At 44.9% G+C, this 72,089-nt stretch overlaps 2 protein-coding genes and 1 pseudogene across 3 annotated transcripts; all 3 read right to left on the reverse strand.

Annotated features, from left to right (window-relative positions):
- Positions 1–7,845: 7,845 nt before the first annotated feature.
- On the reverse strand, positions 7,846–24,522 carry LOC136496729 (DNA mismatch repair protein MSH1, mitochondrial-like). The gene is given in 23 exon segments (XM_066492482.1): positions 7,846–8,472; positions 8,576–9,283; positions 9,959–9,985; positions 9,987–10,259; positions 11,556–11,607; positions 12,138–12,281; positions 12,649–12,905; positions 13,150–13,356; positions 14,139–14,312; positions 15,698–15,765; positions 16,416–16,486; positions 17,229–17,304; positions 17,397–17,502; positions 18,256–18,365; positions 18,859–19,023; positions 19,593–19,678; positions 21,651–21,715; positions 22,409–22,456; positions 22,578–22,697; positions 23,210–23,285; positions 23,394–23,491; positions 23,580–23,712; positions 24,241–24,522. Coding segments are annotated over 23 exon segments (3,408 nt in total). The 5' UTR covers positions 24,351–24,522; the 3' UTR covers positions 7,846–8,238.
- Positions 24,523–27,867: 3,345 nt separating this feature from the next.
- On the reverse strand, positions 27,868–29,640 carry LOC136497109 (protein LOW PSII ACCUMULATION 1, chloroplastic-like). Of its 2 annotated transcripts, none has more exons than XM_066492891.1 (4): positions 29,287–29,640; positions 28,555–29,166; positions 28,413–28,463; positions 27,868–28,188 (listed from the first exon to the last, which is right to left on the reverse strand). In XM_066492891.1, exons 1-4 carry the CDS (start codon positions 29,526–29,528, stop codon positions 28,047–28,049), a joined length of 1,047 nt encoding a protein of 348 aa, XP_066348988.1. In that variant the 5' UTR covers positions 29,529–29,640; the 3' UTR covers positions 27,868–28,046. The 2 variants fall into 2 exon arrangements, with proteins under 2 accessions (XP_066348988.1, XP_066348989.1); XM_066492892.1 differs by having other exon boundaries at positions 29,292–29,564.
- A 1,718-nt stretch (positions 29,641–31,358) lies between these two features.
- On the reverse strand, positions 31,359–44,918 carry LOC136496524 (CLIP-associated protein-like; annotated as a pseudogene).
- Between the last annotated feature and the right edge of the window lie 27,171 nt (positions 44,919–72,089).

Genomic DNA, 72,089 nt, shown 5'->3' on the forward strand with positions numbered 1-72,089 from the left:
CCCCACAAGCAATGCAGCACGCAACAAGGCGGCGCATCCAAGACTCGGAAGCACAAATTTTGCGGCGAAAGGTTACCAAAAAAAAACGGAAGAAAAGATCTAAGGAAGATGGCCAAAAAAAAAAGAAAGGGAGGTTTTCCAGCCACCAGTATCTCCCGTATTACCGGGATAGAGAAGAGAGAGAGAGAGAGAGAGAGAGAGAGAGAGAGAGAGAGAGAGAGAGAGGAGAGTGAGCGAATGAGTGAAACAGGCGGAATTGGGAGGAGCTCACCTGCGGCGAGGAGGGCAGGAGCATTCGCCGGCGCGGGGCGCGACGCGCGACGCGGGACGGAGCAGTGGTGGTGAGCGCTAAGCGACGCGGTGGGAGGTCGGTGTGGAAGGGGATGGATCGATCGATCTCAGCCCAGCTCCTCTTGTGAACTGTTCTTTGTTGTTTCTTCCCCGCTAGCTTTGCGTTTCGTTCCGCTTTGCTTGGCTTTGGGTGTCCACCACCACTCTCACCTCGTGGCCCGCGTACGTTGGTTGCGTGCGTGCGTGCGGGAAATACCAAACCCGAAAAGTGGTGATGATGGTGGGCGCCGGATGAGGTTGGATGAAGAGTGCAGGAGAGACTGGACTGAACTGCAATGCAAGGAAGTGGCATGAATTACGGGATACTGCAAGATCAGGCTTGGTAAACTGCTAATCGAATGGGATGAGACTACCGTTGTTTATTCAACGACTCCACGCAATGTACTCAACTCCCAAAATGTATCGCGTAATAGTGATTGTGCCTTTGTTTCAAAAAAAAAAAAGTAACTGTGCCTCCGTTTTTTCAGGGTATGTCTATAATTAATTGAGTGAAATCAATGACCTCTACACACCATCGTGAACCAAAACCAAGGACATTTGTTCATCTTCCACCTTGGGTTGCTTTTCTTTGTTCAGTTCTAACCTCCCCATGAATTGCTCATTCCTCTAACCCCCGTTGAATTTGTCATAGTCGCTCGCCCGCGCTAAACTAGCGAGCTAGGAGCCTAGGACACTGTTGTCTTGACCCCACTCAATAGCCATCCTCCACGTCGCATCGTCACTGCACCATGGGGCCGACCTACCAGGCTACCACCACCTAGCTAGGGGCTCCTTGAAAACGCAGGATTTTTTTTTAACACATGAATGAAAACATGAGCTTGAGTGGATGTTTTGGATCCTATAAAATTAATGTGAAAAAAGCACCAAAAGAAAGTTTCCTGTATTTTCCCTATGCCACAATCCTATGTTCCAAGGGTGCTACAATAACAAATCCTATAGGATATTAGGATGAAGAATCATATGCTTTTCCTATGAAAATTCTTTGTTCCAAAGGAACCAAATAGTTATCTGCTAATGATTAGTTTTTTATCCAAACAAGTCTAACTACTGATTAGCTAAATACCCAACTAACATTTATCTCACTAGTTAAAAGGCTAAATCAGCTAATAATTAGCTAGCTAGGCTTGTTTGATACATACCACTTAAAATTAACTAGCTAACAGCTGTTATCTTTTAGCTAGCTATTTTTTAGTAGGAGACTATTTGGATTCATCTGAATGTGCATATAATTGTTAGTCTCTATTAGCAACTCCTAAACCAACTAATAGAATCCTCCTAGCTAATAACTAACATGCCTGTTGGATCTACTAATACTAACTTTAGCTGCTAACATTTTGTGCTAATGGATCCAAATAATTCTTAGCTCTGAATTATTAGCTAGCTAACTATTATCAGCTAATGGATCTAAGTAGAATTTTAATAAAAATTGCATTCCTCATACCCCAAAAAAAACCCCAAAGTCCAAAAAATAAGGTCGTCGGAGCTAGGGGGAATCATTCCATGTCCATACCCCCAAAACCCAAAGTGCAAAATAAGCTCATAGAGGAAAACATTCCACGTAAAAGGGGTATTGATGTCGCTCATAGAGCATGGTCAATGAAGTAATATAATAATATAGTTTCCTACTGGTTGTATTTACATTTATAGCTTATATATCAGCTCATTTATATAGTAGATAGCTACTAAGATATACTCCATCATTGATACATTGTTCATTTTCCTTCTTTTATAAAGTTTCTTGAATTCATGTATCAACTGACTATAAACTTAGTCAGTACCAATGAGAGTTTATTCTCATTTAATAAGGTGACACATCAGCAAAAAAAATGGTGCACTCTCTTTGTCTACAAAAGACGCAATTCTCACTTTTCAAGTAGTCAAACGATTTAAAATTTGACCAAAATTATATAAAAGAAGTACTAACATTCATGATATATGATAAGTACCATTAATTAATTATGAAAGATATTTTTTCTAGTAAATCTAACTAGAGACATAAAAGTTAATACTATTTACTATAAACTTAGTCTAAGTTAAGCTAGTTTGACTTGTACAGATCTCATAGTTGCATCCTTTTGTGGATTGAGGGAGTAGCATAGGAATTATGAGGAGAGAGAATATCAAATCCAGCGTGCATGGTTACCAACGCATTGTAAAATAGAGTGAAACTCCATTGAAACCGTTTTTTCCATCCCCACGTGTTTGAAACCAAGTGAAACTCCCATGAAAGCATTTCATTTCATACACCACACCATGCAACATTTTAATGCATAGGCCTATAAAATTGTGAAATGAAATTAGCTTTGTGGGCTTTGTTTCATTTCATCACATACAACTATATAAGTTACTGTTGAAAACAGTGCAATGAAATCTAGCACTTGGGACGGCCCAGTCTACCTCTCTTCTCTCTCCTTCGCTTCAGTATAAAATCCACTTGCAACCATTTAATGATTTCATTGGCTGATCTACTATAATACTCGGGTTGTCCCACGCATTACACAGTTTGTTGTCTTGGTGTACTTTAGTGCAAAAAGAGTTTAATAATAGACCATTGATTGAAATGTTCAGAGGACAATTGTACTCGTCAATTAGACGAATAAATAATGTTCCATGATTAGAGCCGCGTATCAATTGATGAAAAGCTTAAAAATAGTAAAAAGGAATAAGGTCTTCTTCTTTGTTTAAGCACAAGAATCTACGAGAGTACCATATCCTAGTTATGTGGTGATATCTAGATGCTGTTTTAAATTAGAGGAAGAAATTATTTGGTTATATAAAGTTAGGATAAAAAAAGGACAAAAAGAGAATCGGACTCGTTTCCTACCCATTTATTTAGTTCTCATCGTCCATTTAAGGTCCCATTTAGTGGAACTCAGGCTAACTTTTTAGCTCTAACTTCTTCGTGTAAAATAAATACTACTTCTAGTCCCAAAAAGAATGCAATTATGGGTTACGTGCTAGCTAAGTGAGAACGACTAAGCCAAACATCTAAAGTTTCAGACACGTCACGCGTACGGATTGCCGAAATGTGCGATAAGGAAAGCGGTTCGCCACCGTGCACATGCGTTTGTTTGTTGGAGCAAAATCCGAACGACGTGATGGTTTTGATTATGCGGACGAGAAGCAGCAGGGTGGGTTTGGGGGCAAATGGAATGACCCATCCGATCAAGCGACGCGATCGGTGGCGTTAGGTGGAGCGACTCTGGTTTTTGTTGTGTTGCGTTCTCGTGGCCCTCCACTCCAAGGATGCAAATCCTCCAATCCTCTTCTTGCGGCTAGCAGGCAGCAAGCAAGCCGAAGAGCGCGGGGTCATGGTCTTAGCAGCCATGTTCCCGTCACCGTTCGAGAACGGGCGTTCCTGGAACGTGGAATATGGGAACGGTCATGGAACGGACGGAAGCTGCCCGGGCCTTGGGTGACTCTGCCTCCTGGTCTGGACTCCTTGCAGTAACCAACCGTGTGCAGTGTAGCAAACGGCCAACCATTGGCCGTAAGCCAAGAGACAGTATCTGGGTCTCGTCTCTGCAGCCTGGTGAGCCCGGCCTTGCCCCGCCACTGCCGCAAAAAAGCAGGTAGCGAGTGATCTCGATCGCCAATCAACCGAGACGACGACGGCCTCGTCAGCCACCAGATACGCCGTGTCAATCAGGTCCGTCCGGCCGATCGGGTCATTGGACAGTAGGAGACACACGGTGGACTGGTGGAGTAACCGGTCTGCAACTACGCCAGCCGCGGCCGCGCGCGAGCTGATCTGAATCTGATGGAAGAGACTGGACCGGAGGGACCTGCCTACCTGCGGCCCTGCGCCCAGGGGATGGGAATGGGAATGGAACCTACAGCGAGGCACGATGATGGAACAGGCAGGCATCGGCCCGGGGCGTGCGGTGCGACTGCGACTGAACCTGAAGAGAGGAGAGGACCCGCCCCCGGCCCCCGCTCGGTTCCCATGATCCCATTCCCATCCCAAGGGCCGGGGGCCTGCCTGCTGGGGGCTGCACGCCTGCACTACGTACCAGCAGGGACGCCGAGCCGGCGAGACGACAAGCAAGAGGACGCCCTGCAGCGGGCAGCGGTGCAGTGTAAGATTCCCCTGGCGGTCACATGCCCTCTCCAGCCCACCTCGAACTGGGCGGGGCCGGATGGCTGGCGGCTAACGGCTGCAGGCGGCAGGAGGGAGGCGCTTTCCCGCGCGCGTGTGTGATGGTGTCCCTCCGTCCCATCTCCTGCTGCTGCGCCCTGCGGTGTACTAGGATCGAGCGGAGTCTCATGCGTTTTGCATCGTGCCATATATACTGCCGTCGTCACCTCTTCTTTTGGCACGAATGGCCAGAGAACGCACGCACACGTATTCTGTTCAGATTTGAGAACCGCCGGGAAGCTAGAACGCCCTACAGTACTCGCTAATGAACCCGGGAGATACGCTGGCTTTGAAACGGATCTAACGGCTCTACGCCGATGATCCCCAGTTTGAACTTGAACAGTTGATTTTTATCCCTCCTCTTTCCATTCTGATCTACTCCTCCTATCTGGAGACTGATATTCCTGCCTACTTCTCCGTCCCTAAATATCTATCAGTTTTTGTTTCTCGAGAAACAATTTTAATTAAATATATATTAAAAATACTAATATTTATGATACATAATTAGTATCATTGAATAGATAGATATTTGAATCTAGTTTTTAATAAATTTATTTAGAGATAGAAATATTGCACATATTTTTTTATAAATCGAATCAAAATTATCTGTGGCGACTAACGTTAAGCGACGGAGGGAGTACGTAGTAGCCTATGGTCAGTCGGTACGTACTACCCAGCTTCCGAGGCAAAGAGCGTGTTCGGCTGGCTTGTTTTTCCTCTCACAGAATCACTGTTCACGTTCTGCCAGAACAGTATTTTTCTCTCACAACAATCAGCCGGAACAGTATTTTTCAGTCCCGCCGAACAGGCAAACGTCCAGCATTGTCAAAGCGATTGGACCTTTCCTCGTTGTCCTGTCCGGCCTACTGAAAAAATGAATTGCAACAGGTCTACCGCTGAGAACAGAACATTGACGAAGCCAGCACCCAGGCACATGTGAGGTGCACCGCTGGCCGAGGGGCCGTGTTCGTAAAAAAAATACGTGCTACTATAGTAGGTACCGTCACACAGAGTTAGACGGTCTTTGTCCATAAAGTTTAGTCCTATCAGGTTTAGTTTCTCCTTTAAAATTTAGTTCGACATATTGCATAGAGTATTAAATATAGACTGAAAAACAACTAATTGCACGGATTGCGACTAATTTACGAGACAAATTTTTAAGCCTAATTAGTCCATGATTTGATAATATGGTACTACATTAAAGCTACAGTAAATATGTGTTAATGACGAATTAATTAGACTTAATAAATTCGTCTCGCGGATTACTGAGGACTTCTGTAATTTGTTTTATTATTAGTATCCGAATACTCCCACGTGATACCCTGATGTGATACCCCTAAACTTTAGCCCTTAAATTTAAACACCACCTAAGTTGCCACTGTGTTGTCGTTCCGACTTCGGACTTCGGAGTAGTAGTAGTAGTTCTTTATTATTATTAGAGTACTCTTATTATTATTACTACCTCCGTCCTGAAAAAATGCAACTATGAGTTGCGTGCCACGAAAAGTGATTCAGGTTTAACCAACTTTACAATGAATAATATTCATATCTATGGATTTAAATTAATTTATTACGAAAATATATTTTATAATTAATCTAATGTTATTTATTTGATATCGTAAATATAAATACTTTTTTATCTATAATTAATCAAACTTAATGTACTAAAACATGATACCGTGCTAGAATTACAACTTTTTAGGACGGAGGCACTACTACTATCTCGTTATTATTTTTCAGATTAGACAAACATCCGACTAGTAGGTGGTTGTGAACCGCCAGCTGGGGGGTAGCGCTAGCGCCTGACGGCCTGGCCTGCCGCCTGTGACGTCCAAAGCGTCAACTGTTGGAATGCGGAATCAAGAACTTCCATGCCGCCGGCAGGCGGCGGAATGGGCCACGGCATTCACGCTCAAACCGTTTCGCAGAGACACTTAGGCCCGTTTAGATGCAAAAAATTTTGGCTTTCGGCTACTGTAGCACTTTTCGTTTGTATTTGAAAAAATTGTCCTATTATGAACTATTTAGGCTTAAAAGATTCGTCTCGCCAATTACGAGCAAACTGTACAATTAGTTATTCTTTTTATCTACATTTAATGCTCCATATATGTGCCGCAAGATTTGATGTGACGAAGAATCTTGAAAAATTTTAGATTTTGGGTGGGATCTAAACAGTGCCTTATGCATGCATGGGTGCACGAGCACGATGCACAGGAGCTTCGTCAGCATGCCATCGTACACGTACGGTATACCCTTCCCTCGATCCCATCTGCCAACAAGTTGCGCGCTGTAGGGGACAGTCCAGACCAGGCCCCCCGGTACGCGCTGCCCCTGTGCTGAATCGTTGATCCAGCTGCTGGAACACGATGCTCCCGCTTCCGGCGCTCCAAAGTCCAAATACAGCCGAGCAGTGACCAGCAGGCAGCAGCTAGCAGCGTAGCCTAGCACGGTAGCGGTCCGGCCGTGCCGCCCGGAGGTTGCGAGAGTTGGTTGAAGCGTTGCACTCGCCGCGTGACCAAGGCATGCACGACGACGAGCCCATCATACACGTACGAGTTTGACGCAACGATGCGAGGCGCACGGCTCCATACCAACGGCTCTGGCCCGTCGCCGTCGGGCGGCAGGCATCGCGCTCATTCCCATGCCCCGCGCCCACCCCGTGCATGCTATGACGACGTGAATCCGTCGGATGCCGACCGACCGAAGCCGACGTTGTCGGGGACTCGGCGCGCACAAAGCCGAGAGATACGTACGGACGTACTCAGCTGGATACCACATACCAGTAGCTCGTCCAGGAAAAAAAATGGAGACGGCGATCGGGTTACAAGCAGCCAACCAAAATTCCAAACGGGCATTGCTGCGATGGGCACCTAAAACGGGAGCTGATAGCAGCATCGGCGTCGCCCTTCCCCTTCCACATTATGTAGGGCGCGATATGTGGGGCGACAGTAGCCACTAGGGGAAGAGTTGGGATACCCCGCTCATGTCACAGGGATTTATGATAGTTCTGTCTCCATGGAATCTAATGATGCGAATTGAGAATCATGAGCACAGGACATTCAATTAAGTTAAAAGACATGTACTCCCTCCGTACTAAAAAAAAATAAAAAAAATGAAGTCATTTTGAACGGCGATACAGTCTTCAAAGCATAACTTTGACTAATTATTTTTATAAAAATATTTATCAAAAAGTGATATATGTAATTTTTTGTGAAAATATTTTTCAAGATAAATCTATACATATGGTTTTCATATTTCTAAACTCAACAACTTAAAAGTTATTCATGATTTATATTCTCAATGTTTGACCCAAACCTTATCAAAACGACTTTATTTTTTTAGCACGGAGAGAGTACACAGGGAGCACCCGTCCCCATTTTCAAAAGAGCTCCGGAAGCATACCCTGGAATCTAATCCACGCCAATGTTTTGTTCTGACCTAGAAAGGAGCGCCCAGCTACTAATACATGAAGTGATCAAGGCTATCACGTCACTGGGAGCAAAAGCACTGATTGAACAAACGAATCAACTGCTCATGGTCTGTTGCACAGCGAATGTCATTGCATTGCTAATCATTTGCACTGTACTACATCCTTAGACAAGGGAAAGATGCCCCTACTATGCACAAGGCTAGCACCACTATCAATTCAACAAAATTGGGGCGGCATGGTGTCAGTTAGCTCCTGCCTCCTACTGAGTAGCCAAAATGAGACTCACTAGTGTCGACTAGCTAATTAGATCTTCAGCTGATTAGTTTAGTTGGGTGGGGATTGCCTCTCCAGAGATTCGAGATATACCGAAGTTCCTATGCTTTCCGTCTGCCTTGTTGATGAGCTTGAAGCCCCTCGAAGGAAGCTGATTTATGAGAAGAGTTTCCAGCTGGCAGGCAACGCTCTTGCCAGGAACCAAGATGTATAATATCGTAGCATCCTGCATGCCTTCATTCGATCTGTGGGCGTGAAGGCGCCCCAGAAGATCATCCGTCTGCAGGCAGAAAAGGGTCTCTGTCAATGTCAGCATTTTATGGCCCCCACAGAGTAACATCTGAGATAGTGAATAACGCAGAAAAATATGATCAAGAAATTACCTGTCCAACATAAAGCTTGTTGTCGCTTCTGATAATAACATAGATGCTAGACCTGCCAACAGTGGAAGGTGGTGGCTGCTCTCTAGCACCTACAGCAACGCAGACCACCTCAACCAGTTCTGGGATGCTACTTTTGTTGTAAAGGTCCAACAGTTTTTTCTTGCATATCATAGTAACAGCACACTCAACTTCCCTCCGCAGTGGCTCAAAGGTACCAGGCAGAATTTCTAGTCTGTTTCTCAGAGATCCAGGCTTCTCAACCAAGCCATTTACACTGGGGTTGCCATTAGGAGACTCATTGTGCACCATTGATGCTGTCTGCTTGTTATTCGTACTCATAGTCAAATATAGCTCCTGAGCCCTTCTGATTATCAAGTCAGGCATGCCTTCCCTCCTGGCTGTTTGAAAAGCAAGGCTTTCTCTACAGATGCCATCCATCAGTCTCCATGTTGGATGAATGCACCCATCGACCACTTCAGTTCCCATGGATTTGAAATCAGTGTTGCTGAGTGAGAGAGGCAGGTCAAAAATCCCATGCAGGTGAGTTGATATGATGCCTAGGCAGCCAACGTTATCAAGTCTTTCAATGATGCTACCAGCTATACAGGTTCCTTTTGCAGTTTCTGTGCCCCTACATATTTCATCAATCAGAAGAAGACTCCTAGCAGTAGCTCGGCTCACTAAAGCACGTATCTCCGACATTTCAATCTGCAACAGGAAATCAAAACAAAATATTTACTCCACAGTTTATGTTAGAACAGTAGAAGCCACAAATAAAAACAATGATCAAGAATCAAGAAATAAATAATCTATCATATGTAAAGTGGGAGCCAAATGGTTAATATGACATAATGAGTTATTTCATCCAAGTCACAAAATATAAGAACAGATATAAGCGCAGTTCAAGTTTAAAAAAAGCATGAAATAGTTAACGAATGTGTTGGAGAATGAGTATACCCAATTGGTGGAAAAGGCAATAAGGTTGGACAACTATAAAGCACCAAAAATAACCAACCTAATTAGTTTACAACAGCAACACCACAAATTAACAAAAATTCCTGGTCTTGGATCATTGGAGGTCTTAGGCTTTTCCTGGTCATTTTTTGTTTGTAAAGAGGCATATTTGTTCACCTAAAACCCTGGTGTGTGTTTCAGAGGGGTTGGTTTTTTGGCCTTCCCTTTGTATCTTATTTCTCTTAATGAAATAATATGCAGCTCTCCTGCGTTGTTGAGAAAAGCATTAACAAAATTTCAGCAGTTCAAATTCCATTCATGGAAATAACTAAGATGTTGCAATGTGAACAGCATCGACATCCATTTGAAAATATAACATATCAATGGCACAAATTGGACAGAAGAAATGGAAAACTACAAAATCAGCACCTGAAATGAACTTTTCCCGTCGGCTGGGACTATCATAGGCCTTCATATGCAGCATAATGGAATCAAAATGTGGGATTACAGCTGAAGTTGAAGGTACCATCAGGCCACATATTCCAAGTAGCACAGCTGCACAGACTGATCGCAACATACTAGATTTACCACCACCATTTGGGCCAGTAAGAACAAATAAAGAGTGCATGTGGACATCATTCAATATCGCATTTCCTTGATTAACATCAAGCCAGTAAGGAAAGAGTCCTACTAAATCCATTGCACTTGAACTTTCCTCTACAACACAGTCCTATACACAAGTAAAATCAAGGTTTGTAAGCAGAAAATATTGTAAGAAAGGGACATGTCATCTGGAAATTGTATGAAGTATAAATGGCACAGCTCAAGCCTGGCATCTTCTAAACATGGCTGGTCGAACAAAACTATGTCAATTCTTATTAACCAAAAATAAGTACAATAATTTGTAGTTGACAATTTATTGCCAGGTCAACAAAAATTTGCAGCTCCTATAGCACACTGAAGGAAAATTTGCTAGCCACTAGACTGACTCGTGGTCGATGATAAAACCTAGTTAAACTAGTGCAGAAGCAATACAAGATATAACAGTGATCATCTCATAAAAAGATTCAAAGGCGATGAGTTATTAACAAGTATAAGGAAGTTTCGATTTAAATAGATTAGTGGATTATGCATATGAACTATCCTGACATAAGAAAGGGTAAGGTCCACATAATAGCCAGTCAAACTTGAGAAGTTCCAACATCTAATGAGCTTATAAGAGGGCATGAATTACGAAGTTTTCAACTTAAGAAGCAGTTGTCATGTCTATGTAAGATCCAAAACTTCAGATAACAGTTGTCCCTCCATCCAACAATGATCAACGGATAAGCAAAAGATGGAATTGTCTCGGATTTTGTTGCCAATTTTGATCAGCATATAACAGTTCAGCCACATGGTCTGTATCGGGTTTTGTTGCTTCATCAGTTCATATGGATGTGGAGTTAATGCGATGCGCAGGGGCAATAAAAGGAAGTTGCAGGGAAACGGTTTTGCGCAGGGAGCAAAATGCGTTACAGGCACCACCTAATACTCCTTGGTCTCAGTGCCCATATGTTATGTGTTGATGTTTTTTCTCGAACACACAGAAGAGCTGTGTATCATTATATCATATTAGAGGAAAAAGGAGTAAGGAACCCTGATTACAACACACACTAACCCCCAGCTTATGGATGACATACTCACCTGTAATTGTTACAAAGAAAATTGAGCACGACCTAAAAAAAATTACTACTCATTGGGGGCTAGGGCATGTTATGCGTTGATCAATCTTGGATGGAGGGAGTGGTTAAAACAAATACAAATATATAATATCATCATACAAAGTTGAAGCCTGTTGTAACTGGACTAGCATATGTATGAATAAAAATTACACATGGCTACTTATAAATCCATAAAAGCATGACATGAAGTAAAATTTGGCATCTAGGATAGCAGACACAGTAACTCATGGATGGATGGATGGATGGATGGACAGAGGGAGGAGGGAAGTGAACTCAAAGGACAGAAACATGGTTCAAAATATAACCTTTGACAAGGGAGATATAGTAGGAAGCATCCAGCCTCTTCTTCGAGCCTCACTGCTCAAGATAAAAAAGAAAAAAAAAACATGAATAAGACCAGTGCATAGACAGATTGGCAGGCAACAATATAATCAGTTGCAGAACTGAAAACGTTCTGCCTTTGCCAAATACCAAACACAATGTATTTTTTTTTTCCCAATAGGCTCTGAGCTGTTGGCAAATATTTAAACTAAATAAAACATAGATACACCCAATGTCAGGTTTCATATTGCAGCATAATAAGAAATTCAACAAGTTTCACAAGGAAGCTAATTTTGGTGACCAACTAGGCAGACGGCTCACAACTGATACCAAACCAGGCTTTTATGCGAAACCACCAGTCATTTAATCACCATGAAAGTGTTCAATTTGATGATCATTGGGTCAGATTTAAATCCCAAGTACAATTTTCCGTCAAACTAACTCAAACAATTTGAACCTTCGAAGAATAGCAAGAACGTAGACTTTATCCACATTATATATTGATGGGAAAGAAAGCACACAATAAATAACGAACTGTGGCTAAAAGCAAGGACAAAAAGAATCACCTAACGTGACCAAAAAGTGCTTTTGCAATGATGAGCAGTGTTGAGCAAAAGACAAGTATGTTAATTTTGTCCTGCAATTCACTTGAAAGCCCTCTCAACAGCTCAACAACTTTATTTCTTGCATTATCACAAGCTTCATGGTACCTGAACACACAAACATCAGTGTAATTAATTATTTGTCCTAAAATGTATGAAAGTAAGCTTAATGTAGGATGCTTCTACTGTGTACCAATCAACATACTACAGTACGGTAATTCACATTTTTGAAATAAGTAGAACAAACATACACACGATAATATAAGGCAATATAAAATCAAGTAATGAATGCAACATTTTCATGAGAATAATACATATTTTAATAATGCGGAGTGGCATTTTCCTGTGACCACGGCAAGGTTTCATATAACCACCCAACTATGCAATGTTCAACCAAATTGAGTTGGTGCAAGATCGCTGAAGTGTTTGTTAAGTCAGGTTGTAAGATTCTAGCAGTTATAATGCGAGGCAGTACCTGGCTAAAGCATTCTCAACTTTGCTTGTTGTAAACCATTCCTCCCCAACCTTTCTGCCTTTTGAATCAATTGCAGGCTTCAGTCGTTTTATTTGCTGCTCACCAGGTGTGTTAGCCCATACAGTTGGTATGAATCGCTTTCCTTTAAACCAAACAGCTTCATGTTCTTTTGCATAACAGATTTCTCCTTTCGAACCTCCATTTGAAGACACTACAGATTTCACCCTCGAAATAATTGGCATAAAATCCTCAATGACCTAAAACCACAATATGAATTAGCATATCCCCAGGCAATTGATCAGTCCAAGGAAATGCAAATATGAAAATCATGCCGCATCCTGCTAATATAGCAGCATCATATCCCACAATGGAAACCATGGCAGTGGTTGTAGACTATTCAATAACTCAATATATAGATGGCATCAAGGGATAGTGAACATACTTATGCAAGAAGACAAGAGCAGGAAAATTTTAAAGGTAGAAGGATTGCTCAGAACCCACCGCAATTGATAATGCCTCAGCAGCTCTATCAACATTTGCAAACTCTTCTTCAGCATGGATTCTTTTCACACGCCCCTTCCAAGACGACTCCATATCATTGAAGAACTCCTTTGGAATATATTCCAATGAGGTTACTGCCTGATCACTTTCAACACCTAAAGAAATCACTTCAGCTATTCGTTGTGAAATAACGCTACATTCGTTCATCTGCAGAAGGATAAAAGGAAATGTTCCAGATCAATAATGAAACAGAGGGGAAACTCAACTATACAAAATAAAATGAGGGATATAAAAAATATCATCCATGTATGAAGTGGCGCCAAGCATCTGGTGTCCTATGTGACAAAAGGGTACCACAGAAGCTAAACGGCAAGTTTTATAGGATGGCGATTAGACCTGCTATGTTGTATGGTGCAGAATGTTGGCCTACGAAAAGACATGTTCAACAGATAACTGTCGCGGAAATGCGTATGTTGCGTTGGATTTGCGGTCATACAAGAAGGGATCGAGTTCGGAACGATGATATACGTGATAGATTAGGGATAGCACCAATTGAAGAAAAGCTTGTCCAACACCAGTTGAGATGGTTTGGACATGTCCAACGGAGACCTCCAGAGGCACCGGTGCGTAGTGGAATCCTAAGCCGGGATAGTAACGTGAAGAGAGGCAAAGGAAGACCGAAGTTGACTTGGGTAGAGGCAATAAAAGGAGACTTGAAAGGATAGAATATACCCAAAGACTTAGCCTTAGATAGGAGTGCTTGGAAAACAGCTATTCACGTGCCTGAACCTTGATTGCTTCTGCTGGGTTTCAACTCTAGCCTACCCCAACTTGTTTGGGACTTAAAGGCTTTGTTGTTGTTGTTGTTGTTGTACACCACATGCATATCAAAGAAAAAGATACACAAAGGAGCACAGTAACAAAAGTGGTGCATTATAGGCAAAATCTAAATTACAAGAAGAAACTTTAAAGTTTCAAATAGCACTTACTAGCATACCAGCTTCAACTTTCAAACCAGTAGCCACAGAACCAGGTACCAGCAATTCGTTCAGGATTGCAGAAAGCTCAGCATTCCTATTCATGAGCATAATCTCATCAACGACATTTTTTATTCTACAAAATTCAATGTGATTGACCTCTTTGGACTCAAGTAGCTTCACAAGCTGTAAAATCAACATTATTCAATCAGTATTAGTCAAATAAATGAAACAAAGTACAACACAATTAAGTAGGAAGCTGCTACATGAAATATATTGCTGTCATGAATGTCAAAGGGTCAAAGTGAAATGGATTAGAATCCAGGATAGCATCTACATCGATAAGCATCAGGTAACAGTAGATAATAAATTTTCATAATAGAAATAAAAGTTGAAGGAAAGTAGTAAGAACAAGAACCATAGGATGCAGGCTCTGAAGGTTAACAGGATGTTAACAATCAATTGAAAAAAAGGAAATATGTTGACCCATCAAGTGACTTTTGGCTCCGTGTGGCATTGAGGTGATTATGATGGTCTTGCTTGTTGTAACTCCTATTTAAAAGTGATTGGGTAACTTCTGATCTAAGTTGCACACATGATTTCTCTAAATCTATATCTATATCTGTATCTCTTATAATCCTAAACCCCACTAGCTATGTATCTCAACATGCAAGGTGTCCACCTCACCCCAATGCACTATCACATGCAATTAAAATCCACTAGCACATGCAATTGTGATGTCCACGTCAGTAAGACACAAGCATTTTGTTGTCCACGTCAACATGCCACGGATCCACTAATCTGCAATTCCCACAGCAACGTGCGGGGTATGCTTCTAGTATAATTTGACTTGACATAATTCGCAAATGACCTTCAATACTACTTTGGTTATTCCCTCTAAATGCATGCCAAATCTCTCATAGGATGGTGGATTCAATGCATGAAACACTTTGCACTAATATTATGCGGACATTTTATATGAAGTTATGAACACAGGATGACCAAATGACCATGCAAATTTCCGTCCTATAATCCTATAAATTGTTGTTTCCTTCATTAATATCTGCTTTGTGTCGGCTGCCTTGCAATTAGAGCACAATCTATAGTGTCATATAAGACAAAGTATCAGACATGCTACCTTGGTCAGTGCATAATACCATATGTCAATCAACAAAAGCAGAAGAGCAAGCCCAATATAAAATGGAGGAATTGTATAACTACAGTGAGTTAGACAAGTTTTATGAACGATTCTGAGGAAGAAATAGTGCTGCTAGCTGGACACTTTTGCTCTAAAAGATATGGATTTCTATAAGAGGCAACGCTGGCCAATTGATTGTCGCTCTTTGGTCATATATATAAGTAAACAGAAAAGGTACTTCATGCAAGGCTGGCCAATTTATTCTTATATTTAACTGGCATGAGGGTCATGAAGCTGCTAGGGTCAAAAACTCAAAATTCATAAAAATATCAAATTCAGTTCTCAAGAATCAAATTGCATCGAAGGCAAATAGTTCATAGGATAACTGATGGGACAATTGTGCATATTTTCTCCAGGAATATAGAGAAGCAACCTTTGCTGCTGATATGCAAGTAAATTCAGGAACGGAACAAGTTATGCTGACCATAAGCCTGCAAGCCTCTGCGACAAAGTTATAAATGGGTCATAATCTAGCACTGGAGCTAACATTGCCATCAAAATGAGTAAAAGTCTTTAAAACATGATACCAAAACACAAGCAGTAATGTTTCTGGAAAGCAGGGAAACATCAAAAGTACAACATGGCCGTTTTTCAAACATCCAAGAATTAATGTTGGGAAATACCCAGAATAAAAGAATCTAAAACTGTATCACAAACAGAAGCTCAGAGCCTCAGACCCTGAAATTAGGCAAACTTCTTTGCAGAAACCATAAGCAAATTGTTCTGATGATCCTACAGTACCTATGCAACATTAACTTAGGTTTAACAAAATAGCTCGCATGTTCCACACGTGAAATGGTTTTCTAACGCAGCTCTGCACAAAGACAGGAGCGTTTGTTTTAAGTCATAATATTCAAATAAACACAATGTAGTTACAAAGAGGAGAGCGCAAAGATTCAGCAATCAAAACAAGCTAAATTATATGTAGTGCTTCTCCTTTGTATCCCCTTTTGTGAAATCATTCATGTACAATATTTAATAATTTGTAAACACAAATTGAGGTTCTTTCAGAATCAGATATGTATTTTTTATTGCACGATGAACTTAATGTTCCAACTCTCAAGCTAGGCTTTCCATGAATGAATTACAACTTTTGAGGTACCTTGGATCCGCTGCCGCAACATCAAATGATGGAGGATTAAGAAGAAGATCTCTAATATACCTGCATATAATAATACAAGGCACATCTCACGAACTAAAGCCAGCCCACATAACCATTGAATTGAAAAGGCCATGCCAGTATCTTATATAAACCCATCCCTTGTGCCATAACACAATGCATTGCGCGATGACAGTTTGCACAAAAGACCAGTTGCAGGGCACTGTAGAAATTCTCAAGTGATGTCTAACAGCAGTTGCTACTTTTAAAATTTCAATAGTAAAGTTCGAGGTAAGAAAGTTGTTTAAACTGGGTTTCATAACAAGTAATTAATGCCCAATTTTTTTAGGTGCCTGAGCAACTAACAGGTAGTGGAATTGATAACAAAATATGGGTATTTGTAGGAAACTATTGCCTACAGGAGCAAAAGAACGAAGCTTTTGAACACCTAAATTGACTTGCTAAAGTGATAAGACCATATTTCTGTGAGTCCTCAAAATGGGGTGACACAAAAAATGGATTCGTCGCCAGTGGTACCAAACAAGATTGTTTTGCACCATATCCCTGAATAGATTGCCTAAACAGATAGTGATGCTCTATTAATTGTCGTGTGACACTTTCAATTATATTTAGTAGGTAGGTCAGCTGTATACCGCTCAAGTTTCCTTATTCAATATAGGTGGGAAAATTTTTGAACAGAATCCTCGCCAAAATTTAGTGAGTTATCTGATTATCTCAATAACCAGCATGGAAAGATCTTCTAACGTGCTGGATAATTGATTCAACAAATAGCCGCAATGCATACATTGATGGAAGCCCGCCACAATTTGAAGGGAGCGCCATTTTTAGCAAACTCGGTATTCCCTCAGTTGGTATGACTCCTACAGCGCATGAAATACAGAAATATTAAGATACATCGACTTCCGAAGGCTCTTGAAAAAGATCAGCTATATTAAAGAAATCTGCAGCATACCAATTTGAGTAGCAGTTCCAAGATAAAGAGGTTGGGGCCTGCCTTCCAATGAGACGGTGACATTGCGAAAAACAGTTTTCTCATCAAGGCCATATATTTCCCGTACCTTACCAAATTAAATCGAGTTATAACTTATAAGAACCAATATATAAAGCTCAATGAAAAATACAGAATAGACACTAGCAAGAGGGACATTAAAAGCTCCATAAACTCAGCAAAAACCGTTCTAACACATCAAAATGAATGAGACCACAGACCACACATCATCCACAATGAGAATAATTCCAATTGCAATTCCTTAGGGACCATTTGGGAAGAGGTTTTGGGATCCAATTTCTGCGAACTAAAAGCTGGAAATTCCTAGTCAACCGACCTCTTTCAGGTAAACCATTTGAGGCTTTGCTTTCTTGTATTGTAGAACTTGAATAATGTTGATACTCTGGTCTTTTAGACCCTTCGTAATTTGTATGGTTGTATTTACTATAGGTTTGGACATGTCCAACACCGGTTGAGATGGTTTGGACATGTCCAACGGAGACCTCCAGAGGCACCGGTGCGTAGTGGAATCCTAAGCCAGGATAGTAACGTGAAGAGAGGCAGAGGAAGACCGAAGTTGACTTGGGTAGAGGCAATAAAAGGAGATTTGAAAGGATGGAATATACCCAAAGACTTAGCCTTAGATAGGAGTGCTTGGAAAACAGCTATTCACGTGCCTGAACCTTGATTGCTTCTGTTGGGTTTCAACTCTAGCCTACCCCAACTTGTTTGGGACTTAAAGGCTTTGTTGTTGTTGTTGTATTTACTATAGGTCCATACCTTATGGTTCTCCTAAAATGACAATAAGAGACAAGTCACAGACCTTGCATAAAAGTTCTTGAATAGGTGAACCGTCAAACCACTCAAAGGATTTCCCACTGCACTCTCCCCACAAGAGCCCTCCTTCACCGAATTCACCCCAGCGTGATGTCCCTGCAAACAAATGATAGAATATATTAGAAAGAGCAAAGTTCAAAACCATGAGAGATACTGGCTGGATCTGTGGATGCATATTATAGTGCTAATGAAAATATCAACTCTACTTCCATGTATTACATTACTGTTCTTATAAGCAGAACTTCTTGCATCATGCAGCAAAGAGATACCAACGAAATATATTAAAATATTTCTAACATAAACTAATTCCATAATACATGTAGAAAATGGTGTGGACACATAACTGGTTTGCATCACATCACACATGTTTCAAGAAACAAAGCTCAACTATAAAATAAAAAATGCTATTCCATGTATTATTAATTCTAAAGATTTTAGTGAAACATGGGTCATATGGTTTCTTCTGAAATTGAAACAGACAATAATAACAGCACAAGTTAGAGATTCTGATATCAGATTCCAGAATACTTGTTTGTAGATAAAACAAATGCAAAAAAAAAAAAAAATGCTCAAGAATACAAATCCCAACCTGAAGAATTATTCTTCAAAGAATTGTGAAGGTAAAGATGATGATAACGGCATATGCGGAGCTTAGTAACAATAGCCTCCTCTGTTAAGCCCTCCTCAGCTGAATAAGTTTTCATTGTCTCTAGCACAGATATCAAGCAATAACCTTTTGCAGAATGTGAAATCCCTGATGAATGAGAACACCATGATGTACTATCTCAAATCAGCATCCAATGGCCTCATGAAATTCAGTATTTGACTAGGGAATTCAAAAGTTGTGCAAACACACAGAAATGTTGACATACTTTAAAACTTAAACCTTTAAAAGTCACATATACCTTCCAGGAACACAATTGTGCAAATGTGTTACAGGGAGCTAGATGGGTCACAAACACAGAAATTTTATAGCAATGTATATATTATTACAAGACATTTATATTCAATATCAGCATAAAGAAACTATAAGAAATCTCTATATAGATCCGGGATTATCTAATCCAAAATTCATTAAAAATCAACATATTACCCAAGAAAATATATGAGCAATCCATATCATACGACTGACTAGACCATTCACCACTCCAATTTTATGCATGATGTCATTTACTTTCTAGTAACACACAGTGAATAAATGTGTAACATACTAACATCCTTTACAGTAAAATTCTATGAAGAAGAGAGTGACAAGATGATTGTCAGCTAAAACAGAATGGAAAGTTTGGAGTTACTGAATATAAACATACAAGCAAAACATACCAACAACAGGCATCGGATCAGGGAACTCTACATCATGGTCTACTTCAGCAAGACCAAATACATAAGGACTACCAGGATGGGCATGCCTGTAAGAAAGAATAGGCAAAAACTTTAAGATTATGAATTGAATAAACTATCAAACCAGAAAGAATAGAAGCAGTGTAAGTTCTTGATATTGCCCGCCAACTATCAGTTTTTTTTTCTCGAACATGAATGAGAGCTCCATATCTTTTCATTAACAAACAAGAAAGGTTCGATATTTATAGCACAAGACACCAAAAAGCACACAATAAAGAGATTACATGTGTGCCAGTGAAACAAAAGGAGAGACGACCACTAGAAGGTTACAGTCTAGACCATAGTTATTTTGTGTAACTCCTTAGCACCTGCAGCACACCATAAGGTGCCTTCCTCTGAAATATTTATTATTGCCAGTCATATATTTGGCGAAGTCCTATTAACAATGCAATCATCAGCGCAGGCCCACTGGAGCCTAGACATGAGGAGTATAGAAGTATATTGCCCACATGTTCTAAAAAAAAAAAAAACCCTCGACCGGGGGGGTTAAGACTGCCCCCGCAGCATTACAAATAAGAAGGACCTTCTCACCCGGCCGAGAAAACCCCGAACCCCCGCCCCCACCCTTACACGGTGGCTTTCCAGTCGCCCAAGTGAGAATTGGGCCGGTGCCCCCCAGTGCTTTGGTTATGGGGACGGACGAGGGGATTTTTTTAACCTCGGCCTGAAATTCGCTCCCACGGGGAGTCGAACCCAGGACCTAAGGAGTGCCGCTGAGTCACCTAACCGTTTGAGCTAGGCACCCTTTGGCATTGCCCACATGTTCTCGATAGCTTAAGCTTCAGGTTAAACTAGTCATTGCATAAAACTCGACATGGTAAGAAACAATATAAATCTGCATATGCAACATGGTGAATGCAATTTTAAAAAGATCCACTTCAAGTCAATTTATAAGCCTAGCGGAGTCCAGAAGTGAGGAATGGTGTTGAAATATATTAGAGCATCTCCAACAGGGATCCTAAACAGGGCCCCTATTCTAGTTTTTGGTGCCATATAGCAACAAAAAAATTCAATAGGGCCCCAAATCTTCCCCCCTCCCTACTTCTTCCAAAAAAAATTCCCCGCACCAACTCCCTCCTGCGCGTCTTTTTGTCATCCTCTCCTGCGCCCTGTTCCCTCCCACCACGCCGCCACTGAGGCCGGCCTGCCCCTCCCCGTCAAGGTCCTCCCCACCTGCTGCACTGCCACCAAGGCCAAGTCCGCCCCTCCCCGTCGAGGTTCTCCTCCCAGCAAAGCCCTCATCCCTGGCCTCCTCCCCAGCGAGCCCCTCGTCCCTGGCGAGGGACCGGAGGGGCATAGGAGAGGGGAAATTAATAAAAAAAAATAGTAATGTAACTGACAAGTAGGTCCCAAAAAAGTAGGGACCCTAATTTGAGGGCTAAGGAGTTCAGCCCAGTAAACAAGGCCCTCAAAAGTAGGAGAAACCCTCAAATCACAAGTAGGGGCCACTGTTGGAGCCATCCCCAGTCAAGCTGGGTTCATTTTTTGGTAAATAAGACTTATGTCGTGGGTGAATGTATTTGAGGACAGCAAAGAAACAAACAATTAATCCATCATCTTGTTGTGGACTTTGATGATAGTTACAATAAACAAGTATGCATCACAAGGACGAACAATCATGCACAATATGATACAGTTATATACATGAAAAAACTTATGAAACTCCAGACCAACCTGCTCCTGAATCTACCACCCAAGTATTCCCTATTATCAAATAATGGGTGCAGAGTTCTCTCCAGAGAACTTCTGGATACGTAAAAACATCAATAAGGTAGGTACAACCTTGATAAAACAGCAGTAGCAACAGGCCAAAATAAGCAAGTTGTATTCAAGACTCATATTGAAGAGCCTATGCACATACCAAACAGTACTGTATCAACATTTTGAAACAGTAACTATATCAAATATCAACCATGCCCCAGAAGAAAATAAAAGTGCTTAGCACAATTTCAAAAATCTATACAATAGATGTGCTATTACCCAGAAATAAATCGACTTTTCCGAGCACGGGCTTGTGTTGGGCCTTGAATTTCCTCAACTATGCACTGCAAGATTAAATTATCAGACAAAATAACTTAAAATGTCAACAACAAAATTAACATCAGGATCTTGAGTGGTTAAAGTTTACTTAAAATGCAAAAAATAATTGAAACAAAATCAACATGCATAATCTACACTGCATAATTAAAGACTGCTCATAACTGAATAATTTGTAAGAGGAATGGCAGAAATATTTGAGCCATGTCAACCATAGGCAACCCAGCACATTCAAAGTGTATGTTAATGGTCATTCCACATGAACTTTTATAAAAATATACAATATAGATATATACATGATCATCAGAGCAAATCATTTGTGAAAGCTCATTTCAATTATCTGACAAGATTTTCTTCTTAATAAAATGACATGCAGTTCTCCTGCGTTGTTTGAGAAAAAAAAAATATCTAACAAGAAATTTCTGACATGCCTTATGAATTTGTGCCATGCAATGAGTGAAAAAAGAAGTACAAGACAATCAAGTAATTGCATCCTGACTGTTGTATAAAACCCGAATAAGCTTGCCACTACAACTCCAGACAAGCTTGCCACAGCTCCTACAGTTGCAGAGCACTTATGGGTTGTTGGAACAGTTATTTTAGTATTTTTAGAATTTACAGAGGCATTTACATTCATATGTTACAGCCAACAATGAGTATCGATGAATGCATTGTGTCAGGCAAATGGGAAATGACTTTACCACAGAATAACCACATCGAGTCAAATCATCCAATGTCTGCCGTAAATTCTGCAAGTGAAATTCTTCAGTTACTTCATCATACTACAAATACTAATACATTGGTGACTCTCCAAGAACTTTGGTAGCAAATAAAAAATACAGAGCAGAAAAATGCTATACAATAGCATACCACGACTGGACACCCAGCTTTAGGAATACTGTCAGAACGCAAACCTCCAAAAGGATTTAAGCCTGCATGCTCTACGAGAATACATGCATCAAAACCGATAGCTTCATAGAAATCTCCTACCTGAGTAACAAAATCATCGAATATGATAAATTGTTATTATTTCCATTCCAGTATTATAAAAACAATTCAAAACATTAATGATAGTTGATAAAAGGTCAATGTACTTAAATAAATTTCACATCTTGGATCGGAGAGAATAAATTAACGACAACAGAGAGCAATATAATACTTCTGGATGCTATTCTGATAAAATGCTGAAAGTGAGTCCAATTATATTGAGGGCTGTGAGGTAAAACAAATAGAATGTATAGTTCCATGCACCTCTAGTCGCAAACTGAATACAACTACATGTGAGATGGCAAATACCTAGCAAAGTGCATATAGCACGGTATCACATGTCACCCAGATCCCTGCTACAGGTAGCATAGATGAGATGATTATAACAAGGTATGTCGGGTTTGGCAGCGTTTAGATTTATTTTCCCTTCCACTAAAAGTCTATGGAATACTGGATTTTTATTCAGAGAATCATCAAAAACATAAAACTTAATGGAACGTTAGATTGTAACATACTCTGCAAAGTAGAACCTCACGAGGAAATTTTGATTTAAACAGTAAAATCTCCTTGTTCAGGGTTCCATCTTTCAAGCTGAAAAAATAGTCCGGTATTGTGTCAGTGATAACATCATGTGAACCTTTGAAGATAGAAAGAAAAAGAGCATAATTATGTTAGCCGTGCACAAAGCATATGCCTCACCTTCCATTTCTTAAATTCGGATCCAACCCTAATATATTCGAATACACAAGCCTCTGGGTCAATTGTATGGATGATGGTTTTCTGCACCTCTCCATTTTCTGAAAACATCAGATAGTATAGAATCAATACATAACAGAAGAAACAGCCTTGGTGCATGGAGTAGAGATATCAGCTGTTTGCAAAAACCTCTTTCCACCACATAAAATGCGACAGCATGCTTTCATCACAATATTCTCCCTGTTTGTTAGCTTTCCTACACGCCATTGAAAGGCCCCGTGAGACCTTCCTTGGTTTGGACCAAGCCCTCCGGTCGAATAGCCTGGAGCAAAGGATCATCAAGATTATGAGGCAATGTTAATGGGTCATGGTGCAATACAAAGTCGTTTCAGGTACATGGGGCAACAATTTGCCACCTATCAAGTCACATTACACATCTGTGCCATACCAAACTGAATTGCATGTTCCTTATTAAGCTACGAGGATCAATATAAATACAATTCAAATTTTATGCCAATGATCCAAACGCGGACACTGCTACTTTAGTCAGAGTTTCAGGCCGCTCTAATCAGGCAGTAATCAAGTTAGTTCTCGGTTTCCAATGGAATCACGTTCTTTTAGCGATTCGCTCAAAGCATCCACGAAGTCGCTTAAAACCAGCTCAATGCAGTGGCCGCACTCTGAATCCGCACCAATGCCGTCGGATTGCGGGGTTCATGCTCAACGGCGTCCACAACCAAAAAAGAAGAGAAACCCCCCGGAAAAACAATCCCCTCACAGGAGGGGATAAACAGACTGAAACACGCCCAGTGCCCCAGAGATAGGGTCATAGGGAGACAGCGAAGCTCACAGCATGGGAAGAGGGGAGCAACGCGGGCGGCGGCGCCGGAGGATGGAGTCGGCGAGCGGGAGCCACCGCGGCGTGGCGGTCACGAGCGAGCTCACGAGCACCCGGTGCATGGCGCCGGCGCGGAAGAACAACGGGGGGCTAGTGCTTGGAGGCGCGGGTCTCCGCGCTGGCGTCGTGTCCACGCTGGAACTGAACTGGAATGGGAGGCGGCGTGGGTCGTGGGAAGTGGAGGGCGAGAGAGGCGGAGCGGAGGGGAGAGGTGGGGTTTTTCAGGTGTGTCGGGGCGCGAGCGGCAGTGAAGGAGGCGGACTGGGGGAACCGCGGAAGCCGCCAGCCAGGCCGGGAAGGGGAGGTTCCTGTCGCACGTTTCTCGGGGTAGTGCGCACGCCTTTCGACTCTCGTCTTGCGGTTGACTAGTTGGGCCCGCTGGGGTCACGGGCTCTCGGTTCGCGGGCGCTGGCAGGCCCAGGAGGCAGGAGCGTTTTGCGTTCTCACTTCTCAGTTCTGACTTCTGAGAGTTCTGACTTCTGAAACGGGCCTATCTTTATGCTTGTTTCCAAAAAAAAAAAAAAAAAAAAGTAAAAAAATCAATTTGATCTCTAAATGCAGTCTGATTTTCCAGTTTCGACATATAAAGACAGATAACCCTTATACACCCTACATAAACTATCAAATACCCGTAAAATCACTATCATAGCAAGTTTTGAGGGTGGTTTTAAACTACGTCCATAATTTAGGGGCCTAATAGCCTTTAAACGAATTGTACATATATTTGTTCTAATATCCAGTATTTTTTCAAAAAATTATCTAATAACATCTAAAAATATGGAATAAAAATTTTTAAAATATGGTTTAATATTAGAAAACGTATATCAATTTTGCTTTAGCTCAAAAAAAATCTAAAATCATATTTTATCTTCTAGCGCCTACATTGGAGTTATTGGATCTTCTATGATTTTCTTGTGTTTATTTGCTAGTATATGCTCTCCTTAGCTATTATAATTTATCAAAGTTGATAAGCCGAACCGACTTCGACAAAACACGTGTCGCTGATCCGATCCTATGGTCATGTTAGTGTAGACACAACGGACTAATACCGGTCAAAAGAAAATGTGCTATATATATGTTGTGCTAATCTTATCTATCTATAAAAGTATTGCTGGGATGTGAGTTGAGTTGGCTACAAAATCCATTTGAATAAGGGTACCCTTTGAATAAACACATAGATATTTAGCTCTTGATCAAGTGACAGTTGTGGTCATATCAAATAGGATCAAGAGTATGAGGTGGTTACATGACACTTGTGTTTTTGTTGAGATCATTTGGCCTTCTATGTAGCCCGATTGTTAGTGTCAGTTGATTATAATAGATAGACGAGAGCATATACTAGAAAATAATTGTAAAAACAAGATCAAGAGAAAATACGACTTGCCATTTCATTATTCCTAGATATCCCTCGCCGCCATCACCCTGTTGCAATGATGTTCCACCCCACCCTACCCTACCTTAACCTTTGGGTCACTCGCCCTTCCTTTATAGCCATTGAACATTGTGCACTCCTAAAAACCGAAAACCCAACCCTAAGTCCTTGGGGCTGTTGGTCCCACCGATCGACTGATGACCTTGCTACCCCTGTATCACCGTCGAAGAGTCATGCCGAAACACATGTGCACAAGATAAGGATTTGGATATCCTCATTGTTACACTCACCAGTCACCACTATCCAATTTTTGGAACTAAGGAACTTGCTATATTTCAGGGTGCCTGAAATCACTAGTAGAGAAACGACTTTCCGTTCGCACTTTTAGTCTCGGTTGTGTTTGGGTTCGGGACTAATGTGAGCATTAATCCCGGGTCTAAATTTTGAAGGCACCAAAGGCCATTTTTTATCTCGGTTGGTAACACCAACTGGGACTAAAAACCATCATTTAGTTCCGGTTAGTGTTACCAACCCGGACTAAAGGTCCTCCAACCTTTAGTTTCGGTTGTCCAACTGGGACTAAAGGGTGACCTTTCAGTCCCGATTGGTGTCATAAACCAGGACTAAAGGTCTTCCACTCGGGACTAAAGGTTCCACACGGGTGAATTCAAAAGGAGAGCGACCAGGACTTTGTCACATGTGGTGTCTAGTTGAGTTGGTAACGCGCAATGCGAGGGGTCTTGAGTTCGTATCTCACGCACCGCAAGAAAGAGGTCTCCAGGATTTAAATTATTTTTTTAGTCCCGAGGATGGGCTTTAGTCCCCGTTGCGTGACCCGGGACTAAAGATCCCACCCTTTAGTCCCGGGTCCGCAATTCCGATTGGGAAACCGGGACTAAAGCCTGTTCCCTACCGGGATTGAAGCCCACCTATGTACTAGTGAATATAATATGTTTTTAGGTAACGATCTTCACCGTTGGCTTATGAGCATGTAAGGCTCAGATTTAACTAGATGGAAAAAAATCAAGGCAAGAGTGAATGCAGTATCGCCTGGGAACTCAAGCATCTGGTCATTAGGAAAAGTGTGGAACTTAACCTAATAGCCTGAACCCATATAGAATACGCTAGGGTCTATAACTGTGTCTGTGTGTTTGGTTTGAGGACCAAGTGGGTTGGGATGGATCCAACCTAGTTTTTTGGGATGGGATGAACCCATTTCGTGTTTGGTTTGAGGGTTGGAACCGTTCCAGTTTTTTTGTTTGGTATGTGGGATGGAGCGGGTTTGAATGAATGGGACTGTTAACTCCGTTAGTAACTATCCCACATGGGACCCACTTGTCAGCGACTCCACCTTTTCTTCCAGCTCCCGTCGCGAACTCACGACGCATCGCCCTACCACCACCGGCACGCCCCGCCCCGCACCGCGTCGTCCAGCCCCTGGTGGCCCGCCACGCCACCCCGCACCCCTACTGGCCCCGCCACGCTGCCCTGCCACCTCGCCCCAACGCCAGCGGCCCGCGAGACCCCTTCTTCTCCCCCAGGCCATGGATCCGCAAGCTCCTCCTCCTCCGCAACCGGTGTGGGCATCGCCGCAGGCTCCTCCTCCTCCGTGATGTGCGCAGCTCCTCCTCCTCCAACCAGTGTGTGAGCAGCTCCTCCAGTCCTTCTCCTCCGCGACCGACGTGGGCACCGCCGCGACTGCCGGGGCCGGGGCGAGCGCTGGGGACAGGGCTGGGCCGACACAGGGAGGGGCGGACATCAGCTCTGGGAGTGGCGAACGCCGGCGCTGGGGCCGGGGCCGGGAGCGTACGTGGACGCGGAGACGGAGGAGACGGCGTTGGAGTGGGTTCGCTCGGTCCCCTCTTTTTGGAGGAACTAGCTGAACCCGGATATTGAGGGAATATTCCCATTTGGGTTCAATCCATTCCACTCAATCTCCAATCCAAATAGCAGATCATCTGGGACAGACTCGGGATATCCCACTTGAACCCGCAAACCAAAGACACAGTAAAACGATGGAGCCAAACTCATATTATAGCCGAAAGGGTAACCAAGAATTCGGGTGAGAAATCAACCTGTTTCTAAATGAATCATTTTTTTGGTGGGTGTGTGGTGGTGGTGTTTGGGGTGTGTGTGTGGGTGTGGGGGGGGGGGCATTCTGATTTACAGCGTGTGTGACGCACCCAGTATACATGTCTGCAGGAAGATGGGCAAATACACATGATGTCTTTGATTTTATGTTCATGTGCTACTATACAATACAAGTAGTGCTTTCTCAATTTCGACTCTTATGAACAAGTAAAACATCCTTGTAAGCACTGGTCACATCTAACAAACTAGGCACGGCAAAACGGGATGGATGCTTATCGATCATCACGTTGTCGGCCTAGAGCACCCTGCCGTCCATCCCGTCGAGAAGACCCGACCACATCCCTTTCACCGGCGGCAGCTGCGCCACGAACGCTTGCCACGGCGGGTACCCCACGCCGCTGCCGCGGACGCGCCCGTCCATCCGGAGGGAGAGGTACCTGCAACGCAGCGTCGACATCCAATGGTAAGATAACAAGAAATTAAGAATAGATCATTCAATCACTGCGACATGGCAAGACTAAGATCTTCTTTTTAACGAATCAGCTTGGTGCCCATTTCGAATAGAGAAGAGAAGAGTTTAAAATTTTTACAAGAAATTAGACAAAATTGAAATCTTCAGAACAATGACGTTGGGAAACCAGGCGAGTTTCGAGGTGCTTACACGGGGGAATCAGATGGCACGCCGGCCAGCTTCTTTTGATCGTCTAACCATCTGCATCAGATGCAAGAAAGTGGTGATCAACGCGAGACTAATCAAGTTTATGGACAAAGGTGTTCTAAGCTGAGTGTGTTTAATTTCGTACTGCGCCCATTCAGTTATGTACACCGGCGTGAGCTGCCAGAGCCTCTTGCTCCTCCTGGCAACGTCCTCGTCGTCGTCGACGCCGTCCTCGCCGCTGCCGTCGAGCCGCAGCTCGGGCGTGCTGCCGTCCGTGGCGAAGGGCACCGCCAGCACGGCCCTCTCCGCGAGCTCCCTCAGGAACGGCTGGCTCCTGCGGAACGACTCGGCGACGAACTCCGCGGGGCCCGCCACGATGACGAGCCGCGCGGTGCCCCGCAGCTCGCTGAGCGTGAACGGCCTGCTGCTGCCCGCGCCGGCGCCGGCGCCGACGCGGAGCCTGAGCCTGGACAGGCGCTCCTCCCGCGCGAGCCTGGCCACCTGGGCGTCCTTGGCCTTGCTCTCGCGCGAGTAGAGGAAGGCGAAGAGCGAGACGGCCGCGACGTCGATGCCCAGGCCCTTGAGCGTGTCGGCCGCGCCCGCCGCCCGCGCGGGGTCGGACACGGACAGCGCCGGGAGGAGCCGCGCGAGCGCGATGAGCCCCCCCAGCGTGCCGCTGGCCATGAACGCGAGGTAGAAGAACATCCGCACCGACCGGAACGGGGAGAGCACCTCACTCCGTATATTCGCCATGGAGCTGCGACGACAACCGTAAGCCGGCCGGTTCACCGGACGATATAATAAGGACTCCAAACACAGACTCCAGAGCCGAGATTTGCTAGGCACAGAGTAGAAACAAGCTGGTGGCGGCGGCTACCTTACCTCGCTGCTGTCCGGAGTGGTGGGGGGAGGAGGGGAGGGCTTGTTTGCGGCGGAGCAGCGGACGCCGGCGCGGCATGCTCTGCTACAGGAGAGTGCTGGCTTGCGGGGAACTCGCCGGGAGATGGGAAGAGGGGCGCGTAACCGTAGGGCGTAGGGGACGGGGACGGGAAGGGTCGTCGCCATCTCGGGACGGCAGGCTTGCGTGCTTGCCTGCCTGCGGAGTGCAGTGCAGACCATAGCTCTTGTCCGCGTCTCGCTGAAGGATGGTGGTCCGCGTCTAACCGCTACTTGGTTTGTGGCGGCAACGGAAACAGCGAGGACGAGCCTTGGCCTTACGATCCACCCCTGCCTGTGCACCCGCACTTGCCATGGAGCTAATCTACTCGAGCTCCTTCTATGCCTGCTATTCAGGGAGAAAAGTTTCTAGGACTGTCTGCGTACCTCTTGACACATCTGGGTTGCCAAAATTTGTCGTTCTCTTTGAGGGCCTGTTCGGTTCCCAGGGAATTACGTTCTGGGACCGTTCCGGCTAGAAACGTTTATAATATTTGTATAGGGCAGTCTTCACCAGGAACCGTTCCTGGCAGGAACTATCGTAAACGAACGAGCCCTGGCACAGAATTGTTCCTTGATGACACACGTGTATATACGTTTACCTCCCTGATGTCTTGCCCATCAGATACCGGAGATACTCGGTACGTACGAAGGCCGGAGAGTATTTTGTATATGTACGCTTACACGACGACGACGACCCGTGACCCATGGCAAGACGACAAGAGTGTAGGGGATCCTGAAAGCCTAACAACGCCTCTAAGGAAACGACGCCAAAAACGCCGACAAGCTAGTCCAACAAGAAAGATTTTCACCTACAATTCCAGCACGATAGGAAAAGAGGTAGAGAGAGGATGCCTTCAAGAAGAGAGCGATATCAACAGATGTCATCGTCCATGCTTTTGCTCCGATCTCGTGCAACTTACCCACCGCTGCCCGCCGGAGCCCCCACAGAGGTAGCCTACCCCGAGGAAAAGCACCGGAGATACACGCGGGTGTCCCCGCTGACACCGAACGCCACCACACGCACTGCAAGCGTCCCTCCCGCACGTGAAGCCACGGGAAGACGCCCTCCACCCTAGCAACAAGGTAGAATGCAGCGAGGGACCAGCAGCAATTCCACCTGGCCGTCGCCCCGAGAAACACATGATAGGAAAGCACCGCAAGAATCCCACCAGAAAAGCTGCCCACCCCTAGATCCAACAAAGCCGGCCAGCAGCAAGCCGATCTAGCTAGCTCCACCACGAAACCGTCTCGAGCAAGGGGGGAGGAAGGTGACGGGGAGGAGAGGGCCGCGGATAGTAGAAACCCCAGCCGCCCATCCAGCCAATGACCCTACCCGTGCCAAGCAATACCAGCAGTAGCCCAAGCCATGCTTGGTCTCATGCGCCCAACAAGCACGGAGGCCGCTGCAGACGACAGCAGCCAACCCCAGCAGGATGACCCCACGGAAAACTAGCACGACACCATCACATACACCTTGTTCCCGAACTATACAACCGAAAAGAGGACACAATATGACATGAAATGGATGAGATGGCCAAATTAGTACTCCCTGAGTCCTAAATTAACTGTTGTTTTTTATTTCCATGTCATAAGTTTAATTAAATTTATAGAAAAATGTGTACAACATTTGTATCTTCAAATAAATTTATTATAAAAATAGATTTAACAATCTATCTAATGATATTAATTATGTACTATAAATATTAATATTTTTTATATAAAATTATACAAAGTTATTTCTCGGAAAGTGAAAACAACAGTTATTTTAGGACGGAGAGAGTATTTGATAGTTATTTTAGGACGGAGAGAGTATTTTGTTAGCGCGTAGGGCAACAAAACCATGTACTCCATTAAGAATTTGTAACATTTCGTTTACTTCCACTCTTCTCACGGACGCACTACGAAGAAAAACGATCGACCTGAAGAAAAGAATCCACAGAAGTTTTGCCATATTTCACAACTGGCCGGCAAACTGTCATCCAGCCAAGGAAAATGGGCCCAAAAAATCACTTCCATAACTGTTCTCCACTGAAACTACACTTTCCTTTCTTTGTACAGCGTATGTACCAAGTAGTACAAATGAAGCCACACTCATTAACACTCTCCACAAGCTACTAAAGAAAAAAATGAAAAAGGGTAAAGAGGGAATACATAATCACACAGGGCAAAAAACCAGGAGCTCTTGACAGATGGGGGGCGCTTGTTTATACTATACACATACACAAACAAATGACAAGAAAAACACCCTACCGAAGAAATGCTCATATAGACCACAAATAATAACAATGTTACAATCTCATTGGTTAGAATCGATTGGCTTGCCAGACCTCGCCTGTGAAATCCGGTTAGCGTAGATGGTTACTAGGCGGAGCTGCGTGCTGCTAAGCCCTTCCAAGTATGGAGCGAATGCTTTCCCAAGCATGATGTAGATATCCACCAGGCAGAACACAACAGTCTAGAGTAACAAGAATGACCAACGATTAGTTAGCCCTTGTTTAGTTCGCGAAATTTGGATTTTAGGGCTACTGTAGCACCTTCGTTTTTATTTGACAAATAGTGTCCAAGCATTGACTAATTAGGCTTAAAACGTTCGTCTTGCAATTTCCCACCAAACTGTGTAATTAGTTTTTCTTTTCATCTACATTTAATGCTCCATGCACGAGCCACAAACATTCGATGTGACAGGTACTGTAGCAACTTTTTGGATTTTGGGGTCCAACTAAAAGCTTACTAGAGGAATGTATTACGAAATTTCAAGATACAAAAAAAAGGTCAGTACACAATTGAAAGGTCGTGTACAGAATAAGCAAGGGAAATATGATGGTACTGACCTTTCGGACATCTGGACTTTGGTTGTTAAAAGCATCAAATAATGCTGGCAGAAATGTAGGCAACTGATCAATCAATTCCTCTTGGGAAAGGCGCCCAACAAGCTGCACAATTGTCACAAGAGAACAACTATCAACAATGTTTGTACAAGCCAAAGCAATCCTTAACACTAACAAACGAAATTTTAAGCAAATTTTGAAACAAATATTTTTTTCCATATTACTAGTTATTTCCTTTTTCCTCTCAAACAGTGCAGAAGAGCTGGCGTGTCATTTCATTAAGAGAGAGAGAAAGCACAGAGAGGCCAACTGGCCTACTACCAAACACCCTTGACTACAGATGCGCCAGACATAAGGACAAAATTCATTTAAACTAACATGATTTTCTCATACTATTAGTTCATTTTTCCTCCAGCCAGTGAACATGACACTCTTGAAAGTCACATTCAGAAGTTACAAAAAAATATATATATGTATTGTAAAAGTTCAGATTGATTAGCATCGATAGTGGCTAAAGCTTCGAAGAAAGAACACAATAGGGTAGTGCACAAGCAACTAAGGTATCCTAAAATGAAATAAGTGCAATGATGGTTTTTGGTGAACCAACAATAGCTAGTACGACAGTGTCAAGTCCATTTAAAAAAAGCAATATTGTCACCTCAAATTTAGAATTGAGATTGATACATTACAACATGATGCTCTCTGCACTAAATCATAGCTGTAACAGACATAGGCACTTCCTTTGTTAAATCACTATACAGTCTATGATATGCCATTCAAATTAGTGGGAAATGATCAGACAGCAATACCAACTGCAAATATGAGATACCTTTGTCAAACAGCTGATACACACGACAAGTATCTTCTCATCATCACTGACCAATAAAGGTACAATAATCTGCATAAGAACCAATGGCCTTTAACATCGAAGTATAATAAACTGGACAGAGTAGAAAGGGAAGCAACAATAGTACATAAGAGCAAAACTTTGTACATACAGCAAGACATCTGAAAGGATCATATTTTGCCCATAGAACATTTAAGCATTGGTTTGCCTCATTTGAAATCTGCATAGCAACGAAGAAATTTTAACACAATCAAGTCCGCAAATTACAATGGGTAAAATGAAGAAAGGTAATACCTTGGCCACTGCATCTTTGGTCACATGCAGGAGTTTTTCAAGAACAATCTCCATAGAGTCTTCAATTGAATCTTTCTGGGAGAAATATATTTGTAATGTAAAAAGGGAGAGTCGATCAACTACCTAATATTGTTATGCTCAAAAAAGGAGAAAACTCAGACCTGGTTGTTGAGCATCTCAGCAATCAAAGATAAAGCAAGCTCCCTCGTGGATGAATCAGAGTCATCTAATACCTCGAGCACAGCCGTTAAGATTTGATTGAAGTACTGTTTCAAGATTGAAAGGTCAACATCAGAAAGCAAACAATGATTGAAATCCACATCTAGATTACTTTGTACTTAATCTACGTGATTTACACCTCCAGTAGCCATAAAACAGAAAGCTCACTAGACAGAGAAAAAGGAAAAAACAACATAATATGAGAGAGGGAGGGAGCAAAATTCTTTCAAGACGAGGCACTTTTAGTTTCTATAGGTCCAAACTATCAGTAGTCATCGGCCTAGGTCATGCGGCGTATGGTAAGGTCCAATGGGAACTGGCAGGGGAGTGCAAACCTCCTACGAGGTCCAAAAGTGAGCAAGGTTCAGTGAAGTTCTAGTTCCACAGCAATGGGACAAGTGCTGAGATGGAGATTGCAGCAACAGTAACCTCATGAACCAGTGAGTGGAGTTTCAACTTTCGACCATCAGGTGCTATAACAGTATGATAGGAGTGCAAATAATGGGGTCTTCTAGAATAGCATGGAAGTGAAGTCACATAAATCCCTTTTCATGTTTAACACAAGTAATGTCCAATGAACCAGGAGCCCCATCCCACACCAATTCAAGTAGGGATGACTTTCCAGATGGGCAACAAAACAGTTCCTTCGTATCCATATGACTTTTTTTTCTTCTTTTTCTACCAACCTCCCTAAATAAGGCATTCCAACATTCAGCAATGGCAAACCAATGAAACTGCACGCCATGTCTCAGGCAGTGCTGAACTATTTGTTGCTAGATACAAAGAAGGAAGCAGGTCATGCCTCAAGCTACATGAAGGTTTCTTTGTTTCTGTTTGAAGAAAAGAGAATTTGGCTTCCAACAACAGACCAAACTCTATTACTCCCTCCGTTCCAAATTATAAGACGTTTTAACTTTTCTACATACAATGCTTTAACTATGTATCTAGACATAGTGTATATCTAAGTGCATAGCAAAAAGCTATGTATCTAGAAAAGCCAAAACGTCTTATAATCTGGAATGGATGGAGTAACAAACAAGCAAGTGGAGTACTAAACTATTAATAAGTTGTGTGTGTATATGAAAATAGATCAAAGGTTAGTATGAATGTAAAAGAAATATGTTCACCCAAACAACTTTTACATCACAACAATTTTTTCCCCAAAAGGAAAACTAAGTTTTACAACACAGTTTTTTTAGATATATATAGCCTGTTCGGTTGGTTGGTTCATATCGTTGCTGGTTTGTGAAGAAGTACTGCTGGCTGGTTTGTGTGAGAGAAAAATACTGTTCCGGCTGGAAATTTACGATCGTTTACGACAAGCCACAGCCAAACGAATAGGCTGATAAGCCACATGCAAACGTTCAGAAGATTTATAGATCAAACATATTTAGAACTCCCCTACTGTTCTCAATTCTCATAAAGGGCGTACCCAGTGCAAAGAGCTCCCGCTCCGTGCGGGGTCTGGGGAAGGGTGTCAGTGGCAAGCCTTACCCTCGCCTGTGCAATGCGAGGAGACCGCGACTCGAACCCAGGGACCTTCCGGTCACAGGCGGTAAGACTCTACCGCTTGCACTAGGCCCACCCTTCTTCTCAATTCTCATAAGGACGTACCCAGTGCAGAGAGCTCCCGCTCTGTGCGGGGTCTGGGGAAGGGTGTCAGTGGCAAGCCTTACCCTCACCTGTGCAATGCGAAGAGACTTCTCAATTCTCATAAAGAAGATTAAAATGCTTCATCATGGAATTAAAACAGAAGATGGTCCAGTAGAAAAAACAAACTCAGAAACCAAGAAGGAAAATAAGTGTGGTTATCGTAAGGAATATTTAGTAAGATAATCATCAGGTGGCAAACCTTTGCCCAGATGGAGCTGTTGTTATCAAGGGAAGCATCAATCCAACTGTTGCAATGCTTCCCGCTTTTCCGAGCTTGAAACTTCAGTGTCATTGCTTATCTATAAAGTTGAGACTCATAAGTTAAAATAATAAACACAAATTCTAGGTAAGAAGAGAGACACAGTCACGGGTCAGGGTGTCAGTGAAAGATTTCCATTAATACCTGATGGAGAAGTTGTGGTATGCTCAGGCTGTTGTCTGTTTGAAGGCTGGTCTTTATAGAACTAAGATTCACAATCATATCACCCTCTTGAACACTTTCTTCGGTGGTTGAACCAACAGTATTATGCCCATCAGAAGTAAGAAACCGGCTGAAATCTAACCGAGGAGTACCGGTAGCAGTTTCACCATCTAAGGAGGCATCAGTTTTTTCAGGGTAGTTTGTCCAAGAGCGAGCAGCTTCCACAACTGAGTTACTGTTAGTCTTTGGTTCTCTACTTCTAGTTAAATGAACTTCAGCTCCTGTAGATGACTCCAAACTTTGAATAGCATGATCCATGCTCAAATCAGAAGCTGTTCGACCTATAGAGACATTATGCAGCACTGGTTCTTGCATTGAATTGATCTTCTTTCCCCCTTCAGCATCAAGGGAACTAGAAGAAAACCGCCCAAATGGATAGCTGTTCTTGGATGTCAGTGCATAGCCATCCTCCGAACCAAAATCCGCCTGGTCATAAGATTTGGGGCGTGGACGTTCTTTCTTACTCTGCAAGTAGTTCACCAGATCAACCTCAATACGAGGGGTTTTGATCTTCAGGGCTCTCCTCAAGAGGTTTTGATCTTCAACTGACAAACTGAGAATAAAATTTAGCACTGCTGTTGAATCAAAGTGAGAATAAACAGATATGATACCAGAAATAGATGCCTCCTTCAATTTTGCATTCTTTTCATTTACCAAAGGTGCCAATTTTGAAAGCCATAGTTTAAGAAAGCCACTGTTACTATAACCATCAGAGTCAACAGTGTACTTGCTGAATGATTTATTTGCAAACTCAAGAACAGCCAATTTTGCCTTTGGGGACCTCTGTTCATCTAATGATCGTACTAGCGCAGGTAGCAACATATCAATAGCATATGTTCGACCAACAATCTCCAATGTTACGGAGCATGGTTTTTTCACCAACTCTTTTGGATCAATAAGCCGTGAAAATACATATGGTAGAATTCGCTCGACATAACTTTCAAATAGCTTCTTGCAGGCTGGGATAATCTCTGCAAGTGCAGAGAAGGCTGCCTGTGCAACCTTATGGTGAGGATCATCCAAATGACGGAAAAATAGCTTCATAACCTTCTCAAAATTTTGAGTAATTTCTTGAATGCCTTTCTGGCCTTGTTTCAATAAATTCCGAATAAACTCAAAAGCTGAAACTCTTGCTACCCAGTCAGAACTAGGGCTGAGACCCTCAGAAAGTGCATCATTTAGAGAAGCCAGAGAATCTGTATAGCCAGACACATCACCTGATGGTACATGGCTATCATCAAAGCTGTGTCTGCCACTTGCAGAAGCCCTTGACATTACTTGCTTCCTTAGAAGAGGTCTCTGGAAATTTGGGACATGGTTGTTATGTGAATCTCTGTGGCTGGAATCCCTATAAGATATATCAACATAGTTTCTCTCCAAATGCATTTGAGGGATTCGCCTAGTTGAACGGATATCATAGCTCTCATCCATGCGGCCTCCTTCTTGAAGCCTCTCCGAAGATCTTCTTGAGTAAGGCAATGATAAGCCAGACATGGACTCAGATGACATATTACTCAAATATGGTGACCTTGACCGTTCTTTGGTGGGCAAGTGTGTTGTCATCGTATCCAATAAGCGGGAACCACCATTTCGTGAACTAGGTGGGATGGTAGGAAGGGATGAGTCCAACAGTGCTGAGTTCTGCAATGACAGAACATTTGATGCTGGTGCTGCAAGCGGCACAGGAGGATCACGAGATGATGGAGGATCAACTCCTGCACTAGGATTAAAAAGGTAAATAAGAAATTAAAACTTTTATAGTATCAACGGAAAAAAACAGAATCAGTAAAATTGTTCTCCGATGCATAAAAAATGCTGCCGTTTTTTCTTCATTTTTGAAAAGGCATGTAATTCTCATTTTGTTGCATATAATATAAAGTGTCAAAGCAAATTTATTTATCTTTTTTCTTATTTGCCCTTATTTATCACATCTTCTCCCTACATATTTACAAGTAATAATGTTCTCATTAACCAAATTTTACTAATCCTACAACATTAAAATAGAGTGGCGTAATCATTTTATCTCTTCACTGTCTCGGTTCCAAAGAACCATTTAGATAACCAATGTACAAACTGAAAATACAGGAGGGAGTATAGCATGAAAAGAGTAATTGAATTTCTTAATAAAAATGACAACTAAGCAGTTTAAAGAATACCAAGATCCAAGCTTGTTGAGCGCGCTGCAGAGAAATTTTGCCCTGACATGCTGACACCTTTCAGCAAACTTTCAATGGCAGAAACTTTTTCTTTGCTGGAGCTAAGCACACTCTCCAGGCTTCTCTCAGAACTTCTGCCAATCGTCTTTGACTGTGATAACCGAAGATTATTTGATGGAAAAGATGAATCTGAAGAAATAGCTGCACTCTTGTCCATTGCAACAATAGCCGAAGTACCATATCCAGGTACATGTGTACCACTTGAATGAGAGGAAGCACGTGAAGGCTGCACGACCCTATCACGCAATGAGGGAGAAGCATACCTTTTGTGCACACCACCATCTTCATCATTTATTATCTGCATTTTTTTCTCCAATTAAAGAATGCAATGCAGGTATTTGTCTATCTGGAAATAGGAACTTAAGAGGAGGAAGAGCACAGAATGGCATACCCTCTGTATCGCAGGATCAAATGACATAAAAAGACGGCGTGAGCGCTCAGGCCATGTCTTTGCAAACATTCTATAGCAAGTTCTTGCAGTTGCACGAACCTAGAGTTGAGAAAATACAATCAAACACAAAATAATGTACGAACTAAATCAATGATCCCAAGAAATGTGCAGTTCCTCACAAAACTAGTAGAAAAGAGAACAGCATAATTTTCTTTGTGGAGCAAATTACATCCTTCATTAATCAAAGAGAGTGTAGAACCACATTTATTAACCATATAAACAGCTCGAACATTGACTTGGGAACTGCCTTTTGCTACATTATTCTCCCCAGAAGGCTAGAACCCTTATTTTCCTTTCTTGTCGCATGCAAGACCAACAAGGTCTGTCTGGTCAAACAGGACAGAAGGAATGACGCATACATGTTTGTGGGTGTGCATGAGCAGAAATATTAATTTTCAACCAAGTTCTGAGTATCTGATCACTGTGTTTGTTTATTTCACAATATTGTTTGTTGTTGTGCTAAGCAAATTTTAAAAAAAAGGACAGACCCAGTGCTAGCGGCTCCCACATGAGTGGGGTCTGGGGAAGGAATAACCGAGGCAAGCGTTACCCCTGCATTTTGTAGAGAGGCTGCATCGAACCCAGGACCTTTGGCTCAGTGGGAAGGCTTCTCACCACTGCGCCAGGCCTGTCCTTCTATGTGCCAAGAAATTTAATTTTTTTTCATGGAATTTGTCAGCACGTCTGCAGGCAGGGTGCAAATCATGACACAATAGAAAGGAAGAGTCAAGGGTGTGGAGTAAGGAATAAAGAATAATAATTCAATTTTGGACAAATGGCTTCATTTCAGTGCAAAAACGAACGTGACATGATATGCAACACAGGACAGAAAATTGATCCTACCTCGCTCATCGCATCTGCTACACAGCATTTTATCATATCCTCATATAAATCAGCTGAACGTTGTATTTCTGGGGCATCAGCCCAATACTCCAGTACCAGCAGTGCATACTCACAGCACCTGGGATAGTGGGAAGTAAACTTGAAAAGCTGGAAAGAAAATAGCCAATGGACAATGTGAAAACAGCCAAACATGTTTACCTTGCACGGAGGATTGCACTTCGGTCATTCTTTGCTGTGTCAACTATGCGAGGAAGAATCCTAGCAACCTTGCAATTCCGCAGGATCTGCAAAATAATCCACGTTAGCAAAGAGGTGAAATAAATGGCATCCATTCAGAACAAACATATAAATGACTTACAGTTTTTATACATGTATCTGCAGATTCAGCGATTACAAGCACTGTTATGACAACAAGCTTAAAAAGCATCTGAAAAATCCATACACATGTTAGGTTTGTTTCAAAATGTGTATGGGAGGATAGAAAATTGCTCATGAAATTACCGGGATGAATTGGTCAGCACATGGCTCAAAATCACCGAGGAGTTCTTTGGATAGTATATTAAGTAGGTGGCATGCCTGGGTATAAAAACATGAGTGAGAAATCTTTCAACTTGAAAAAAAAAATCCAACATGCCAGGTATGCAATTCACCTTGGGGAATAGAAAAGGCAAAGTAACAGATTTTAAAGAAAAATAATCTGTACAAAAAGAAAGATGGATAAATGGCAACTGATAATACCTGTTTAACAATAGTAGAACGTCGATCAGACAGCTGAGTAGACAATGGAGGAACCAGTTGCTTCAAGAGCATAAGGAATGATGGATAATAGATCGCACCTGTCAAATGTCACAACAGAGTAAAACTTAAATTTTTTTTTGAGGCATGCAATATCATACTAGCAATGACAATTGATAGAGCTCCCAATGATAAAGATTCAGTGACAAATTCATGTTTCGTAATTGGATGACGATACTTTTTCCCCGATCTTGAATCAAACAGAATATTAAGATTCAACTCTGATTACATCCCCTTTACAGTGAAGGTTAAATCCTCAAAACTGCAAGTTCCACTATGAAGTAGGAACGGATCTTGTATTCACCAATATTTACTACAAAATATGGATGTTTAGTGCATTAAGGCTACCCCATCATTCTAAATATGGAATTCCTATTTGTCTATCCTTTGGTGGTCATTCCAAAAGCTTAAATATGTGCAGTTGAAAAGAAATAAGGAAAACGACTCTGAATTTTTTCTGTTCTAGCCTGCCCAGCAATAAGGCTTACTTTTCTGGCCATATAAATGCTTTCTAAACTTTGCAGCCAAGACATATCACAGATTCACAGTATATTCTCTGTAGCCATACTCATGGCCTAGTAATATTGCATAAAGCATTATTAGGAATAATGATATGGATGCAGAAAATCAACCTCCATAAACCAAGGCTTCAATCCTTTGCATGGCAGCAATACGTAAAGACCAATCCTTTTCTGGAACAAGGGTAGCCGCGATCTTCTCAAACTCCCGAAGTAATTCTTTCTCAGAATGAACTTTTACTGGTTCCACAGTTTTTTCTGTAACATCGGTGTCACCTGAAATTGCACATCAGAAATGTTGTATACTTGTATATGTGGCAGGGGGTTAACTATCAGAACACACAAACTGAACAAGCATAACTTGAGATGCAGATGGCAACATGTCTAGTGTCAATAGGAAAACTAATTTCACAGAAAATATCAAAGATCTTGTGATAGGATGCATGCCCCCATAAAATTCAGGAAAAACAGCCCAACTAAAGGAGTCACGCCCATGCTATGTTACAAATTAAGAGAATATGATTTGTTCTGGAATACATATTGGAATAAATTATCACAACAGTGAACAAAGTGGCTGTGAGCCCAGGGCGTATAGGTGGTGCAGTGCTTAGAATGTTTCGTTATCACCAGAATCCTTGGCCTTTTAGTTCGGATGTGTTCAAAAAGGCTGAAAAGCTGGCGTGCTCGTGCCAAAAAGGAATGGTGTCTTTTTAGTTCGGATGTGCTCCTAGGTGATACGTCGGTGAGCTGGGGCTTTTGGCGATTCGTGCCTATACTGGACTGATGGAGTGGTATCTAGTTTGATTGGTTCATAAAACGCACGGGCATAATCCTAGTTCATATCCTCATGTGCGAAATACAAAATTTCATGAAATGTAGACATTACCTCCAAATAGTGTACTTTCCCTTGGTATGCTTTTTGTCCTTGGGCTGCCTCTTTTCGGATTAGCACTAACAGATCTAGATTCTACAGCCTTATACTGCATTGCTGTATCAGATGATCGAACCTTTGGTTCTATTTTATCCAACCTTGAATTTATTTCTTTTAGCTGCAGGCACCAAACAATACAGATTAGGGTAATCTCGCTTTGTTGATTTGCAGACATTAAAAACAAGAGAACATAATATCATGTAAAGCATGAAATTGCTAGCCCAAATATTAAAAGGAAGTTTTAGCAATAAAAGTACCATGTAAGAAGGCAGATTATGGCGCTGCAACTCTTCATGAAATTGTGACCCCATGTGCTTGTACATCTCCTGTAGTGAAAAAAATGAAGGCTTACTAGAAACACTTTATGCTGCCTAGATAACAGGCGTGTGTCCCAGCTAATCAGTGTGAACAGTTTTGATGAAATACAAATAGATGAATCTGAGTACATGAACAGTTTTGATGAAATACAAATAGATGAATCTGAGTACAAGGGACTAAAGCAATTCAACTAGAAGCAAAAGAGCTTGGAGCTACATTGAATGTTGCTATAAAAGATGATTCAGTCTCTCCAGCTTGCAAATGTGGGATGGAACTATTGGGAAATTAAACAAGATCAGTAGAAATGGAGAGCATACAGTCAAAAACAAAGCATAAAATCATGGGTGGTGGGAAAAAAAAGTGTCAGATGAAGCAGGTCTATACACTATACAGTATGGAATATGGAATCAACTAACCTCAATACAAGAGATAGCAGCTTCTCGAACACTTTGGTTCGAATCATTCATCAATTGCAGGACCTGCACCAGACTGAAAATCTTAGGGCTTCTGGATATAGCATAAGTGTGGAACATACAGAAGGATATAAATTTGGATATGAATAAAAAGAATAAACAACAACCATCTGAAAGTGTTGGCTTACAGGAGAAAGCAAAACTCGTTGCAAGGAAATCTCTGTAGAAGCAAATAGCCCAACTGCAGTTGCCACTGTACGTACAAACTCTTCCCGCACCCTCCAACTCTTATGAGTCCATGCATAACTACCAGCTCTTTCAACTATGATTGTTGGTGAAGAAACCTGAGCGTTGAACAAAATCAAAATATTGCAAGATAATAGTCCTAAACTTTAGAACACGCCAAACATGATTGGCTTGAATGCTTTGATAGTGGAAGGATGGAAGTACATATGTAACATGGTTTAACAATAGTGTCTTAATGGCCCTGTTTGGTACAGCTTATATGGGAAGCGCTTCCCAGATAAGCTGCACAAATAGTGTAAAAGCAGCGGTCAAAATAAGCTGGTCTGATCCAGCTTCTGCTTTTTAGTACAAATGGGAGCGGTGGGAATAAGCGTGGCTACTGGCTAGAATAAGCTAGTGAAAAGCGTGGCGTTTGGCTGTTGATTTCAACTTATTTTGGCCATAAGCAGCTTATAGTGAGCGTCTACGATTTTTTGAAAAAGATTCGAAAAAAGAAAGTAAGTAGAATTAGATTCAAGATAAAAGAAAAAAAGGTTTTAGTAATTAGTAAAGAAATGTGGATGAATACTTGCTCTTTTCTCGATTTTAGATCGGATTTTTTGGCGGCATAATGGGAGCGGTGGGAATAAGCGTGGCTACTAGCTAGAATAAGCTAGTGAAAAGCGTGGCGTTTGGCTGTTGATTTCAACTTATTTTGGCCATAAGCAGCTTATAGTGAGCGTCTACGTTGTACTGTATAATTCTAAAAAAAACGTCCAATACTGCATAAAGCACTGACTAGTAAAAAAAAGCATCAGAATTTAGAAGTCGTTTTCATTACAAACAGCCAAAGATTGAAGCGCTGAGTCATTTATGAAAAAACACAGCTCCAAAAGACATCCTAGTTCTAATGGTAAAAGGTAAAAAACAATAAAAGAATTATCTTTAGAAGCCCTAGTATCATATTGCATACAGGGAAGCAGCTAAGTCTTTACTTGAATCCCAAATTTATCTTTGTTTGCTACTACTAAAACCACAGAAGAATAAGATATGCCACTGGAAGCTCAACTTAGGAACAATACTCGAGCCCAAGAGCACACGATTCCTACAAAAAGTTAGCCTATTGATTCATTTAAATGTTATGCCTATCAATCTAGAGGCTTTTACTTGTGTGCCATTATAAAAGTTGGTAATTACCCACAAGCCATTAAAAAAATTGAGTTCTCATGGGTGCCATTGCTCTGAACTCTTTTGCCCTCCACGCCACTTCTGTCAGATTTGGCTCTAACGGTGTCAAACTGCGGGTGTGAAAAGTCGAAAATACCCTCAGGTCTAAATATGCAATTAATTTTTTTAGCATCTTAATGATCTCAAATGAAAAAACTCAAAACTAGAAAGTTTATTTTTATAAAAACTATCTTCATTTGATTCCGTACAAAAAATGTGATTTTTCTAAGACATTAATAATATCAAATCATATATTTTTTGTACAGAATTAAATGAAGATAATTTTTATACAAAAATTGTAGATATTGTCGAGATCTACAACTTTCTAGTTTTGAGTTTTTTCATTTAAGGTCATTAAGATGCCCAAAAAAATTAATTGCATATTCAGACCTGAGGGTATTTTGGACTTTTCACAACCGCGGTTTGACATAAATCTGACGGAAGTGGCGTGGTGGGCAAAAGAGTTGAACTCAACTTTTTTAATGGCTTGTAGATAATTACCAACTTTTATAATGGCACACAGGTAAAAGCCTCATCAATCTATCATGGTCAGCCGAATAGACCTTTGGATTTCCCACTTCAGCACGACTATGCAACTTCTACATCTACCGTGCCCCACCCGACCTACCAAAAAGAACAAGCCCCAAATCTCCAACCTGCTCCAGCTCGACCTCCTAGCTCGAATTCACAACTTAATCTAGCTTCCCAGCTACATGCATTTCCCGGAGAGAGACGACAGGCCCCCTGAGAGCGCCGACGACGAAGGGAGCTCACTCACCTCCATCAGCGTGATGAGGAGCTGCCGCGCGGCGTCGCGCACGGGCTGCTTGCCGTCGCCGAGGCGCTCGACGGCGGCCGGGACGAGGGCGTTGAGGTGGATCTTGAAGTGCTCGCCGGCGACGACAGCGGCGGCGGAGAGCGCCTGGAGGCCGCCCTGGGCGATGCGGAAGTTGGCGTCCCGCGTCAGATCCATGCAGGTGTCCACCAGCGCGGTGACCTCGGCCGCCGCCAGCCCGCGGCGCGCCGCGGCGTCGAGCGCCTCGTGCAGCCGCTCGACCCCCGCCAGGCGCTCCTTGGTGTCCTTGGCGCGCGCCGCCTCCAGCGCCGCCTCCATTCCCTCCGCGCGCTCGGGGGGGCTCCGGCGGCCCCGCCACGGGGGAGAGCTCTAGGGTTCGGTTCCGGGCCGCGGGACCGGCGGCGTGGCGGGCAGGAGGTGTGGCCGGATCTGAGGAGGGAGGTGTAGGGGGGAGGAGAGGTGGGGGAGTGACAGAGAGCGCACACAGCGAGACGAACACCAGAGGCTAGGGTGGTTGGGGGCTTTAGGTGGCTTTGTGCAGTTAGCCCCCTGATGTTTTGTATCCTTTGCACCGGAGGGGCCTTTGCGTACAAGCCTCCGTATGAACTTTGGATTGAACGATGGACCCCACTGGGCAGAAGGAAACTGGGCCAAAAGCTGGTGGCGCGTGGAAATTCTGGCCGCATTTTAAACGGTTCTTTCCTTTTTTTTTCCACAGTCTGAGCTGAGCAGCACGAGGAATTGTTAAGTTTTCCAGTTTCTCTGCTTCAAAAAAAAAGTTTTCCACTTTCTCTTTTGGATTTGGAATGGCTCTGTATTAGCTTGGCGACAACGTTACAATGCGATACGATCCAAACAATCCATCCATACCCTTGTCATGCAAGGTAACAAGGCGTGGGAAAAGATCGCAATCCATTCCAAATCATGTCCACCACCATGATGCGTGTGGGCTGCCTGTCTCCTGCAGCTGCTGATTCGTTCGAGTGCAGCATCATTCCGGGCTTGAGTGACATTGTCACGGCAGCAGGATTTCAGTCACAGCTGATGTATACTGGTATGCTAATATATCTGTAAAATCTGGGGGGGGAAGTATGTAGTATTATCACATCCAATCTTTTCGTTGGTGCTCTAGGGAACACTGTCAGTGAGAGCAAATAAGACGGCGCCATGTCATCATATCTTATCTCCATTCATTCATCATCGGATATATATCACGGACCAAGGAGAGCCATGTTAGGAGACGACGAAATTTTCAGTTCATCCGTCCGAGCGCTGCTGCACTTGTCTCTGCAGAAGCGATGCCACTGCCAGCCGGATGATGCGCGCACTCGCACCAGCACCAACCAACTGCGGCGACGTTACGCCTCAACCAATCCGGCGATCCCCTGGCCTCCGGACGCCACTTCGCTGTCTTGGTTTCCGTCACACGAATTCCGTTCGCCTTCCGGCTCCGGGGGAACACAACAGCCACGAGGAGCAGGGAAACCGGTGGAATTCCATCCAGCTTCTATTCTCGGCGCTGACGGCTCTGCGCCTTCGCTCTAGGATGGCGTAGCCTGCAGGTGCAGGGTCCTGACGTCAGGTGGATCCTGTCGCGTAGGGACAGCAATGCCCAAAGACAAAAAGTGTCAGGAGTCGGTGTGCTACAGAGCTACAGTACTGACCGGTCCTGGGATGATTAGCGCCTCGCCGATTCTTCTCATCATAATTGACGATTTCATACGCCGTCTTTTCTTCTCACCCCCTTGATGTTACTGTTAGTTAATTCGTTAGGAGAGAAAAATATTATTAGTTGACTAAAAAAAATACGACTTATAGATCAAACGAAAAGACGTAGACTGCCAGTACCGTACTCCGTAGTAACCGCACAAAAGTTGGGGTAAGTACATCATCCTCATCCAAAATCCAAATCCTTTGCTGAAAGCTTACGACGACTTGAAGGCAGGCAAGCCACGTACAGGCTGGCAGACGCAGAGCCTTGAAAACGCTTTCCATTCGTCGCTTAGTAGGTGCTTAGCCTTGTCCATGAACAATGATACTAAGGGTGCGTTTAGATCCAAAAAATTTTGGATTTTGGCTCACTGTAGCATTTCGTTTGTATTTGATAATTAGTGTCTAATTATGGACTAATTAGGTTCAAAAGTTTCGTCTCACGATTTCTCGACCAACTGTGTAATTAGTTTTTTTTTCGTCTACATTTAGTACTCCATGCATGTGCCGCAAGATTCGATGTGACAGTTATTATGCAAAATTTTTTGGCAACTAAACGGGGCCTAATCTTTTGGAGCCTGACAGAAAGAGGCCAGAGCCAGCATCATCTGACCTCTCATCGCCTCTCGACTTTTTGCTAATAGTGGGGCTCTCGTGCTGCCGCACGCCATCGATCCATCGGCCGTCTGCCCATCTCCTTTTCCACTTTCACCCCCGAGAGCAGAGCACGAGGTCACAGTCTGGACTCCGCAGGAGAGGCGCAACCATGCACTGATGCACATCACGTCTTGCCTTCCTTGCTCTCGGCCGTCGTCGGCATCGCTGGAATGCACCATGCCTGCCGAGTGCACGTGACGGCTTTGGCTCTTGCTCACCGCCATCGGCATCGGCGGACTGGACTGGAGCATCGGTGGACTGGACTGGACTGGACTGGGCTGAACTGAACTGGACCTCGGGTGGGTCAACAACGCCTTGGACCCTCGGCGATCAGCGCTCAGAGACCCTCGGCGATCAGTGCTCCAGAGACATGGGCTCTTTCGGTAGGCAGAATTTTAACTAAAATTAACTAAAAATATTATTTTAGTTAAATTGTTGTGAGAGAAAAATACTATTATGACTGAAAAAAAAAACCGAACAAATCAAATATGGAGTAAGTCGAACGAGACCATAGTACGTATAGACAGGGCTAAGCCTCCTATCTCTTGGTGACTCACTGCGTGAGAAAACGAAGGCATGCTTCTTTGAAACAAATAATTTAGGAAATACAGAAATAGCAAAAAAAACATAGAATCCAAACACCCTAGCATTTGAAATCATGCAGGATTTCAGGAAAAAATGAGAAAATGTCTTTCGAAGCAACATAGGAGAAACATATAGCAAACAAAACACAATGAGATTAGAGCTGAGGCCTTTCTTAACGTAGGGACCTCACGGGATCCAAATAGCAGCTTGGAATGATTTGTTTTCCATGCATTGTTGACCTCCATTTAACCCAAGAACAAGGTGTATTTTATCGGAATTTACATCCAAATGGACATTACTCGATGAAATCTCATTATCTAGCTCTAATCAATATTGGTATCACTAATGTAAACAAGCGCTCATGGAAATTAAAGGACCCCTTTAAAATTCAAGATGTTTCTATGGTGCCTACGTGCACGAGTTATTTCAACCAAAGATAATCTAGCAAAACATAATTGGCAAGAAATTAAAACATGTAGCTTTTGTCATGAAGATGAGACAAGTAGGCGCTATTGATAGTTAGCACATTTAGTCTAGGCTATAACCCAGGCGGCATCTGGATTAGCTAAAGCTCATAGTGCGCCACATGTTCAGCAGCTGGTTAGAGAGGCATTAGTGACAATCTAAGGGTCTGTTTGGTAGATGATTCTTACCCTATATGGAAGCTGATTTTTTTAGAGAAGTGATTCTGTCACTGAAATTGATTCTTTTTTTCTTTAGCATAAACTCTCAAAATCACGCTGGAGAATCACTTCACAAATCAGGAGAAGCTATTTTTCCAGCTCTCAGCCTCTTAGTTCATTTTAGAGAATCACTTCACAAAATCAACAGAGAATCACTTCTCTCTGAAAAATTGTTTAGCAAAGCTGTTGAATTCAGCAGAGAATTAACTCTGGGAGCTCTGTCAAACATGACCTAAAGCCTTTAGTTTTGCTAGGGCCAGAAGACGCATTTTGGTCATTATGGTTAAGTATATGGCATTTTCTAATTGTAGGTTATCTACTCAATTATCCATTTGTGGGGGGTACAACCCCGGATACCCACGGCGGAACACATGGGCTGCGCCCCCAGGGGCGGCCCAGCCCACAAGATGAAGTCTTGCGGGGCACGACGCTGCTCGGCGTCTCCCGCAAGACACCAGGAAGATATCCTGAAGATACTATGAGATCTGTTAGGATACGTATGATCCCATGATTTCTGTAATCTGTTATTACTTTCCGGTTATCTCTTAGATTTAACCGACTTGTAACCCTGCCCCCGGACTATATAAGACGGGCAGAGACCCCCTCCAAACACACGCAATATCATACAATAGTCAATACAATCCAACATACCACAGGAGTAAGGTATTATGTCATATTGACGGCCTGAACCTGTCTAACTCGTGTGTCTCCGTTGCCTTCTTGTTCTCGATTACACGCATATGTGCCGATCAATCTACCTTCGTGCGATACCCCTCGGAGGACTGCCGATGATATTCTGTCAACAGTTGGCGCGCCAGGTAGGGGTCTGCGTGCTGTTTCCATGTCGAACAAGATGGTACATTTTGCAGGCTCTTCGTCGCTCCCACAGCCCGGCCAGATCTTCACGGTCGGATCGATCTCGTGGATCATCAACGCTGATGGAGTCGAAGAGCTCATCGAGCTGGTGTAGATCAATACTACGCCAATCACCCCAACACCTGCGACTGCAGATCCGATCTCGGAACCACCTCTGAGGTCGTCTTCGTCGATAATTCACCGCCCGCTCCCCTGCTACCAGAGGAGGCAAATCAACAACGATGATCCGATCGCATCCATCGATCAGGTTGGTCATAAGCTCGCCGATTGCCTCTCCATCGTAGAATCGGCTCTGACCACTCTGGTTCAGCACCGACCACCCTCCGATTTAGATCTATCGGAGGAAACTCCAAGGGTTACGGCCCTGCCCTTTGGGCTCACCAACGTCGCCGCCGCTTATCAAGATGCCCTAAGGGGCAAATTCGTCGACCAGGTTGGAGATGTCCATCTTCCCGCCGACTAGATCGTCGATCAGCTCCCGCCGGCTGTCAACATGCTACACGTCGGCCGATGCCCCAGAGCATCCCTCCAAACCATCCTGGAGGAGAATCCAGACTCCGAGTCCTAGGGCTCTACGGAGACTATCGCCGAAACCACCGCCGAACAACCTCCTTTCCCTGCCTTCCATGGAGGCGCAATCTTCAACGTCAGCATCGATAGCCCCCATGGGGAGGGGAGATCGAGCAGGACCATGCCGCCCGCGTCAACAGGAACGTCAACCATGCTCAGCGCCGAGCAAATGAGGCTGCCCTTGTGCTAGCCGAGGCTCAGCTCGACTCGCAAGGAAGACCACACCAACTCCAACGCAACCTCGATGACGAATTTGTCCGTGTTGACGGCCACGACGTCTATAAGACCCCAAGCACCAACTTGGTCGTGGCCGCCAACGAGCTCGCTCGGCTCCCACAGACACCAGAGGTCGCCAAGGTCGCCGCCATGCTTAAAGCGGTGCACTGTCAGGTCAACGAGATCTGCCAGGATCAGAGACCTTCATACTCCACAAGCTTGATTCGCCGATCAGCTGTGCCGAGATCCAATCGTCGCCCCAGCCAAAGTCATTTTGTCAACCAGCACTGCGATGATGGACAACCCCTCTAGGGGGGAGCTAGGGGCAACTGCATCGAACACCTTCGCCAACACGACCAGGAGGTCGACCAGGACATCCAAGCGCACCTCAACAATCTCTGAGACGCACGATGACGTATCGACGAGCACCGTTTTGGTCGCCGTGAAGAAGAAGTACGCCGCCATCAAGAATGCGAGCAAGAGTTTGGTGATCTAGACTCAGTCCTCTAGCCACTCAACATCGACAGCATCGTAGATCAAGACAGCGACAATCTCAAAGGGCCCCCAACATTCACGAGGGCACTCCAAACACTCCAGTGGCCCCATGGTTTCAAAATCACTAGGGTCGAGCCCTACGAGGGATGGATGAACCCCACATAGTTTCTACAAAGCTTACACTACTGCTGTGCGCGCCGCGGGGGAGATACCAGTGTCATAGCGAACTATCTTCCTGTCATGCTCACACCAACCGCGATGAACAGGTTCACAAGTCTCGCCCTGGGCTCCATCAAATCCTGGGAAGAGTTGAAGAAGGTCTTCACCGACATCTACATGGCTACGTGTACTCGGCCAGGCACCAAGCTTGATCTGAACCACATCTACCAGAAGCCGTTTGAGCTCCTCCGTAGCTACATTAGATGCTTTTCCGAGATGAGGAATTCTATTCCCAACATCATGGAAGCAGAGGTCATCACCGCCTTTGTTCGAGGACTCCATCACCATGACCTCCGCTCCAAGTTCAACCACAAGCCGCCCATGGGGATTGGTGAGATGATTACGACCGCCAACCAGTATGCCAACGCTGAAGAAGCCGAAGTACGCTTCAATGAGGATGTGGGCACTCATCGCCCAACTCACCGCAGCGATGAATGACCCGACGACTGACACCATAGCGACCACCGCTACGATGACCGTAGTCACCATTGGGACAGTGGTCATGATCGGCTAGAAGGATCCAAATCTGGTCAATATCGCCGCCGCCGACCAGACCACATCGTCACCGTCGTTGACTTACCTCACGCCAAACGCAAATATGATGAACAGTACAAGAAGATCCTTGAAGGCTCATGCCCCCTCCACAAGAATGCCAAGCATAAGATGAAGGAATACCTTAGCTTGGCTAAGGAGTTCCAGGCTAAAAAGCTAGACGACGACAACAACGATGGAGCCGGAGGCCGCCGACCACATGGGGGCAACAACAATGCCTTCCAGGATCATGACAAGGTGGTCACCACCATCTTTGAGGGCCTCGCCTCTGCCGAGAGCAGAAGAGAACAGAAGCTCACCACCCGCGGGGTGCTCGCTGTCAACGCAGAGGACACCGTCGCCAACCCCAGCTATCGCCCCTAGTCTGAGGTCCCCATCACCTTCAGTAGGGCCGACCAGTGGGCGGACATCCCTTACACAAGGCATTTCCCTCTCATCCTTGATGCATTTGTTTAGAAAGTGCTTTTTAGAAAAGTGCTCATCGACGGTGGGAGCGCTCTGAACCTCCTCTTCTCCGAAGCCCTAAAGGAGCTGGTCCTTAGGATAGGAGATCTCACACCCTCCGACTCCTCTTTTTGGGGTGTGGTACCTGGCAGGGCATCCAAACCGCTTGAAGAGATCACCCTACCAGTATAGTTTGGCACGGCTAGCAACTACTGTGTCGAGCACATCAACTTCTACGTCGCCGACTTCAACAACGCCTACCACGCCATACTTGGTCGGCCAGCTCTGGCCAAGTTCATGGCCATACCGCACTATGCCTATCTGTTATTGAAGATGCCTTTGCCTATAGGTCAACCACTCCATCGCCTACGCCTATGAGATAGAGAGCCTCGCCCTTACCGAAGCCACCGACCTCTCCATCTAAATGGCTAGTGTGGTCACCGACGCTAAGACGGTGTAACAACTCAAAAATCCACACACCAAAAAAATACCAACTACAAAATTTTTTCTTCAAAACTCCCATGTGATGATGAGTGTCATGTAAGAAATCCAACCTAAGAGTTGCATTAGAAGTAACCCAACCTAAGTCAACACACAAGCATGGCATATCATTTGTTGATTATGATTATTTAACTTCTAACAAATAAATGTTGCATACAACGTTAACTTAAATTGTGGTTTGGGTTTTCATTTGCTTTATGTTATGCTTAACAATTCCATTAAAATAATAAACCATAAAGTTATTATTAAACAAAATTCCCTAAACTCCAATGAATAAGTTACCTCAGTTGTGAATTCAAATTCTAAACCAAATTTGAATTCAAACAAATGGAAGAGAAATGAAAAATAGTGAAAGGAAAAGAAGAAGTGGGCCTCGCAGTGAGCCGCTCGGCCTAGCTAGCCCAGCGCGTGCAAGCAGGCCTAGGCTACCGCAGCCGCCCACGCGCCTAGCCCCACTAGCTACCGCTGCCACTTGGGCCCGCACGTCATTTGCGCGTCACCCACGCCTACACGTCCATCCGCTCCACCCGCTGTCGCTGCCACCCCGACCCCACGCAGCCGGCCGCGCGCCACGCCATTGTTCACCACACGCTGGCTAACGAGTGGACCCCCGGCATCATCCTCTTCCTTGGTCCCCTCCTCTGCTTCCGGCAAAAGCAGATCATGGAAGCCATAGGAAAGATCCTAGGCCCCAACACCCTTTCTCCACCGTTCGTGCCTCACGACCACCTGCAAAGCCGTTGGATGGATACCACCAAGGCATCGGCTGCCCGACAGGGTCACGCAAGATGCATGACCACTGCCGCGCGCCTGCCATGGCCATGGCTGAGCCATGCCCTTGCCACCTCCCTGTCCCTGCCTTGCTGACCAGGGATCACGCAAACGGATTCTCCATCGCACCCACGACCACGTCGCAACCCCGTAGCCCTAGCCACGACACAATCACGGCCCTTTGCGCGCACCTGGCCATCTCCAGCCACTCGTCCATGACATGGCCGAAGCTCCAGCTATAAGAGCCCTAGCCCCGAAGCCCTAGCGATCGTCCATCGCCCGCCACCATTTGGTGGCCATACACTGTGCACCTAAACCAAGAGAGAGGAGGGAGAAGGGGAAGGGAAGGGGGAGGAAAGCGCCGAAGCCGTTGCGGAAAAGGAGATCGCCAGAGCCGAAGACGACGCCGTCGTCTTCATCACTAGCGTGGGCAACGCGGCACTGCACGACCACCGGAGCTACACGGCCTCGAATCAACATAGCATCACCACCCACTCTTCCATGCCACCCACGGTGAGCTTTCCCCCCTTCTGGTCTCTCTCTACCGCCGAACCTCACCATCGGCCATGGCGCCCCATACCTAGAGCGTGTAGGCTAGTGCCTTGTCTCCAACCACTAGGAACACACGCACCCACGCACACCCCACGACCATGCCGTGACCACCCCGCGGGAGCCCCCTTGATCGCCCATGCGCATCACCGATGACATCGTGTCGCCATGGCCGCTGGAGCCCCTAACGGCCACCTGGGAGTCCGAAGCCCCACCTGAGCCCTAGACACCTTCGTCGTGCACCCACGAAACCACCGGAGCCATTGTCTACCCAGCCTAGTTACTAGAGAGCCGGCGTGCGCGACCTTGCCACCGGCGGGCACCGCTGAGCCGCCAGCCGCCGTGGCCAACGACTTGGAAGACCCCGACCACCACTAGGGCCCTAGGATCATGATCGTTGTGGCCTAGGGTAGCCTTTCCCCTCCCTAGTTGGGCACCAGCCTCACCATAGAGGCTCACCAGCGAAGCTCGTCGCCGGTAGGAGCACCGCCGTGGGAGAAAGATAGGGGAAACCCCCCCCTCACTGACACCCCTGCATGAGCTCGGTGCACGTGAGCCGAGCCAAGGAGAAGAGACAGTGGACTTGGTTCACCGTGCGCCCTGCCGTAGGTCCATGGACCATGAGCATTGGTCCACCGTGAGCCACACGGTGTGAGCCGCGCTGTGGACGAAGCCCAATAAGAGCCCACGGCTGTGATGTGGCAGCATCACAGAGTGCCACGTGTTTGGCCCAGCCCGGCCCAACCCGAAGCCCAACCGGCCCAGTCGAACCCAACCCGTATTAACCGTTGACTGGTCAACATTGACCGTTGACCTGGCCCCACATGTCAGTGACACGGACATTTTGGACCCACACGACAGGCGCTGACATCATGCTGATGTCACATGGGACCCACATGTCAGCAGCCCACGCAGCTAGGGTGATGTCAGCAGCCTAGGCCCCACATGTCAGTGACCCTGATCATTGACCATTGACCATTGACCGTTGACTCAACATTGACCTACATTGACTTTGACCGGCCCACCTGTCAGTGACCTAATAGCCTTTGGCCCACCTGTCGGTGTGGACGACGTTGATGACATCACGCTGACGTCATGCTGACGTTAGCTGGGTCCCCCCTGTCAGCTTAGAACCATGATGCTGACGTCAGCAAGCCACGTGGACCAACCATAGCATGATACGTGTCAGCCTAGGATTAATTCAGCCTTTTTCCATTTTCAGAAATAGATTTAAACTTCGGAAATTCATAACTAATTCATATGACCTCAGAAAAATACGAAACCAGGACCAAAATTCATCTAAAATCAAGCTCTACGCAATGAACCCATGTTTGAGTGCATTTGGCTCCTTTGAATTTTCATTGTTCCTTTGTGCTATTCTATAGACGACGCTAACGCGACTATAATGTGATCGTTTGCAGACTCGGAGGAGCACTAGACCGACGAGGATTGTGAGTACCATGAGGAGTACGGAGACGACTACACTGAAGGTGCCACATCTCACCCAATCTCGTAGCACCTATTACGCATGGCTAATGTAGAACTACTATTGCTTTACTTTACTGCTACAGTCATATTATAATAGGACCTGCATGGTAGTATGCTTGCTTGAAAGCCTTTACCTTGACGCAACCTTACCCTTGCATACCCTGCTAATAGGCTAGACACACGCTTACTGCTATCTATTTCATTACATATACTTCTACTACGCTTATACTACGTGCGTGGTGGACACTGGTGTTAACTGGACCATGGGGAGAGTGCTGCGTGTGTGACTTGGGTGTGTGGAGGGTGAGGGTTGTGTCGACCAAGTTGGAGTATACGACGAGCCTGGGACAAGTCTTGATATGGGATGCTACCTGGGCACCCCTAGAAATGGATACCTATGGTGGGTAAAAGGTATATGAGGTGGACCTAGGTGTGAACCTATGATGGGAGGAGCCCGGGATGGAGGTGCTGTGGTGGCACGATAAATGGAAACCCTGATGAAGAGTTTGATGATTGAGGGATTTGTGCCTACGGTCGAGTTTGGTGATCTTATCTGCAAGCCATTCTGAATGAATGCTACTTTTTATTCTACCAATGCGGTGATGTAATAAATTATGTAATTCCGCACTATTTGTACTCTGATATTATCGATGTTTGGATGTGATATTCGATTGGAATTTAGGTAATATGATCTACCACGGTCTTATTATACTTCGACTCTATGGATTTCCCACCGTGGAAATCAGGGTTGTTTCAGTTGGTATCAGAGCCATACTTGACCATAGGACGAAACCCTTAGAAATGGACGATAGAATAGGATATGAACAGCCATTCTTTTGGTTATATACCGACCCTGCATTTACTGTTATGCAAGGCTTATCTAATATTGACCTGCTAACACCGGTTCCTTAAAACATGCAGATGGCAATGAATGTCGACTGACCACCTCTAGGACCGCTACCTCTAGACCATGCCAAGCTTGCCTTCGACCTACATGAGCTTGGGGGTTTTGCACAGACCCTCTGCTGAGTTCTTGTCACGTTAGGTGTCCTCGACGAGCTTGTCAAGGTCACCTACACTGGGAAGCCAGCTCAGAGAGAAGGGATCGAAGGACCAGTTGTCACCTCAGTCGAGTTTCCAGCTAGTACTACCTTACCTTCTGTCCTAGCTTTCACCGAGTTGACTATAGAGGACATAGTCGAGGAGGGACTATAGGCTATCTCACACAAGGCACTTCGTAGAGTGATGAGGGACCACTACGAGCACCTAAAGACGATAGAGTTCCATCTACTTCCCCAGGCCCTCGACCTCAGCCTTACCCCTAGTGAGCAGAGTTTCGTAGCCGACAGAGTTATCCTTGCCATGGAGGACAGATGCCTTCATGTCTCAGCTATCCACCTACTGGAGCAGGACAGGTACGTGACCTAGCTTGAGCAAAAGAGACGTTAGTACCAGGCCCTTCTATGGGAGCACCAGGAGCGAGACTCGTAGGGAGCATAGGAGTGAGCTAGTCTACTTGAGACAGTGGCCAAGCTGCAGGACGAGCTCAACCATCATGAAGAAGTCCACAGAGCCGAAGTCGCTGACTTATAGGACAAAGCCACCGACCTAGGCAATAGGAACTACTACCTCGACAGCAAGGTCTTGGAGTTGCGGAGAGAGTTGGATGACAAGAAGGCCGAGTTCAACCATAGAGGAGATAGAGAGAGATCCAAGGGGATTGACATGCTAAAGGTCCAGTCTCGAAACAAGACCATGACTCAAGATCTAGAGGAGATCAGGAAGAAGTCCATTCGCAACCAGGGTCACCTGATCGAGGCACTCAAGCAGAATGAGTACCTACAGGACAAGTGTGAAAGGACTCGACAGGCTTGGCAGAAGTCTGATAGGAAGCGCCTCAGAGAGATGAAGGGTATGTGGGATCAGCTACCCAAGGAGGTTCGCAGCAAGACAAAGCCTAGGATAGAGGAGTTTGAGTTAGCCCCGACTCGCCTCAACCTAGACGCTTGCCCTACCCTACCTGGAGCCAAGCCTACTGAGGAGCTCACCGAGGCCCTGAAGTACGTGTCCCGACTTCACAAGTCTGATGAGGAGATCAAGATCGAGAACAGTCGTATTCTAGCTGTGGTGTACGAGTTAGAATAGATGACCCTGCGAGGTCATGAGTCATGTCAGTAGCTTCCGTAAGTTGTACCCCATGATGTACCCCTTATGAGATGTATTATGAGACATTATGCGTAGTATGATTCTCGCACGTCTTTAAGTGTAGCTACTGGAGATGATGCTATGTACTAAAACCCATGTAATGAATGTTTTGGATCTTATTGCATCTTATGGATCTTATTGCTTCTTTGTAATGAGTGTTGGATAGTGTAAATGTTTTTCTTTAAATCATCAAAAATCATGTAATTATATTGAATTATAAGCTCTTTTGGCACAAGCACTAAATTCTCTATGATCCGTGTTGCAGATGCCGAACCATTGATCTAATCGCCTAATGAACCGTGGACGTGCGCCCACCCCTGAACCAGTTAAACCAAATAGGGGACGTGGTGGCAACAACCGTGGCCGTGGACGTGGCCGTGGACGTGGAGGGATACCTTCCACCTAGAGAATACTTCGCCACCTGAGGAGAACATTCCTCCACCACCACCAAACCTGGCAGAAGTGATGGCACAGCAGACCTAGCTTCTTGCAGCTCTTGTTGAAGGAGCAAACCGTCGCCAGGGAGGTCAGCAGAATGACTTCCAAAGGAAGCTGGAGGGATTCCTAAAGCTAAGGCCACCTACCTATGATGGCACTGACCCTGACCCACTTGTAGCCAATGACTGGCTCAAGAAGATGGAGAAGAAGCTTGACCTCACTACTTTCACCGACGATGAGTGTGTTGGAGCAGCCACACACCAGCTCACAGATGCAGCACGCGTCTGGTGGGACAGTTTCAATGATTCCCATGAGGACCCTATGTAACACCCTTGGTGTTAGGCTTGCCTAATTGCACTTACATTCCATGAACATGAGCATCATTCATCCATTCATGAGCATATATCACTTGAAACATGTGAAACATGACTATGAAACAAAAGTATCATTTCAATTATTTTTCATCGTTTCATACCTTTAGTGCTTGATTTTTGTATGACCAATGTGTGGTATGGCTAAATACATTGTTAAACATCTTAGCTATGCTTAGAAAGTCATTAGGAGCAATATTCATGTCGATCATTTTGCCTAATTAAGTTTCCAGGTCATGGGTTGACTTGTTTTGACCCTAGGACTCTTTGGTTTGACTGTTCAAAAAGTACCACTTAGAATGTTTGCATGTCTATGCAACCTAAAACAAAGTTGTAGCAAATTACATAAGGAACAAAAAGTATTTTGTGACCAAGTCATGAAAATGCGCACAACATGCTCAAAATAGTCCCACAAGTCAGAAATTGGGTTGAGTTCAACACTTAGAAATTTCTAAGTATAAACTCCAGTTTTCAGTTTCTTGAACACGAATTTGGCATGATTTTACTCTCTATCCTTTGCGAATTAGACATTGATCTCTAAATGAGTTTTGTAGCTGACATGTAGGTGTACAACTTTTGTTTTGAATTATTTCGCTAACGATCGACGGATTAGGAGATAGAGCACCATCATTTTGCGATGTCAGTCAGTTCCTTGCTCTCTGAATCGAGCTACAGTGTTCTGACTTTAGTTAGTTCATGGCCGACCGAGATCAGATGGTGGCCGCCGCGTGTCCGCCACGCGCTCGGCTCGCCCTGACCACACAGCGCGCTGGCTGGCTTGAAGAGGAGCGCGCCCTGCTGCCCTCCGCACGCGCTCTGCCCTCATTCACCCCTCCTTGCCTTCCCCATTCGCAGCCGCAGCGCACCACCAACGCCATCAGCTCTGCCGAGCTCGCTCGAGCTCGCCGCGGCGCCACAGCCACCACCATCCAAACCGTAGCACCGCCATCGCCTCACGGACCTCGTCAGCGCCCTCACGGAGCCAGCCAAGCTGTAGGTGAGCGACATTGCCGAGCCGCGCACCACCGCGGCATGGCCACCATGGTCGCCGCCGGTGATTGCACGCGGTCCCGCCTGACTGCTTCACCGTAGCCGCTAGCCGTAGCATAGGAAGGTTCGTCTTGTTTACCAAGAGCTTACGTGCGCCTTGTATGGCCACCCACCGTCGGGGTTCGCCGGAGCACCACCGTGCGCCATGGCCGAGCCACCGTGGACCATGGCCGGCATCCCGGGAGTCCACTAGAGTCTAGCTTTAGGGGTGCTATGGATGCAGGAGGCCTAGCTGAGCACGCCAGTGCCGTCGGGTTCGTCGGAGAACTCGCCGTCGGCAAATTTCGCGGCTGCCGCGCCGTCGTCTCCCTCCGTCCCCTGTTTTCTCTCGCTGACGCGTGGGTCCCATTTACCAGTCGTCGCTGCTGAGAGGAAGCCGGAGCTGGGCTGCGCCGTTCTGGGCCATGCGTGCGCACAGTCGTGGGCCGCCTAAGCCGTTCGGGCTGGCCCAGTAGCGTTTGAATAAATGGTTTCAATTTATTCTTTATTATTTGAATTTTGAAATGGTTTGAAAAATGTTTGGGTACTCAAATTTGCTCCAAATTTGTTGAAACAAATTTTGCTAGGTTCCTTATCACTAGATCTACTTGGGAAAATTATTGTATGTCATTTTTGGGATACTTTTCTGTAGGATTTTATTTAATCATGGATATTGCTGATAACTTGAAAAATATGTAGAAAAATCTATAGTCTGCAGAAAAATATGATTTCAAGTTTGTTAATCTTCTTATGTCATGTACTTCCTAGGAAAAATATGTTTCATGCATTTGCTGTGGAAAACTTTAGAGGTGTAGTTCAAGTACCTTTAATGGCTGATTTTTGTTATTTTGCTAGAGAGCAAACTTTGTATAAAATATGCATGTGATAATTTTTGTACAGTCATTGTATGCTATGAAGAACCTAGGAAAAATATTAATTCTGTTGTTTGACACTTTTCACAGTTCAAAGTATTTTTATGTACAAAATCATGCCATAGTTTGTGATTTTTGTGTAGGCTAATCCACTCATTCAATTATCATGAAAATCTGATGGTAGTCTACTTAGAGTAGTACCATGCTACTGTAATTTTCTCAAATTTTATAAGCACCAGAAATATAGATTTCTGTTGTAGCCCTAATTTAAAAGGAATTAAAAGAATCCTCTTTAATACAAGGTTAGTTAATAATAATAGCTTTGGTGTATCTTTGAAGCATTTCATAAGATATGTTGACTTAACATATTAGTAGTAGAAGAGAATGCAGTAGATGACATGTGCTTGTAGTATAGTTTCTTGGATGATGTTGACTACCTTGCATTTAAACATATCCATTGCATTCATCTCCTTCGATGCACCGTTTGCATAATCACTTACGCGCATTGCATCATACAGGATCGTAAACTGAGAACCCAGTTGTCATACCCGAGGAGCCCAAGGAGCAGCTCGAGGTGCAGCAGTAGGAAGTGCCAGAAGCCGATGAGGAGGACGTTGAGGAACTTCCGGAGTGCCCCGATCACCGCCCGAGCTCCTTCGAGAGAGGCAAGCCCCGGAGCATTTTTCTCCCGGTTTGCAATTATTTCATTAAATGCTTTACTTTAATTAATGCATTATGTTCAGGAGTTGTTTGCAACCGTTGCTGCATTATACCTTGTTTACCTTTGTTATACTATATCCTTGTTACCCTAGTATCCGCAGTCGAGTCATTGCTTAGCTGGCTTAGACCGGTAGAAGTTGGGTGATTTCCTGTCACCTGCGAGCTATAGGTGGCTACCTAGATCTGCTTGGATGACTATGAAGTCATGGTATAACTAAGTGTTAAATGAAGTTGAGACCGAACGGAGACTTGTAGAGTTTCGGACTGTAGTGTTTTCTGTCTGTGTCGATTAAGGACCGACCGTTGTTGGGCCTCGAGTCATGTTGAACGCATGCCTTACATTTAGCTGGCCGGATAAAGTACCTTCCGACCGTGAAGCTGGGAGATTTTTTGGGCCGAGTAGATTGCCCGCAACGCACTGTGTCGGAGCAGGTGTGGTAGGACACGGGGGCGGGATGATAAGACCAAAGTGTAGTTGGTCGACCCCCGGGTACATGTGGTTCCTGGCAAACTCGAGATTCCTAGAAAGTTGACTTGGTGATCAATATCTCACTTTAGCGGGTGAGTGAGGTTTGTGTAAGGAATAAATCACCAGCTGGTTAGGAATCGATTCGAATCGCCATCGCTCCTGGATAGTGAGCACTTGACTTGAGTTACTTCATCGTAGTAAATGTTATGGAACACTTGGACAGTTATAATGAATATGACAGTATGGAAGTTGTTTAATGATCATTGGTTATCATTATTTGCTTAATCACATGTTTACTCTAGTATAGGTGCAATCTAGTCAACAGGTTAATAATAATTAACTTAGCAAGAATGCTTTCCGAAAGGTTCTTGAAATGCTAAAAATGCTTCTTTTTGCAAATGAGTCAGCTACCCTACTATAAAGCCCTTCATAATCCTTGGTGTCACTTATTTTCGGTTATATCGGGTAAGTCTAGCTGAGTACCTTCTCATACTCAGGGTTTTATTCCCACTTGTTGCAGATAGGCAGATGTATTACGGCTACTGTATCAACTGCCTTTATCCTGCGATGGGTGATACTTAGGACCATGGGCATGGTCATTCCTTATGTCTCGTCTGATGCTTTTGTTGGAGATGATCATTCGCTGGCACTATATTAAAACTCTGCGTGTGTGTGGTTTGAATAAATGACTTCCACTACTTTTATTCGAACTGGTTTTGTAATAACTATGTTGAAACTCTGATGTATCTGAGACTGTGAACTTTTATGTAATATGTGATGGTGACCGCTAAACTTATTACGATCTTGGCTGGAATGGAAGTTAGTTTGAAATCCTTCGTGATTTCACGGACTACCGGGTTATACGGGCTTAAGTTTGCTAAATCGTCTACCCTGGCGGATGATTTTCTTACTTAATTTCGTATAATTGGTCGGTTCTGTTACACCCTGCCCACATCTCGTGGGATGAGTTCGTTGAAGCATTCACTGAGTACCACATTCCCAAGGGTATCATGGAGGCCAAAGCCAAGGAGTTCCACAACATCAAGATGGGAAAGGACAGGGTGACTGAGTACACTACTCATTTCACTAACCTTCTATGCTATGCACCTTCCTATGTTGTGAACTCTGAGAAGGAGAAGTTGTACTATTACCGCAAGGGACTCAACCCGCATATCAAGCTGAAGTTTGGCGGTATTGAGAGCAACACATTGCGTGCTCTGGTGGATCGCTGCATCCAGATCGAGAAAGATCATGCTGAAGCTAGAGAAGAGTATAGGGAGAGGAAGCGTAAGCCTAAGGAGTCCTTCCGTGGCCGTGATCGCAAGAGGTTCCACAGAGATGCACCATCCAGGGAACACTCTCGTCACAATAGGGATGACAACCCTGGATCGAGTAGGGGTAGTGGAGGCTACACCGCTAAATACTCCCGCCCTGCTTAGGATCATTACACCCAGGACCGTTATACATAGGACCGCAACACTCAGGACCGTTCCAACCGACCCTGTTCAGCAAGTGAACACCCAGCACAGAACCGCTCCGCACCAAGCACAGGAAACTGGAAGGCACCCATGCCAACCCCTACAGGCGGTACACCTTTCACCTGCTTTACTTGTGGCCAACCAGGTCACAAAGCCGCTGAGTGCCCATAGAACTCAGCTGCTCAAAAGTCTCAGTTCAAGGGATCTACTACCCGTGGTTGTCTCAACCATCTGGATGCCGAGGAAGCACAGGCTGCCCCTGATGTGGTGTATGGTATGTTTTTAGTTAATGGCAATATTGCATCAGTTTTATTTGACTCTAGAGCAACTTGTTTGTACATATCATCCAGATTTGCATGAGAGCATGACCTGCCTATAACCCCACGTGAAAAGCCTATCATCACCAGCTCACCTTTAGGAAACCTAAACTGCACCCATATCTGCAAGGGAGTGAGTCTTACCATTGAGGGTCTTATCTTCAAAGCCAACCTAACCCTGTTACCTTCTACGAACCTAGATGTCATCTTAGGTATGGATTGGTTAACCATTCACTGAGGTATCATATCATGTTCACCTAGATATGTCCAAGCGACCCACCCTTTAGGCCAAGTCATTAGATGTGAACCCCAGTCTGGAAAGTCCACCTCTATCCTGTGTGCCCTTAAAGTGAGTTTAGAATCCCAGAAAGAGGAAAAGACAGTTCATGATGTGCCTGTAGTCAGAGACTATCTCGATGTATTCCTTGAAGAATTACTGGGTATGCCACCAGACCATAATGTAGAGTTCATCATTGATCTGTTGCCGAGAATAGGACCCATTGCCAAGAGACCCTATCGCATGTCAGTTGATGAACTGGCTGAGCTTAATAAATAGCTTGATGAGCTCATCTCAGAGGGATATATCAGACCCAGTGCCTCATCCTAGGGATCCCCTGTTCTATTTATTAAGAAGAAGGATGGTTCAATGAGAATGTGCATTGATTACCGGAACTTGAACGCAGTCACCATCAAGAACAAGTACCCCCTGCCAAGAATTGATGATCTGCTTGATCAGCTTTGAGGTGCCAAGTATTTCTCCAAGATTGATCTCAGATCTGGCTATCACTAGATAAAGATTCGAGAGAGTGACATCCTGAAAACAGCCTTCGTGACTAGGTATGGACAGTTTGAGTTCATTGTGGTATCCTTTGGACTCACGAATGCTCTCGCATACTTCATGAACATGATAAACAAGGTTTTCATGGATGAACTGGATAAGTTCATGGTAGTATTCATTGATGACATTCTTATCTATTCACCCACCGCTGAAGAACATGAACATCATATGAGAACTATGCTCGAGAAATTAGCCCAACATTAGCTCTACGCAAAGTTTAGCAAATGTGAGTTTTGGCTACAGGAAGTTGCCTTCCTAGGCCATGTACTATCAGCTAAAGGTGTCGCAGTTGACCTAGCCAAGATTGAAGCTGTGAAAGAGTGGGATCAACCCCATAATGTGACAGAAGTCAGAAGTTTCTTGGGATTAGCTGGATACTATCGCTGATTCATCAAAAACTTCTCTAAGATAGCCCGTCCAATGACTAACCTTCTGAAGAAGACTAAGGAGTTTGAATGGACGCCCGAATGTGAACAAAGCTTCTAGGAATTGAAACAGAAGCTTACCACAACTCCTGTGCTAGCATTGCCTGATATCGGCAAAAAATTCGTAGTCTATTGTGATGCATCCCGTCAAGGACTTGGTTGTGTATTGATGCAAGATGGAAGAGTGATAGCATATGCGTCTCGATAGTTGAAAGAACACGAGAACCGTTACCCTACTCATGATCTTGAGTTAGCAGCAGTTGTGCATGCCCTGAAGATCTGGAGGCACTACTTGATAGGCAACAAGTGCGATATCTACACCGATCACAAGAGCTTGAAGTACTTTTTCACTCAAGAAGATCTAAATATGAGGCAACGCCGATGGCTAGAGTTGATCAAGGACTATGACCTAGAAATTCACTATCATCCGGGAAAAGCTAATGTAGTCACAGATGCTCTCAGTTGCAAGAGTTACTGTCACACTTTGATCACTAAATCCATACCACCTAAGCTCAAGGAAGAGATTGATGATTTCCAACTTGAGATACTACCGCACGGCCTGTTGAACGAGCTCCACATACAGTATGATCTCACAGAACGCATTCGTCAAGCTCAGAAAGATTGTGAAGAGATTGAATATCTCCGTGGTCTGATGAAACTAGGCTATAAGACCTACCACCATGAAGATGAACAAGGAACCATCTAGTTCAAGAACAGAATCTATGTTCCATCTAACCCAGTGCTACGAGAGGAAATTTTGTCAGAAGCTCACGATTCTAAGTACTGTATCCACCCTAGAGGTTCAAAAATGTACCAAGATTTGAAGAAACACTTTTGGTGGAAAAGCATGAAGACAAACATTGCAGGACATGTGGCATGATGTGACACCTGTAATAGAGTCAAGGCTGAACATCAAAGGCCTGCAGGTTTGCTAAAACCTCTTGACGCCCCGAGTGGAAGTGGGAGAGCATATCCATGGATTTCATAGTTGGATTGCCCTATTCACAGAAAGGCAATGATTCCATCTGGGTGATTGTTGATCGCTTGATCAAGATTGCCCACTTTGTACCAGTAAAGACCAAGACCAATGCCGAAAAACTAGTAGATCTATACATTGAACATATTCTTAGACTGCATGGAGCTCCCTCTAGTATTGTATCTGATCATAGCCCTTAGTTTGTGTCTCGATTTTGGGAAGCCCTATACAAGTCCATTGGAACCAAACTTGACTTCAGTACTGCTTATCATCCATAGACAGATGGACAGACTGAACGAGTAAATTAGATCTTAGAAGACATGCTTCACGCTAGTGTACTGAATTATGGCTCTGATTGGGAGAGATGCTTAACCTATGCAGAATTTTCTTACAAGAATAGCTACCAAGCCAGTATCAAGATGTCACCGTTTGAAGCTCTATATGGCAAACCTTGTAAGACACCTTTGATGTGGTCCCAACTAGGGGAAAGATCGTTCTTTGATTCCGCTAAGATTCAAGATGCCGAAGAAGGAGTTGCTCAAGTAAGAGAGAATTTACGAATTGCTCAAAGTCGATACAAGAGCTATGTAAACAAAAGGAGAAGAGAACTGGAGTTTAATGTGGGGGACTTCGTCTATCTCAAGGTATCCCCGCTACGTGGGACTGTCAGATTCCATGTGAAAGGAAAGCTTGCCCCTAGATTTGTTGGCCCATACAAGATTTGCAAAAAGATTGGAAAGCTCGCCTACAAACTCGAGCTACCTGAGGAATTGGTGGGTGTACATCCTGTATTTCATGTCTCACAGCTACGCAAGTGTTTGAGGGTGCCCGATGAAGTAGTTCCAATAGATACACTTGAGTATAAAGAACATCCTATCAGAATTCTGGGTAGAGATACCAAAGAGACCCGAAGCAAGACTATTCCTATGTGCAAGATCCAATGGAGCAATCACACAGAGAGAGAAGCAACATGGGAGAAAGAGTCTGACCTCCGGCTACGATATCCTTACCTCTTCAAAGAGTACATTATGCTTTAATCTCGAGGACGAGATTCTGTTAAGGGGGTAGGACTGTAACAACCCAAAAATCCACACACCAAAAAAAATACCAACTACAAAAATTTTTCTTCAAAACTCCCATGTGATGATGAGTGTCATGTAAGAAACCCAACCTAAGAGTTGCATTAGAAGTAACCCAACCTAAGTCAACACACAAGCATGGCATATCATTTGTTGATTATGATTATTTAACTTCTAACAAATAAATGTTGCATACAATGTTAACTTAAATTGTGGTTTGGGTTTTCATTTGCTTTATGTTATGCTTAACAATTCTATTAAAGTAATAAACCATAAAGTTATTATTAAACAAAATTCCCTAAACTCCAATGAATAAGTTACCTCAGTTGTGAATTCAAATTCTAAACCAAATTTGAATTCAAACAAATGGAAGAGAAATGAAAAATAGTGAAAGGAAAAGAAGAAGTGGGCCTCGCAGCCAGCCGCTCGGCCCAGCCAGCCCAGCGCGCGCAAGCAGGCCCAGGCTACCGTAGCCACCTACGTGCCCAGCCCCGCCAGCTGCCGCTGCCACTTAGGCCCATGCGTCAGTTGCGCGTCACCCACGCCTACACGTCCGTCCGCTCCACCCGCTGTCGCTGCCACCGCGACCCCATGCGCCACGCCATTGTTCACCCCGCGCTGGCTGACGAGTGGACCCCCAGCATCATCCTCTTCCTTGGTCCCCTCCTCTGCTTCTGGCAAAAGTAGAGCATGGAAGCTGTAGGAAAGATCCTAGGCCCAGCACCCTTTCTCCACCGTCCGTGCCTCACGACCACCTGCAAAGCCGTTGGATGGATACCACCAAGGCACCGGCTGCCCAATAGGGTCACGCAAGATGCATGACCACTGCCGCGCGCTTGCCATGGCCATGGCTGAGCCATGCCCTTGCCCCCTCCCTGTCCCCCGCCTTACTGACCAGGGATCACGCAAACGGATTCTCCATCGCACCCACGACCACGTCGCAACCCCGTAGCCCTAGCCGCGACGCAATCACGGCCCTTCGCGCACACCTGGCCATCTCCAGCCGCTCGTCCATGACATGGCCGAAGCTCTGGCTATAAGAGCCCCAGCCCCGGAGCCCTAGCGATCGTCCATCGCCTGCCGCCATTTGGTGGCCATACACTGCGCACCTGAACCAAGAGAGAGGAGGGAGAAGGGGAAGGGAAGGGGGAGGAAAGCGCCGAAGCCGCTGTGGAAAAGGAGATCGCCAGAGCCGAAGACGACGCCGTCGTCTTCATCACTGGCGCGGGCAACGCAGCACTGCATGACCACCGGAGCTACACGGCCTCGAATCGACACGGCATCACCACCCACTCTTCCACGCCACCCACGGTGAGCTTTCCCCCCTTCCGGTCTCTCTCTGCCGCCGAACCTCACCGTCGGCCATGGCGCCCCACACCTGGAGCGTGTAGGCTAGTGCCTTGTCTCTGGCCACTAGGAACACATGCACCCACGCACACCCCGCGACCATGCCGTGACCACCCCACGGGAGCCCCCTTGATCGCCCATGCGCATCACCGACGACATCATGTCGCCATGGCCGCTGGAGCCCCTAACGGTCACCTGGGAGTCCGAAGCCCCGCTTGAGCCCTGGACACCTTTGTCGTGCACCCACGAAACCACCGGAGCCATCGTCTGCCCAGCCTAGTTACTAGAGAGCCGGCATGCGCGACCTTGCCACCGGCGGGCACCGCCGAGCCGCCAGCCACCGTGGCCAACGACTTGGAAGACCCCGGCCACCACTAAGGCCCCAGGATCATGATCGTCGTGGCCTAGGGTAGCCTTTCCCCTCCCCAGTTGGGCACCGGCCTCACCATGGAGGCTCACCAGCGAAGCTCGCCGCCGGTAGGAGTGCCGCCACAGGAGAAAGACAGGGGAAACACCCCCCCTCGCTGACACCCCTATGTGAGCTCGGTGCATGTGAGCCGAGCCAAGGAGAAGAGACGATGGACTTGGTTCACCGTGCGCCCTGCCGTAGGTCCATGGACCATGAGCGTTGGTCCACCGTGAGGTGTGAGCCGCGCTGTGGACGAAGCCCAATAAGAGCCCACGACCGTGACGTGGCAGCGTCATAGAGTGCCACGTGTTCGGCCCGGCCCGGCCCAGACCGACCCAACCCGAAGCCCAACCGGCCTAGTAAAACCCGGCCCGTATTGACCGTTGACTAGTCAACGTTGATCGTTGACCTGGCCCCACATGTCAGTGACACGAACATTTTGGACCCACACGACAGGCGCTGACGTCATGCTGACATCACACGGGACCCACATGTCAGTAGCCCACACAGCTAGGGTGACGTCATGCTGACATCACGTTGACATCAGCAGCCTAGGCCCCACATGTTAATGACCCTGACTGTTGACCGTTGACCATTGACCGTTGACCGTCGTTGACTTTGACCGGGCCCACCTGTCAGTGACCCAATAGCCTTTGGCCCCACCTGTTGGTGTGGACGACGTTGATGACGTCACGCTGATGTCATGCTGACGTCAGCTGGGCCCCACCTGTCAGCTCGGAACTATGATGCTGATGTCATGCTGACGTCAGCAAGCCACATGGATCAACCACAGTATGACACGTGTCAGCCCAGGATTAATTCAGCCTTTTTCTATTTTCAGAAATAGATTTAAACTTCAGAAATTCATAACTAATTCATATGACCTCAGAAAAATACGAAACCAGGACCAAAATTCATCTAAAATCAAGCTCTACGCAATGAACCCATGTTTGAGTGCATTTGGCTCCTTTGAATTTTTATTGTTCCTTTGTGCTATTCTATAGACGACGCTAACGCGACTATAATGTGATCGTTTGTAGACTCAGAGGAGCACCAGACCGACGAGGATCGTGAGTACCGTGAGGAGTATGAAGACGACTACACTAAAGGTGCCACATCCCACCCAATCTCGTAGCACCTATTACGCATGGCTAATGTAGAACTATTATTGCTTTACTTTACTGCTACAGTCATATTATAATAGGACTTGCATGGTAGTATGCTTGCTTGAAAGCCTTTACCTTGACGCAACCTTACCCCTGCATACCCTGCTAATAGGCTAGACACACGCTTACTGCTATCTATTTCATTACATATACTTCTACTACGCTTATACTACGTGCATGGTGGACACTGGTGTTAACTGGACCATAGGGAGAGTGCTGCGTGTGTGACTTGGGTGTGTGGAGGGTGAGGGTTGTATCGACCAAGTTGGAGTATACGACGAGCCTGGGGCAAGTCTTGATATGGGATGCTACCTGGGCACCCCTGGAAATGGATACCTATGGTGGGTAAAAGGTATATGAGGTGGACCTAGGTGTGAACCTGTGATGGGAGGAGCCCGGGATGGAGGTGCTATGGTGGCACGATAAATGGAAACCCTGATGAAGACATTCTGGCTTGGTCACCCCTAAGGACTTACTAGTACTCAGATTCACCAGGAAGCCTTACGTACCACTCGCCCTATATGGTACGGGACGGCTGGACTACTTGGTAGGATATTGCCACTACTGCTAGGTTGATAGCGGATAGTGCGAGGGAGGTATGGGGTGCGGAGGATCCCCCACACCCTTCCGAGACTTCATGGAGACCTTATGGACCTAGCTCATGACTCACAGTTTTAGCCACCCAGACTAGACTTGGGGTGTACCAGGGCTGAATGGTAGAGTGGCATTATCCTAGGCTAGCAAGTGGCTGGAATCAGCCTAGTTGACGATGGTCAGCGAGGAAGGCAGATCTTGTGGTTATGTAAAACCTCTGCAGAGTGTATGGTTGATCGATCGATACATGTGCCAACTCGTCGGCTATGGACCTTTCCTAGGTTTCGCTTAAACTAGATAGAGAGATAAGTCATTCTCTTCTTCCCTCATGAGTGAGTGTTCGGTCGTAGCTAGGGGCTACGGGCCTTGAGACAGTGCTGAGAGGGAGTTGGCCTATCGACTGAGCGATGGTATGGTGATGGTGTGGAGATGGTGGTATGTCGATCCTAGGATCAAAACCTGGCTCTGGAATGGGGATGGGGTGTGGATGGTAATGGTGTTAAAACTTGACTATACTTTTATATGTACTTGATATGCTAAATAAATAGGAAACCCTAGCCTTATAGGTTCCTTTTGACTATATCCAACTTGCATCCAATTTCCACAAAGCAATGCTCATAGGGTTGGGAGTGGCCAGTACAAATCGTACTGATAAATTTTGGCATACAGGTTCTGCTGAGGAGTATAGCTCTGAGGAGTTTGATGATTGAGGGATTTGTGCCTACGCTCGAGTTTGGCGATCTTATCTGCAAGCCGTTCTAAATGAATGCTACTTTTTATTCCGCCAATGCGGCGATGTAATAAATTATGTAATTCTGCACTATTTGTACTCTGATATTATCGATGTTTGGATGTGATATTCGACTGGAATTTGGGTAATATGATCTACCACAGTCTTATTACACTTCGACTCTGTGGATTTCCCACCGTGGAAATCGGGGTTGTTTTAGACGGTGCCCGACGATGACCTAGAGATCCCATCGCTAGAGCCTCCTCGTGCCTCTGCCAAGTCCAAAGAAACCAAAGAGGTCAGCCTCGGCCTCGATGACCCCTCCAAGACCATAAAGATTGGGGCTCACCTTGACCCCCAAATAGGAAAGCACACTCGTCTTCTTCCTACGTGCCAACACCGATGTGTTTGGTTAGAAACCTACAGACATGCCGGGGGTACCACGGGAGAAGATCGAGCACTCCTTAAATATCTCATCGACCACCAAACCGATCAAGCAAAAACTCTAACGATTCGCGCTAGACAAGAAGGAGGCTATTAGGGTAGAAATAAAATGACTCCTAGCTGTCAGATTTATAAAAGAAGTGTATCATCTTGAGTGGTTAGCAAACCATGTTCTCATTCAAAAAAAGAACAAAGAATGGAGAATGTGCATTGATTACACTGATCTTAACAAACACTACCCTAAAGACCCCTTCAGTCTGCCTCAGATAGATGAGGTTGTAGACTCCACCGCCGGCTGCGAACTACTCTGCTTCCTCAACTGTTACTCCGGCTATCATCAGATATCCCTGAAGGAAGACGACCAGATCAAGACGTCGTTCATCACGCCTTTCATTGCGTACTGCTATACCACCATGTCCTTTAGACTCAAGAACGCCGAGGTGACCTACCAAAGGGCCATCTAGATGTGCCTCGATCAATAGATAGGCCGTAATGTCGAAGCTTACATCGACGATATGGTCATCAAGTCCAAGACCACCGATAATCTCATCGTTGACCTTGAAGAAACGTTCGCCAACCTAAAAAGGTACAGATGGAAGTTGAACCCTTCAAAGTGTATCTTTGGAGTTCCATCCGGTATACTCTTGGGCTACATCGTCAGTGTCTGTGGCATCGAGCCCAACCCCGACAAGGTCTCCGCCATGACCAACATGAAAACAGCCAACATCCGTAAAGGATATACAGAAGCTTACAGGTTGCATGGCTACTCTCAGCCGCTTTATATCGCGCCTCGATGAAAAGGAACTACCGTTCTTCAAACTCCTTAAGGTCTCTGAGCGCTTCTCCTGGTTGAATGAGGCAGACACAACTTTCGAGTAGCTCAAGTTGTTTCTAACAAAGCCTTCGATCATGACGGCGCCTCGGCCAGACGAAACTCTACTGATCTACATCGCCGCCACTTCTCACGTCGTTAGCATAGCTATCATCGTCGAGCGCGAGGAGGCTAGGCATGCCTATAAGGTGCAATGCCCAGTCTACTTCAGCAGTGAGGTCCTTAATGAGCCCAAAACTCATTATCCTCAAGTTTAGAAACTGCTATACGCTATTCTGATCACGTCACGCAAGCTCCGCCATTACTTCGAGTATTACAAGATCGTCGTGGTCACTAAATTCCCTCTAGGGGACATCCTCTGCAACAAAGAGGCCAATAGCCGCATCATCAAGTGGGCTGTTGAGCTTGGCACTTACTCCATTTAATTCAGAAGTAGGCCTACCATCAAGTCATAGGCGCTCGCTGACTTTGTCGCTGAGTGCACCAAGATCCAAGAGCCCATCCCCGCTACTTGCCCCAAGCACTGGGTGATGTACTTCGACGGTGCCCTCAACATCAATGATGCTGGTGCTAGCATTTTGTTCATTACGTCGACCAAAGACAAGCTCCGATATGTTCTCCACATATATTT

The sequence above is a fragment of the Miscanthus floridulus genome, chromosome 12 (assembly GCF_019320115.1).
Source record: "Miscanthus floridulus cultivar M001 chromosome 12, ASM1932011v1, whole genome shotgun sequence".
Classification (NCBI taxonomy): Eukaryota; Viridiplantae; Streptophyta; class Magnoliopsida; order Poales; family Poaceae; genus Miscanthus; species Miscanthus floridulus.

What these genes read in the sequence shown, in the direction of transcription:
- LOC136497109 (XM_066492891.1), bottom strand. Translation starts at nt 29,528, where the DNA reads ATGGTCTGCACTGCACTCCGCAGGCAGGCAAGCACGCAAGCCTGCCGT. An exon ending in CCGGACAGCAGCGAGGTAAG is followed by an intron (nt 29,167 to 29,286) that starts GTAGCCGCCGCC and finishes TTGTCGTCGCAG; the next exon opens with CTCCATGGCGAATATACGGA. An exon ending in TACATAACTGAATGGGCGCA is followed by an intron (nt 28,464 to 28,554) that starts GTACGAAATTAA and finishes CATCTGATGCAG; the next exon opens with ATGGTTAGACGATCAAAAGA.